The 71391-nt window shown below is 44.6% G+C and overlaps 4 protein-coding genes and 1 long non-coding RNA gene across 8 annotated transcripts in view; 1 reads left to right on the top strand and 4 right to left on the bottom strand.

Annotated features, from left to right (window-relative positions):
* Positions 1 to 2156, top strand: part of pcbp4 (poly(rC) binding protein 4) — a 204873-nt gene extending 202717 nt beyond the window's left edge. For all 4 annotated transcript variants that reach the window (XM_085407699.1, XM_085407701.1, XM_085407698.1 and 1 more), the window contains one exon: positions 1 to 2156. This exon is cut by the window's left edge and continues 6667 nt beyond it. The gene's annotated coding sequence lies outside the window, so the exon portion shown is untranslated.
* A 20502-nt stretch (positions 2157 to 22658) lies between these two features.
* On the bottom strand, positions 22659 to 27792 carry rbm15b (RNA binding motif protein 15B). The gene has a single exon (XM_085407695.1). The coding sequence runs from the start codon at positions 27242 to 27244 to the stop codon at positions 24707 to 24709; it is 2538 nt and encodes an 845-aa protein (XP_085263821.1). The 5' UTR covers positions 27245 to 27792; the 3' UTR covers positions 22659 to 24706.
* A 299-nt stretch (positions 27793 to 28091) lies between these two features.
* manf (mesencephalic astrocyte-derived neurotrophic factor) lies at positions 28092 to 34660 on the bottom strand. Its single transcript, XM_085407697.1, has 4 exons — positions 34461 to 34660; positions 32760 to 32887; positions 30265 to 30406; positions 28092 to 29868 (listed from the first exon to the last, which is right to left on the bottom strand). The coding sequence occupies exons 1-4, from the start codon at positions 34546 to 34548 to the stop codon at positions 29684 to 29686; spliced, it is 543 nt and encodes a 180-aa protein (XP_085263823.1). The 5' UTR covers positions 34549 to 34660; the 3' UTR covers positions 28092 to 29683.
* A 1614-nt stretch (positions 34661 to 36274) lies between these two features.
* oser1 (oxidative stress responsive serine-rich 1) lies at positions 36275 to 41304 on the bottom strand. The gene is made up of 4 exons (XM_085407696.1): positions 40940 to 41304; positions 39733 to 39842; positions 39463 to 39579; positions 36275 to 38549 (listed from the first exon to the last, which is right to left on the bottom strand). The coding sequence occupies exons 2-4, from the start codon at positions 39807 to 39809 to the stop codon at positions 37670 to 37672; spliced, it is 1074 nt and encodes a 357-aa protein (XP_085263822.1). The 5' UTR covers positions 39810 to 39842; positions 40940 to 41304; the 3' UTR covers positions 36275 to 37669.
* A 3061-nt stretch (positions 41305 to 44365) lies between these two features.
* Positions 44366 to 47616, bottom strand: LOC146670662 (uncharacterized). Its single transcript, XR_014911886.1, has 2 exons — positions 47412 to 47616; positions 44366 to 45731 (listed from the first exon to the last, which is right to left on the bottom strand). It is a non-coding gene; the product is annotated as an uncharacterized LOC146670662 (long non-coding RNA).
* Between the last annotated feature and the right edge of the window lie 23775 nt (positions 47617 to 71391).

The raw sequence follows: 71391 nt of genomic DNA, 5'->3' as shown, positions 1-71391 counted from the left end.
GCTGGTAACGTGCAGCTGAAGTGAAAGGGCTACAGCAGACTACGGCTCTGACTGGCAACGCACCCGCCCTGAAGAGTAACTGACAGACTCTGGTACTCTGAATGATGTCTGGAGCAAGGTTATTATCGTTAACGAAAACTACCGAAATAACGAAAACTAGAAGTGAAAAAACATTTTCGTTAACGGAAATAAAAATAAAAACAAAAAAAGGAAAAAACTAACTAAAACTGTAATGAGTGTTCACAAAACTAACTAAAATTAACTGAATTTATAGCAAAAATGTGTTTAGTTTCATTGATGTGTGCGTGTCCTACAATAGTCAAGGGTGAAAATGAAGTTTAGTTTCCAGATGTTTTCTTGCTGTGTCTCATTATGCCAGCAGGTGGCAGCACATTAGTCGAGTCGTCTGTGTCGCTGCTCCGTCCACGCGCAGAATCATGTCAGGAAAAGTCGGGAGAAAGCGCCAGAGTCCAATTTGGGATTACTTTGAATATGACTGTGTTTTGGATAAAGCAAGTGTCTTGTAGTGGAAAGAGACAAATTATGAGGGACATTTCTAAAGGGAAAAAAATCCCACAAACCTTAAAGTGCACTTGAAAAGCTCACACAAGAAGGCTAACCTAGCTTACCTTGAGAAGGGAGCACACTCAACCCTCAATCCCAGAAACAGAAGCTAACCCCAGGCAAGGCAGCGTGAGTTCTGTCTCTGCGTGTTAGCCCTGCAGCAGACAGGCGACCTGTGCAGGGTGCAGGGTATGGTAGCTGGAATAGCAACATACTCAAGGATGAGCAGAAGAGCATGACTGATATGATGACACTGGGATTTTGTTGCACTTAATTATTGCAAACAACTAAAACTATAACTGAAACTAATCAAAACTAAACTGAAACTAAGGATTTTCAAAAAAAATAAAAACTAAACTAGCAAACAAATGATAAAAACTAATTAAAACTGATATAAAATTGAAAATCTGAAGTCAAAACTAAATAAAAATAAAAACTAATGAAAATTGCAAAACTATTAAAACCCTGGTCTGGAGGGGTTCTTTACATTTGGGGCACCAAGTAGAAGTAGACGAGGGATGTGCAGGGAAAAACAGGACATATTCCTCAGTGCACCGTAAACAAGGCGGAATCAAAAAGTTCTGAGAACATGAAACTCGTGAACCGCCCTCGATTTGAATTTGGCTGATCTTTTCTTTAAAGTAAGAATTTTAACCACTTTCATTTAAAAATGCACAAACTTTTATTTTTATTTTTAATTGTATCCTCATATTTCCTCATCAACTAAAAAAACTGATGGAACCAAAAATTATTCAATTTGCATGAATATGAATCAGCTCTTGGCCCATAACAAAAATATATATATAAAAAAACTCTCCAGACATCATTTTAAGACACATTAAAAGAGACTGAGCTGAAGAATAATTTGTGCCAGATTAATTTTTCCTTTAACAAAAAACTCATTTTTGCAGTAATAATTAGAAACAAAATGTTTTGGAAGAACATCAGGAGCAGACGTGTTGAGTCCTGGAGTCTTAAACACAAAGACCAGAATCCACAGCAGCTCCTTAGATTAACAAAAAAAGATTTATTTTCAGGAACACCGACGCAGATTTTAGCCGAGCATCCATCCTTTGAGGGAGACTTAATTCCACTTCTGCTCTGAAGTGAACATTAACAACACATTCTTTATCGAAACACATTTTTCACTCTTATTAAAATTCAAAGTCTGTGACGTTTTTCCAGAGAGAAAAATCACGTCGTCAGGTCTCCTGGGAAACAAAACAGAGTCAAGTTCTTGCTCTTCGGGGTGAATGTGTTGGACACTCAGACCGTGGAGGCGGACGTTCCTGCGACGTGCTCCGAGACTTTGTCCAGATGAAGCTCGCTTCATAAAAATGCTCTCGTTGGAGGCTGTACGACAAACACACACGGCGACACGCTCACTCGCCCTGAACCCACGGCTGAACGGTTGTGAATATTGTATTGCACTCGAACATGAAAAATCCATTATGACGACATATTCTTCCATCTTTTTGGTTTTCATTTCTGCTTCCTGTAAAGACAGGATGTTTTGCTCTTTGTATATCAGCCTGATGTGTTTGTGACTGTTTTCTTTCCATTCATGCCATGTTCTAATAAATTAAACCCACACTGAAGATGAAACTGTCGACTGCTTTCTGCTTTAAAACTGATGATTCTCTGTGCGTGACGTTAGTTTTAGAGTGCACACCTGCAGGGCAGACGCATACACAGTGCATTTATGCACATCTGCAGGTGTGTAATTATCTAAAAAGCAGTCGCAGATGAGTATCAGAATATAAACTGCACAGTGAGGTTGACCTCTGACTTTCACCTTCAAGGCAACTCCTCGTTCCAGCAAACATCTGATGAAGCTGCATCGAGTCTGAGGAGGGAAAAAAACCTTCGCACAAAAACAAATATGAAGACAAAACTTCAGTGAACCTTCAACGTGAAAGACGCCGTCTGCCGACACTGCAGGCTAATGTTGGATGATTGTATGCGATGGGTAAATGGACTCATTCTTACATGTACACAACATGCCACATTCACCCAGTCACACCCATTCACACAACCAAGTTTCTTAGTGCTTCCTAACTACCATTCACACTCGTGGACACATCGGAGAGCAATTTAGGGTTAGTATGTTGCCCAAGGATACTTGGCATGCAAACTGGAGGAACCAGGGATCGAACCACGAACCTTGCGATCAGTAGATGACCTGCTCTACCTCCTACAGCCACCCTGGGCAGGTGGGCACAGATCCCACCTCGAAATTCATCTCAAGTCCTAAAAGAATCCACATACGGACAAAATGATGTTTTCACAGTCAGTGGAGTTAGGCTGAGATGAAGACGTAAATGCTGCATTTGGGTTTAAATATCTTTGTGTTTCACATCCTGAAAGAGTAGAGCTGTGAAAGAAAACAGGACTAGCCGTTCATGTCCACAAATGACTGCACAATAAGTCATTCATCAGTGCAAAGCTCAGATTTACAGGGAATCACTGACTTACATCAGTTTACTGCTGCGTCATATGAACTACATGGCTGATGTACAGTACTGTGCAAAGGTTTCAGGCAGGCATGAAAGAAAGCTTTCAGAAATATAAATGATTGTTTACTGGCCCCACATGTATTCTGAAGCAGGACAACGGCCCCAAACATACAGCCAAAGTCACTGAAGTACTGGAAGTGATGGTCCGGCCCCCACAGAGCCCGGATCTCAGCATCATCGAGTGTGTCAGGATTACACGAAGAGACAGAAGGATGTGAGGAAGCCGACATCCACAGAAGATCTGTGGTTATTTCTCCAAGATGTTTGGAACAACGTACCTGCCTCCTTTGCTGGCCACACCAAATATTGATGCGATTTAGATTTCTCTTTTCTTCAGTTGCTGCATTTTGTTGATAGATGAAAATAAATGATTAACACTTTTATTTTTCAAAAGCATTCTTTCTCTACATCACATGTAGTCCATCCCATCCAAAGTCTTCAGATTTAAAAACAGCAGAAAGGTTTCCTTGGGAAGTCTCAGCTCCCTGCTGTCATTAGATTTCTCAAAATATATAAATAAAAATTTCCAAGCAAAGGATGACAGCAGGACTGCTTTAGATCGTTTTCTAGCCTCATGTTTTTCATGAGCCATTTTGAAATGATATTATCTACAAATTTCAAGATGTTTTGAGGACCCCCCACTGAGGTGAATTTCCCCACAGCAGGGGGCTGATACTTCATACAAAAGGCCCAGAATATTTAAAACAGTCCAGATCAGCTGAGTGCTTTCACACATATTCAAGCCTAAACATGGAAGACACTTCACCCGTTGCCTACTGGTGGTAGTCAGAGGGCCCGGTGGCGCCAGTGTCCGGCAGCCGCAGGGCGGCTGTGGCTACAATCACCATCACCAGTGTGTGAATGTGTGGGTGGATGACTGGATGTGTGAAGCGCTTTGGGGTCCTTAGGACCAAGTAAAGCACTATACAAATACAGGCCGTTTACCATTTACTTCAGTGGGAATCACACAGTGTGCCGGATCCGGCTTCATGGTGACAGAAAGAGCTTCTGTCTCAGGCAAATACAACAGGTCCTCATATTTCACTGATGTTTTTTCTTCTTTCTAAATATCATGAATTGAGATGAAAAGAAGCCCCGCCCACTTGTGTTCCTGTAATGCTGGGCTCACACTGTGCGATTTTTTCATGCGCGCGATTCAGCTCCTGTTCAAACTGTACGATTGACTCGCAGGGGTTAGAAGTTCATAGGTCACGATGCAGGGTCACACTATACGGCCCGATGCTCTGATGCGACCTGAGTGCTCACACTGTGCCTCCATAAAATGAAGGTTATAACAGAAAATCTGTCGCTCGCTCTCTCTGTCTTTCACTCACACAGACACACCACCACCATCAACTTTGCTAAATTGCTAATGAAAAACATGATCAGGCAGCTGTGATTGAGCAGCATGTAAATCCAACTATTTTCAAGGTTGTTGTGGTCGTGATAATTTTGTGAGGCCACATCGAAAAGGCTCGGATGAGCTTTCCAAAGTTCTACAAGTTGTGCCTCCATCGCTTGTGTCCAGATCACACGCTGCACTGCCGTGCTCTCGTTACCCCACGTATACTACACGACGCACGATGAAGGCCAAAATCGGGCCGATCGCCAAAACGGTCGCACGACTCAAAAATCGGCTCAAAATGGGCCAAAAATCGCACAGCATTACTTTATTTGATTATATTGTTTAATCAGAATACTTTATTGATCCCTGGGGGAAATTCTTTTTCGTTACAGTGCTACATTATAAACAACCATTAACAAAGACAATACACTAAGAATAGCACAATATATACAGGCATGTATATACATAAAGGTCACTTGTTAATAAATAGCTGAAAAGGAACATGTGCAAGAAGGGTGTAGCTGTAGCAGTAAACAGTGTGTTAGGTGGAGCAGTTGTACAGGGAGCCACAGGCAGGAATGATTTCCTGTGTCGTTCTTTGGTGCATCATGGGTAATCTCAGTCTCTCACTGAACGAGCTCCTGTGACTGACCAGCACGTCATGGAGTGGGTGGGAGGTGTTATCCAACATTGTCTTTATCTTGGACAGCATCCGCCTCTCCGACACCACCTTGAGGGAGTCCAGCTCCATCCCCACAACATTGCTGGCCTTACGGATCAGTTTATCGAGTTAAATCAAGTTAATTATCTTTGTATTACTTTTTATTGGCTCGTTGCATATAGATTATCAGCACACTGGCCCCTCTTACAGTTCAAACCTTCTGTTTGTGACAGACAACCAATCAGAAGAAAACTGCCTTAAAGGGGGAGGAGCTAAAACAGCTAGTTTCAGACTGAAAGATAACTGGAAAGGCTCAGGATAAGATGAAGGATTATTCTGAAGAGTGAATGAACCTGCAAATGCATCTTTGAAATGTTCAATTTTTATTTTCTGCTTTTATTTAAACTGTTTCCTCCCCCGAGCGTCGCAGCTGCTGAAAATCCCAAAGTTGTAAAATGACAAATAAAAACACCACTAATCACTGTATCCACCGAGGTTTTTTTAAGTAATTACCGATCATTTTATGAGGCAGCGACCCGAAACATGAACAGAAGCATATTCTCTGTAGGTGGTGAAACAACAGCCACTTCAGAGAGATTACAGTGTTACAGCGACAGAGCTCGGAGACATGAGACGCTCTGCAGGAAAAGAAGAACCGGAAGGTCGGTCAGTAACAAAGAGTCCGAGTCATTGAACTGCGACCACAGTGAACTCTGTCCGGGAGCACGCTGGACCTGATGCTGAACTTCATTCCACTCCCAGCGTGCCCGTCATTGTGCCACGCCGCACCGTCACTCTGATGAGTATAATGGAAAGCAGCTATGCAGCCTCCCTCAAACGAGTGGTTTCAAAATGCAAATGGGGTGTTTAATGGGCAAGAAGCACACAAAAGAAAACACAAATGAGGAGAGACAGGACAACAAGCTTTCATAACACACGCACGACGCACACACGTGACGTCTTTACTTCCAAATAAGTTGTTGCTGTTTTCTGTGGCTGCTAACCATGAAGAACCACAACCTGCAGTCTAACATCCACAGGAAGGAGTCTGTCACCACCAACGTCATGTTAAACTTTACAGCAGAAACAAACCACTTTACAGCCTGCTGTAAAACACAGGTGTTTTAATTTAACTCAGTTCATCTAAATCTGGTCACGTCTGCCTCTGAAAAACAAACATGGCGAAAGTGTAAATGCTACAATTCAGACTTCAGAAAAGCAAAGCGGTGCGTGACTGTTCCCACCTGTTACACTTCAATTAGTTTAAACAATCCTGCAAACTCGTTTTGAGACTGTTAATCACATTCAGCCCAAAGTTGCTGCACACCTGCAAGCTGCTTTGCAACCCAGCTCCTCACTGTCACATTCGTCGTCATCACCTGCTGTGCCCCGTGAGGCCGTCCTGCTGCTGCTGCCCTCCAGAGTCAAACCAACAAATAGAAATGACCAGAAATGGAAATATTAATGTTCTGAACAGGAGTCTTTACTGAAATGCACATTAAACCTCAGCACACGATTGCATGTACTTTCTTCTACTGCGCCTATACACGGTCTAGAGTCACATTAATTTGCACACACGCACACACACACACACACACACACACACACACACACACAGCCAGCAGTTCTGCATGTGTGTGTGCACATGTATGTATATATTGTCATACTGTTTCTCTGAGGGTTTGTACATCTTGAACTGCATGTTTACCTCTTCCACAGTGTGTGTGAGTGTGTGTAGGCACAAACATGACGGTGATCTATTGCAAAATGAAAAGCTCTTGTGTAGTCTGCCTCATCAAAGCGCGCGCGCACACACACACACACACACACACACACACACTTCTCTGTCTCTCTCTCTCACCAACCAAACAGATAAGGGCGAGCGAGTCGGGGACAGCAGTAATTACACAGAGATCGGTGCTAGCCGGTGTTTTAAACAACAATTAAAGCAGCCTGTTCACACGAGGACCCTTAACTGACACAAAGCACCTCGACCGCTGGAGATAATTATACAGATGTCACGTCTGCGTCACACCAGCAGCAGCGGGGGAGGGACAACGATGGGCTCAAGGGGAAATCAGCTGCTAGGCTTTAATTTTCTTTGAGTATTTACAATTTTACAGATGTGTTCTTTACTTCTCCTGCACACAGCTGATGCACCTGCATTCACCACACCCTGATACAGATAACAGCCCTGGTACTCGTACGACGCTCTCAGAGCGCTCAATATAATCTGATTTTTTAACAATTAGTTTCAGTATACGTGTATCTTTTTATCTCTTAAGTGCTTATAAGTTAATTAACAGAGAAGCTGATTGTACCTCGTTTCTAACCATCTGATTTTTTTCCACCAGCTGCTGGAAGTTCTGAATGCTTTACTGCAGTTAAACAGCCAAAAAAAATCTTATTTATAGAGAAAATAATCCATCAGATTTAATCTGATTCTTCGGGCTGCGACGGGGAGACTGCAGCGCCGTCGGGACGGTTTTGTGATTTTTGCTGGAAGAATGTGAATGTAGGAAATTAATTTTAATGATTGTTGGGAGAGAGACGAGACATGAGCCCCAACATGGAAGTTTTCATGCATTCCTGAACTTTCTGGAAATCTGGAGGAGACCCACCTGTGTCCTCAAAGCTCAGGACCATAACTGAGGAACCCAAACAAAACGCTGTGTAAGAGCTGGGCAGTTGTGACAGGGGAAGTTAAAATAAAGAACCAGTGCATGCAAACTGCTTATTAAGTCTGACATCACTATCCATTTGATCCAGATTCAGTGTGGCCGCTCTCACAGTTTGTACAATAAATTTTAACTTCCAGGCGTTCATGAAAAAGAGGATTTACAAGGTTTCGCATTAGCTAGCTAGTTTCCATCTAAAGATGACAGACTCTGTTCTGACTGAACTACGAAGCAAAAGCCTCAATCCCGAGCTTCACGTTTACACTGAAATACCAAAGAATGGTCGTCCCTGCCTTAAACACCACCTGAATCATAACTGATGGGTTTATGTACTGAACAGTAATTCTGCTTTTCCTCACTTCCTGTCTCTCAGCTCCTGCTCCAATCATGGATGCTCATATGAAACATGATTAAAGTTTCACAAAATGAGGTTGACATGCGTGCAAGTAATCCCCGAGAGAGGAAAACATAAAACATCTGCTCTAAACGCTATTTTTGGATCGTATGATGTCATAGAGAGAATCGCAGACACACATTTGGGGGGGGGGGGCAAAGATGACTTGACACACCAAGACCCCATGTGAGGATTATTCTAAACTGTGAATCATGCAAAGCTACTCTCGGAGAGCCTGAGAACAAAAAGCACGTCCAATCATCTGCTCATGTCACAACTGACAGCCTCGACTTAAACACAAACAGAGCTGTTAAACAGCACAGCCACTCAGAAAATTACTGCCGGCGACATTTATAAGTCGATATGGATCAATAAGAAGAGACTGAGCGCTGCTGTCGGTTTCAAACCAACGGCGAGGAAGAAAAATGTGGCCAATTAACACGCAGCAACATGGTACCCTGCAAAATAAGAAAGTCCATATCCGGAGCTCTGCACAGAAGATACAGGACACGGTAACACACACGGTAACACACACACACACACTATGTGAGCAGGGCTTGGCTTGACTGGGGCTGCTTTGTTCATCCATACGGCCCTTCTGCCTGTAAAAGCAATCCAATCAACATGCGCACACACACAGAGTCAGATGCTCCAAAGGTCTGACTATGCAATCACAAGACCTTATCCATCAAAAATGACAGGAGGAGGTGGTGGAGGAGGGAGATATGAGGGGAGGATGTGATATATAGGGTTAGTAATAAAAGTGGGGAGGGAAGGGTGGGAATGCTGGTGTGGGTGAGGGCAGCCACGACCTCCTGCTGATTTCCCTCACACGGATGCTGCACTGGAAAAAAAAAAGTCTTTATCTTTAAAATGTTGCTGCTCTGGAGGGAGACGCAGTGGCTGCTCATATACAGCACGCCCAGCAGGGGAGATTACTACTGTGTGTGACATTTGCTTTGATATACAGATGCCAAGTTATAAAGAAGAGGATGAACACATACAGGAAGGAGGAAAGAGACGGACAACACAAACTCTTATAAATATCACGTGAAATCCAGGATCATCAGTCACTGCTAAAGGGCGCAGAAAGAAGCTGAACAAGGAGAAAAACTCGTTGAACACAGAGGAAAAATAAAAACTGCTTTTAAGTTGCTGCTTCACTGCTTCGACTGAAGTCCTGCTCCTCACATACAAGGTCTTAAATAATCAGGCCCCATCTGATCTTAATGACCTTGTAGTACCATATCACCCTATTAGAGCACTTCGCTCTCGCTCTGCAGGCCTACTTGTTGTTCCTAGAGTATTTAAAAGTAGAATGGGAGGCAGAGCCTTCAGTTTTCAGGCCCCTCTTCTGTGGAACCAGCTTCCAGTTTGGATTCAGGAGACAGACACTATCTCTACTTTCAAGATTAGGCTTCAAACTTTCCTTTTTGCTAAAGCATATAGTTAGGGCTGGACCAGGTGACCCTGAATCCTCCCTTAGTTATGCTGCAATAGACGTAGGCTGCCGGGGGATTCCCATGATGCATTGAGTTTTTCCTTTCCACTGTCGCCAAAGTGCTGCTCAGAGGGGGTCATATGATTGTTGGGTTTTCTCTGAATCTATTATTGTACGATCGCCTTGAGGCGACTGCTGTTGTGATTTGGCGCTATATAAATAAAATTGAAGTGAATTGGAGCTCTGAAGGCCTCGGCGGTCCAACAATCGTCCACCAAGCAACATCAAGTTAACACTTTTAGCTTTTCTAGACAAAATCAAAGTCTGAACAGAATTAGAATAAAAGCTCTACATGTTTTTTTTCACTTTGTCAGTCTACTGAAACTGTTTTGAGACAAAATAAAAAAGAAACAAAGAAAACAGACTATCGTGGTCTCCTGCTTTCAATTTCAATATGTCATCATCAGAAGGAAGAAAACCAACATCATCTCCATCAGTTCCAGCTGTAACCATCACAGCAGAAGCTCACTGTGGCAGAGAAAAGGTGTGCAACACTAAAGGTGAGGTCAGGAGTTCAAACAGGTGTCATCAGATCACAAAGACACATCCAGCCGTGGAGCATCACAGGGACAGATACTGCAGATGTGCCATTATTTGGAGAGTAAACGGATGCTAAGAAACGATTTGCAGGAGGAGCAGAGGAGAGGACTGAGCTGCTGGATTAAGAGACGATGGATGTTTGGCCTCTCAAGCCAGCAGTTCCTCCTCTAAGCTGCCATCTGTCGGCACAGTGCCTCAGCCTCAGGCTGGAGGGTATTACTGACCAAAGGATCTGACCTCAAACACTTTTCCAACCAAATAAATGACCCAAAAAGCTCCACACTTTGCAATTAGATCTCAAATCCACATTAAAACACACTTCAGCCTTCAGAGGAAGAGGTCTGTTCACCTTGATGGAGGATCCACCGACCCACAGCAGTGCATGATCGCACCGACAGCCACCGTATCCTGAAGCCTGACAGCTGAGCAGGTAAAATGCAGAAAACACAATTTCCAAGTTCCTCATTTTGTCCCGCTCAGAGACATGTGAGGCACCTGGAGCACTTCCACCAAAGCAGCATCAGGATCAGCTCATCTCCAGCATGAAAAGACGTAAACTTACATAAAACAGGAAGTTCGTTACTTACTTATGCATGTGCATCTGCTGCTCCTGTAACCTCCATTTACAGGCAGCCAGTTTAGAAACACCTGAGTCAAGTAACCTCTTGATTTAATCACCTCTGCCTGGTTGGCAACAGCGCTGCGCCCCCCTGTGGTGGGAGGTTTACCAACCAAAGCAGCTGTGAGGCTTTTCTTATTTCTCTCATTGGTGCCTCCTCCTCTCCTCCTACCTGTGCTCAGGAGGACAGATATGACCAGGCTGTGGGAAACTTCCCCGTCTCGATCCCAGAGAAGCTTTTATGTTCCTAATCCTTTTACACTTTCAGAGGCGATGCCTCCACATGCCGTCTGTTTAGCGCTCATGTATTTTCACCTAAATTTAAAAATAACTCTTTAAAAAAGGAATTTAAAAACCCTCTCAGACTCCTCATCTACCTGCTTCACCCAGTTAGAGGAGCTTCCCAGTCTTTGCTCTTAAGCTGCACTGACGATGCATCATCTCGGCTCCTGTCATCGTCACATTATCGGACTGTTGGCTGTATTTGCCAAAGTTTACTGAAACACAGGATCGCCTGCTTTCCTTCCACTCAGCTCCAATGCGTCCTGTTAGCGTGCTCTGCCCTCGTGTGGCCTGAAAGACTGACAACATGCAGGAAACCCCCAAAATCCATAAGCAGCAGTTAAAGCGATGGAGCTGCAGGCGGTTTCAGACAAAATGTGGAACAGATTAAAAATAAATAAAGACGAAGCCATCGTCACGAATGAACCTCAAACATAAATTGCTACTGTGTAAAAATATAAGAGATGAAAATGAACACAGTGCTAACTTTATTTATCAGGCCCTTTATTAATACCGCTGCATCCGCCCTGTGAAAAGATTTCCTCTGCACATCGTCGGCCTCGCACTGAGGTAATGACAGTACGGGTGCAATGACTCTTTCAGATCCCGCGAAGGATTCTCGGAGCTCTAATGTGCAGCGGGAAATTGTATTCATGGGGGAAAATGGTCTGGAAAAGCTCAAACGTTTATTACGTCTCATATAACGACTCGTAATGGATGGCAGTGCGGTTCTGCAAGCCTGTGAGCCTCACTGTGTTTTCCCTGTGCTCTCAGTGAAATGATGTTAAGAGAGGAGCGCTCCACTGTTTACAGATGTCTGAAGCATTAATGGTGCATCATTAGAGCAGAGACGAATCCGGTGATATCATTTCAGAAGCTTTTAAGCTTCTTCTGCATGTGTAACAGGAAGAAGACACATTTCTACTCTTCCTCGTGTGTCATCGTCTTCCAAGCTAAGCTGTGGAAGCTGTGGAACATCTCAGCGAGAACCAGGAGCTCCATCTTAGGATGCTCAGGTCCAAGTCTGTCGTGGTGCTGGGTCGTTGATCCAGTGCTCTTGACTAAACATTAAGGCGTTCCTAGAGTGATTCATATTTCCTGGTTTCGTTTTTCTTGTTGTTCATCCCTGGTGGTTCTTGTTGTCCCGTCCACTGTAGTCTTCGTCTCTATGTTGTGTCTTTAGCACGCTCCTCTGTGTTTCCCTCTCCTATTGTTAAGCTTGCATGTCTTTGTCTGGGTCTCACGGTGGGCGTCACTTCCTGTTTTATTTTGAAGCTACCTGGTCTCAGGTGTGCTATGTTCAGTTTTGCTTCCCCTGTTCCATCAGTCAGATTTGTTCCTGCTGTGTTTCCACCTGTTGTCCATCCTCTGTGTATTTAAGTCTCCAGTTTATATCTGTTCCTCGTCACATCGTCAGTCTTCATGCCCTCCCACCATGTCATGGTTCAATTTCAATGGACTAAACAAGTATTAGCAGCCAATCACAAGCTTGGCCTCTGATTCAGAGACAGGAAGTACAAACGCAAAACCATAAAAGGAGTAAATCAAAAATCAAAGGCGGGTCTTATAAGGTCAGAAAAGCCACATTTAACCAGCAGTCATCACCAGCTTCATTCATCTCCTTGCAGGCTGCTCAGAAACCTCCGTTGTTCTGACTGAACACCATGCTGTGAGCAGGTGGTCACCAGCTCCTTCCGCTTCCTCCCAACAACCGCCTCCTCTTCCTCATCTTTCCATGCCCTCACTTCTCCACAGCCTGTCAGCTCCAGCTTTGATCACCACGCTCAGTCCTTCTCCCAGCTTTTCTTGCACTCCTCCTCCTCCTTCATCCTCCGAGCTCCTCCTCTCAGACAGCTGTGATATTTAACCACCATTCATCAGCGGCTCGGCCTGCTGAGAAATCTGTGCTGTTGTTTTGTCGGTACGCCACGCTGTGAGCGATCAGCCTCCCTCTCCCACTCCTTATTTTCCTCCTTCTCGCCAGCATCTTGCTCCCTTCTTCCTTCCCTCCTCTGATGCTTTCCCAACCCCACCCATTAATCTCCATTTTTATTCCTTTGAAGTCTGTTCTCCTTCCTTCTTTCCTCCAACTCATCTTTCTGCAAACTAAATGTTTCTTTGTGCTCAAACCTCGTTTCCAAGTTTCCATGAAAGGAGATCTGGGAAACCTCTCGCCCCTTAAAAACACAGCTGCAGCACATCTATGTGGAGCCTGGTTGGTGCACTGTGTGGCCTCTCTGCTTCATGATATATCAGTCCAGCATTGACTATGCTGAGTGCCACTTTTGTCCTTATGTGGTGTTCCAGTCATTTGTGTTATCTTTGATTTAAGAGAAACACCCAAAGCGCCATAAAAACTATTCGGTGGTCATTCTCGGCCTCTCCAGGTTTCTCTCAGCGCTCTTCGTGTAAAAGACTTTTCACAGCGACAGATCGAAAACCCACAGCAGCAGATTAATGACCAACCTCGTGGATCATGTCAGACGTTCTCTTGAATGACGTTTGCTTCTTCTTCCTGCTGCACGATGGCATTTATCTACACTGTGTCCAGTCATAAGACGGTGTATACATTACCCTCTTTTTCACAGATGCCTGCATGTTTAGAGCCAATCATCAACAGCGAGGTGTCCATTTGTTCGTCCACAGAATTCAGTCAAACTTCAGTCATCATCCAGCAGGTGTTTGCCTGAACTGTGCTCGACGAAACATTTGTCATTTTACGGTAACCTGTGAACTGTGATGAGATGTTACTGATATTCGGTTGTGTGTTCATGCTAGCGATCAGTGGACTCTGTCTGTAAGCTAACGTTAGCCAGTGTTGCTCACTGACGCTGACTTCCATGCACTGGGAAGTGTGAGCGTCACAGGGTTTCATGGGAAACCTGATCCGAGTCCTTTAGGCAGACGTCTGTTAGAGGCAGACTGTGCTTTTTTTAGATGGTGGTAATAAAGACATGACATTATGAATGAATACATGAAAATCTGTGTTCTGTTGCTTGTTTGTCTTGTTGAGCTTCACGATATATCCTGATTTATAAGTGAGCAATAAAAACCTCATCACTGCTGCACAGGACAGGAATCTGTGTTCATTTTGGTTCATTTTAGCCAGTTTGATCCATTAAAATCAGCCTGAATTATGTTCCTTGTTCCTCTATGACGATCGCGTCTCTTCATCTTCATCTCGACTCTGGGTAGTTTTCCTTCATCCTGCTTACATCCTCTCCAGCGTCTTCCTCCTCCTGCTTTTCCCTGGCACAGGCTTGCTGTTTCCCTCTCTCTCCTTCTGCTCTGGCACTTTGATCAGCAGACATCCGCCCTCCTCTTCCTCCTCCCACTCCTCATGTCTGCCTTTTAAGTCTCATCCTTCTACCTCATAGCACAGCCTCGTGTTTTTTTCATGCACTATATATCCTGCTCTATTCCCGACTTCCCTGCTCTTCTTATTCTCCTTAAACCTGTTCAGCTGTCTTTTCTTCTCCTCATATCAAAATGTTTTTAGTTTCCATCGTCTCGTAACTAGCACCGCCTCCTCCATCACCCTGTGCTCTGCACGGCAGACAGCTGTGATATTTAGGGAGCATTCATCAGCATCAGCAGTGAGCTCATCCCTCTTCAGGGCTTGTTAGAAATCTCTTGTGCTGCTCCGTGTGTGCACCGTGCTGTCGAGCACGTCGCTTCTCTGCTCGCAGCAACGTTTCAGATGAAACATGAATTCTGAAAATGTCTCCCACTGTCCACTTCACTTGTGTCATTCATAGATTTACCTCACTTTGTTTACAGCTGGATAAGAGGCCCAGATACAGAAGCTGTTTGATTCTCCTTCGAATGAAATGGTAAATGGCCTGTATTTGTTTAGCGCTCTTACTAGTCCCGCCTAGGGACCCCAAAGCGCTTTACACACCCAGTCATCCACCCATTCACACACTGGTGGAGGCAGCTACAGTTGTAGCCACAGCTGCCCTGGGGCAGACTGACAGAGGCGAGGCTGCCATATCGCGCCATCGGCCCCTCTGGCCATCACCAGTAGGTGAAGTGTCTTGCCCAAGGACACAACGACCGAGACTGTCCGAGCCGGGGCTTGAACCGGCAACCTTCCGATTACAAGGCGAACACCCAACTCTTGAGCCACGATCGCCCAGAAAGCAGCTCTATTCTCCTAAAGCTCTCACAGACATGTTCTGTCACGTTCAGTTTGATTCCAGCTGCCACAATCCAGATGTGAGACCACTACCCCTGCACGGACGAGTTCAACAGAAGCTTTCGGGGCATTTTAACCCTCTGAAAGTAACGTTGTTGGGAGAAATGTGAAGGTATGTGGTTTATTATTACACGTTCTGAATGAGGAGGGTCAGAGTTAGGTTGTCAGCGATGTGTGTGGTTCAGAATTGTTTACAACACTTCGAAGTAACTGTTGTTGTTAATTGGTGCTATATCATTAAACTGAATTCAACTGAACAGACCCTACAATATTAAAGATATGACAGGACAAAGATACGCTGTGGAGGAGAGCCACAGATTAATAATAACTAATGATTAAAAGCAGAGCGGCGTATAAACACATAGTGAGTGAAGAAGAAACGCCCAGTGCATCATGGGAATCCCCAGCAGCCTACACCTACTGCAGCATCACTAAGGGAGGATTCAGGGTCACCTGGTCCAACCCTAACTATGAGCTAAGTGTTGATGGAGAAGTTTACAGAAGGTTAGACGGAGCTTCACTGTGTCTTTGTGGATCAGAGAAAGCAGATGATTGTCTGCAGAGAGAGGAACTGTGGTACTGCGAGAGGAAGTCAGGAGTGGCAGAGAAGTGTGTGAGCGTGGTGCAGGTGTACGAGGACAGAGAGACAGGTTGAGGTGTGGAGCGGGTGGAGACGACTGTCGGGTGATGTGTGACAGAAGGAGAGCAGCAAGAGTGAAAGGAAGGTTTAAAGATGGTGGTGAGAGCTGCTGTGGTGGTTGGGAGAGGGTGGAGGCCGAGCTGAAGATGTTCAGATGTTCACTGAGCAGCATGGATCAGAAATGAGAAGAATGGGTGTAGTGAAGGACATCCAGAGGGTTGGTGTAACAGAGGAGGATGCTGGGATAGGAGGAGATGGAGGCAGATGATCCCTAAAAGGAGGAGCTAAAATAATAATAATAATAATAATAATAATAATAAAGAGAAGAAGAAGCTATTGTTGGAGTAGCTGAGAACCACAGAAAGAAGAACAGAGAACAGTCGATGTTTCCAACACTCTGACTTTCACAGAGCTCGTCTGGCATTTCTTACTCGTTCCCTGAATGGATTTCATTGAATCTCCAGAGACTCCACATTAACATTTCATCGGGCCTCCGTTTCCCGCCTGTATCGCAAAACCCTGCAGAAGCAGCTGATGGTGGTGCTGTCAGAGAGACCGAGCAGGACTGATAACGAGAGGAAACCAGGGAGATATTTTTCAGCCGCCGGCACAATCTGGAGAAACTCAGAATCACCTGCGGAGCAACAGATGAGCTGAATTTAGTCGATAGATTCCACAGCAGCCGCTGCACAGAGCAGACGATGATGCACAAGTTAGTAAAGAAATAGGTCGAGTGTTCCCAACATGGACCGTTTTGTAAAGGACAGACAAAACTGGAGTTACTGCTCTGTAGATTAAATAAGCCTGACTTACTTATCATGATCCTTTCACTGTACTCGTGCCTGCTGTGTTATAAATTATAACCTGTCGGCTAAAACGAATCATTTAGTTTGAGAATAGAGAATCATGACCTCATCAGATGGGATCATTCGTGCTGTGGGACGTGAATTTTCTCCTTCTCGTCATCACGATCTTTCCACTCTCGTGTCTCACTCACGCCCATGTGTGACCGAGCAGAAAGACGAGGATGATGGTGTAAAAAGCCCTTTTTAATTGGATGAACACATTGGAACAATTTCCATCTAGAAGAGTGTAATGAAATCCTAAACAGAGCTCAGCCCAAAACGAGGTCAGCAAAACAAAACCTCATTAAAGATTAACGTATCTGACCTAACAGACACGGGTGGATGTATAACACGAGCTAACCCTCACCTCGCACAAAAACAAACACAACAAATAGTCATGTCCCCTGCTTTCAGTCCACTGATGGATTCTTCCATTTCCTGCTCATCTTCTGTATAAAATGAAATATGTGCACCCATCTCAAACAACAGTGACATGAAAATATGTGAATATTTTAGTGTGAAAGATACTAAAGAAATACCAACACTGAAGGGCAGAGGTGGATGAAGTGTAACATATGAGCTGTGGACGGGAAAGAAAGATGTGACAGTTTCCGGTAGCAGGAAACAGCTTGAATATCTAAGAGCACACGCCAAAGGAGAGGAAGCACGGGACTGATCACACAGGCGTGAACAGCAAGGGATCATCACACAGGAGGGACAATAAGAGCCACCCTGGAGGAGGTGATCAGCGACAGACTGCCTGTCCTCCATAACACACCGGACAATCTGAAGAGCAGTTTCAGCAACAGGTTCCTTCAACCTGACTGTCGGGAACGTTACAGGACGTCGTTCCTTCTGCTGCTGTCAGACGGGTCAGATCCACAAATGTGGAACAGAATTAATCCCAGTGCATCCTGTCACTTTGTACAACACATACTTTTATATTTATATGTATATTTCTGTATTTATCTCTTTATCTTAATATGTATCTATCATAACTCTGTAACTCTCATTTTATATGAATGCTTGTTGTTTGTTGTATACTTGCTGCTATGACAACTCGATTTCCCTCTGGGATCAATAACGTTTCTCTGATTCTGAACAGGCTGTAAACCTCATCAGAAAAATACGCTTCAAAATAAAACCGAAAATAAAAGATGTTACACGGAGACACAAACCAGAAGAACACGCGAGGAAAAAGTGTTTCGACCGAACAGGGAGGGAACACGGAAAAAACCACAGAAGAAGAAATGATCAGCTTCAGACGCGTGAGGTCAAAAACCACAGAAGAAGAAACGATCAGCTTCAGACACGTGAGGTCAAAAACCACAGAAGAAGAAACGATCAGCTTCAGACACGTGAGGTTGTGCTGAAAAGGATGAGACCAAACAAGGCAAGTAAACAGTTTTTAAAGGTGAGATGCAGAAGAAAATCACAAGCAGTCAAAACAGCCAATTACACCCTGGACCCCAGAAGGTTAAACACTTTTTTAAAGTAACACAATAGTTACTTTTCCTAGTAATTAGTTACTTTTATAATACCGTAACTCAGTTACTTTTTTGAAAAAGTACCTAGTAACTATAACTAATTACTTTTTAAAAGTAACTTGCCCAACACTGCTCGCGGGTGGCTGAAGTCATAGATTTTCTGCGACTGCACTTTATTTCTTGTGCAAGTAAAGAAAATCCTGAGACGATGATATAAGCGGGCCGCTCTTCATGGCTCGTCCTCTCAGAGTCCCCAAACACAAAAGCTGCCCTCACGGTTTGGACACAAAATGAAACAAAAAGGTGAAAGTGCGGGCAGTAGGACCCAGAGCGTCTCTCTCTAAACTAATGAGATATGAAAACCGAGCTGACAGAACAAATTCGACTTCCAGGACTTCCAGCACAAAAGGCGAGACAATAAATCCCCGCAAAGACGCAGGGATCTGGGCATGCAGGGAGGCTGCATGCCCCCATCCTCCTTTATGTTGGGACAGGAGAGACATCGATGAGTCCACCTGGTACACCTGAGAGCGAGAGAGGGTGGAGCAGAAAAGTAGTAGAAGGAAAGAGGAAAGATGGGGAGGATTCCTCGGGGTTGGTTTCTGGGATCAAACCTGAGCTCGAGCTCATTTTTCTGGCTCGTATTAACAAACACTGGCGCGGTCTCCAACACCAGCGGCCTGCAGGCTGCGTCTCGCAGCAAAATCCCGTCTTAAGTGGATGAAGCCGGCTAATTCAGCCAAACTGGCGCCGCTGATCTGGTCGCCTGGCCGCACATCTTCAGTTTATTTTAGCAGCAAACAGCGACCCAAACATCACCACATTTTTCTCCTTTCACTGTTTTACCCGTTAATATCAAACTAAATGAATGAAAATAATCACACTGATTTGTGATAAACAGGAAAATCAGGAACGTGTCCTGACAGCTTTCATGTTTTTACTGCAGGGTAACAGGATCTGTTCCCTGAGTCTTCACTGACATCCACCCCGATGCTTCGGGCTAACGCACCATCAACATTTCTAGTTTTTCAGCACTGGGAATGTTTGAGGCGTGTTTGCACCAGCAGCAGCTTCCTGGCTGCCCCCCGTGTTCAGAGTCTGGGCTCAGACGAATCCCTGCGGACGCCTCGGATGTCGGGGAAGGATCAGAGTGTCTGAGTCCAGCCCACCTCGGCCTTTTCTGTGCTCGTGCTGCCTCCTTGTGTTCAGATATTGTTCTTCTTTCATTCAAGACGGTGAAACAGTGACCTGTGAAACCCTGTTTGACTAAGTGAGAATTCCTGGGTCAGTAAATACACGGAGCACAAAAGGAAGCTAAACTCCAGCCTGACCTGCTCTCTCTTTCTCCCTAACGTAATTAAAACGCTCGTTTCAGCAGCTGCTTTGTGATGATTTGAGTTTCAGTGCAGATGCTTCTGCTCATTTTTCTCTCATTGGGGAGAATTTTAGGTGATTTATTAGAATTTATTATAATCTCTGGCTGCCGAACAAACGTGTGGGTGACGAGCAAGAACAGCATCACAGATTTCAGTTCTACTAACAGTAACTCAACTTTCTGATAAATGTCTTAAAAATGTCGGACGGGCCTTCCTGAGCAGGAACCCTGCATCACGGCGTGGCGTGTTACCGCTCGTCTTCTCGGCGATTGTGGTCAAACATGCCTTTGAATCATTAACAAGCTCCTGCCACGTAGTTTTGGGCCGATACGCCACCTTTCTCATGGCCATCCTTGAATGTAGCTCCAGGCCGAGGACGATCGATGGGCGTTCACATTTCTCCATTTCTGAATAATCACACCAACAGTTGCCACCTTCTCATCGGGCTTGTCGCTGACGGTCCTGTTCTCCATCCCAGCCTCGTGCAGGTCTTTGCTTCGTGACTCGTCCCTGACGTCCTTCCACAGCTCGGTGGTTTTGCTCACGGTGGCAGAGAGCATGGAAGAAACCGATTCTGTGAACAGCTGTGCTTTATGCAGATAATGAGTTAAGATCAGGAGGCTGTCACAAGGTCATGGAGGAACAATTCTGACTGGTTTTAAAGGATTAAGCACTTATTTCACTCAGTCGTACAGAATTCAGTTTATAACTCTTATGTAACGTCTCCATTAAAATAAAACTCCCATAAAAACGAGAGAATGTTCGTTTCTAAAGTCACAAATTCACCAGATGATCAAATGAATATTTCACCCACTGTATAGGATTCAAAAACCTTTCTCTTTTTGGCATAAATAGGCTTCCATACACGGCTAATTGTTCTAAAGAGGTGCACTGACAGACCAACAGCTGGGTTACATGTAAACACTCTAAAAGGGACTAAAAAGGAAAATAAACCATAACATTAAAGACTTTATTTCTTTTAATAATAATATTAATAACACCTCACTGAGTGCTGACATGTGATTTTTGCCATTTCCTGTTTCTTATTAATACTGTAAAAAAAATCTGAAGATAATTTGATAACAGGAATAATTATTAAAATGAGTTTTAACATAAACTTTTGGTGATTTAGGACTCAAACATAAACGGGTAATGATGGCTCTAATATGCTGACATGCATTTGATTCATTTAAGGCTGTCACATTGATGAGAGTCACATCTGAACATCAAATTTCAATATCACACCAATAATGTGTTTAACGTGGTCGTTTGTTCACTTTTGGCACTATTTTCAGTTTATTTCCAAAAAGGGCGACACACACTGAACAAAGTATTACTGCTAATTTGATCATAATGATCACGCGTTATATTTTAACCATGAGAATTATAAAGTAAAATTCTTCGTAAATGTGCTGGACGTACTGCATCACAGTCATTTATTCTGGGAGGTGTGGAAAATATTTACAGTGGACATGGACATCGTAACGTCCAGATTACCAGGAGCTGTCTTCACGGCACAGAGCGACAAACCCACCTTCTTCAAATCAAATAAACTTGATGCCAAACGTTTGTACTACGTTTAATAAAAGTTTCCAGAGGTCATTCAGGCCACATCTTCACTGTGAAAAAGGTTGTGAAACATAAACCAATACTGGATATTTTTTATCATCATCACTCTGTAAAAGTAAAAAACGAAGTTAACTTATAATAGTTAAAATATGTTTTCTGTCAGAGAACAAAACTTTATTTGCAACATACAAAACTATCAGAACAACGTAAGCATGTTTCCTGTTAGCAAAGCTAAATGCAGGAACCGTCGAGCCTCAAGTTTAAAACTATTTTTTCAAAATAAAAAATAATAGCTAGTTCAGCACCTTGACCTTGGATGACCTCTAGAAACGTACTAATATCTTTAAAATGACAGCAGCACAAATGTATGACATCAATTTTGTTTGATTTAAAGAAAGGGGGGGGGCATCTTCACTCACATCACAAACCTTTAAGGGAAACTCAAACAAGTGAAATCTGATCAATTCTTTTCATTGATTGACTTATTTGTTTATTCATATGTTAGTGTTTTCAAGCTGTTTTTTAAGGAAGTGTTCAAATAATATTCAAAGGTGCATCCTGGAGAGTTTGAAATGTTCCCGCCATAATTTTTTAATTAACGCTTGGAAAGACTAAAAGTACGGAAGCCCATGAATGTCAAGAAAAGACAAACTAAAACAGAAAACATAAGCTGTCAATTCATTTTCTTCCAATTCAGCACTGCATGGAGGCTAACCATCATTATTAAATATATACAAATTTATTTTTATTTTATTTACAAGAAAGATATTTTATCTTTTAGTTTAGAAAGTCAAGCTTGTGACTTAATTACAATTTAGTTTTAAGTCAAAATTTAAAAAAACAAAAACATAAGAACAGTTATTGCCATGATTTTCTTGCCGTGATATATAAAAATCATGAACAAACGTCAAAGAAGTGGAAACTGAAAAAATATAATTTTTTCAGGACAACTTTGATTTTTTTATTTTTATTTTTTTATCAAAATGAGAGAAAATACCAGAATTTAAACAACACACCGAATCATTTAATTATTTAAAAATAAAACTCATGCGTTGGGTCATAAAGCCAAAGTTAATTTCACTCTTTAACATTTTCATTATGACTTTGGACATGACCGAAAACGAGTAAACAAAAAAATAAAATCACGGCTAATCTTCATCCTAATTTTTTGTCTTACTGGCATTAACAGGCTTCCTTATATTTGTGCTTTTCTTCATCATCATTAAAGCATAAACACGGACCGAGTCGCTCTCACACCATCGAGCTGTATAAGAAACTCAGTTCAGCTCAACTCAAAGCTTCTTTACTTTTTCAACTGTTTATTCTAATTACTGTAATTTACTGGCTTCATTATTTATTCCGCCACATTTTCACCTCTCACATAATTTAGTGTCAAACTGTTTTACTCATTACATCTGAATGGTCTTAAAATCAGCCCTTGAATCATTGGTTAAAAGGTTTTATTTGACTAAAATTGACCAGAAAAATGACAATTTAAGGGAGAAAACATAAAAACAAAGAAGCAGGTGTGGATAACAGATGGACTGATGTATTAAAATCCAATAAAAGGTATAAATGTGTACAATATAAAACCAGTAATATGATCAAACATCAGCAGCTTCCTGGAGAAGCTGGCGTTTCTTTTTGTTTTGTTGGCTGACAAAACCAAACTTTTTTTCCTGCATGCAACATCGAACACACTCGTACAGCTTCCAAACAAAACACCTGGAATGATTTTAAATTGATAAAAACACTAACTAACATGAACTTTACAGCGGTGGGGACGGAGGGTTGGGAATCCACCGGCCTCACTTAACCAAAAAAAGTCCCAGAAGAAGCCAACAGGGGGAGACAAAGTGCCGCTTCCCCCTCGGTTTACAGTACTCTGAATAAAACCACCCGGTGCTGCTCGGCTCGGACATTCGGGGCAGCTCGGTACAGGTCAGAGAGCGCACGAAGACTCCTGTCGGGGTTTAGTGTTGTGTGTAACAGCTTAGAATAGAAAAAGTGCTGCTCTGAGCGATAAGTGTGTGTACTCGTATCGTGAGAAATGACAGTTTAGTCTGAGGGTACTTCCTGCTCTCAGTGTCCTACTTGTGCAGATGTGCTCAACAGCTGGCGGCGACTAGACGATGTGAAAACTGAGCAGTTCGAAGAAGAGCACGAAGCAGAAAAAGCCTCAGTAATTATTAAAATAAATCCTCATCATTAACAAACAATAAGAACACTATGAAGTAGAATAACCAAACGTGCTTCCTGACGTCACATTTATGATTCTCAAAGCAAATCTAATGATATTAAAAGTCAAAAAGGAGTAAAATGCAGTTTTGATAAAAATAAAATGTTTGAATTAAATTAGATGAGGCCTCAGTTTAGTCAATCAGATGTGAAAGTCTGGAGAGAAACATCAGATTTTACATTTTACTACTATATATAAAATCCATACATTTCAAATCTTTAGACTCTGATGATTTAACGTCGGCTTGTTCCGTTATCGTGACTCCAGATAATCATGAAAAAAGGGTTTTTTTGTGTTCTTGTCTTTAATATTTTATCTCTGAGCTTCTGCTCTTCTTGAAGCACACGTTTAAAAAGGCGCAGCTTTTGTTTTGAAGGGGACCTTTGTCTGTTTCCTGTTTGTATTGTATTTTCTCATCATTTAAGGATACTGAAGTGATCAGAGGATGAGGGCGGGGTCAGCCGACACCTGAGCTCTGAGGGGGCGTGGCCTTTATCACATTCAAGATAAGGACAGAAATACATGAAGTCAAAAATGTGCTTTTAATCTTAAATATCAAAGTGACGCATGGATTTTAGAAACATTACTTTCCAAATCTAAAACTTCACTTTTTTATTTAAACATCCTACTTTATGTTCTGTACCTTTGACACATAAACCACAATAATTTATAGAAATAATGATCAAACTTTTTAAGGATAATTTTTATGCTGTGGTTTTACAGCAAAGTTTGACTTTTTTAACTTTGTGACTTTAATATTAAACTTTGGTTTTATGTGTTCAACAAGTCAAACATCCAGTTTCTGTATTAATTCGGACTTTTTTTAGTCGTGACCTTTAAGATCGTTTTGGTTCACTGCTTCATGATTATGTCTTATTAGAAGTGAATATTTATTGTAATATTTTTCCTGCTTTATTCTGTCTGGCAGTCGGCTGGGTCAAGTTTCCCCGTCGATAAGGTGGCGGCGGCGTGTTTATAATCGCACGGACACGTGTAACAAACGGGCATTTCTCACGATACGACTTCCACAATAAACTCTACTTCCTGCCGGGACCAAGCACTGCCTGCGTGCAGCGTTTTAGCCTCATTTAAGTGTTTTATAATAACGCATTTTCCACGAGCCCCCGAGGGCGCCGCAGACGTAGTGTAGCTCGCCGTGTTTCATTCATAACATACTGAGTAAAACAATAATAATGCTTTTCTGTCTAAAAACAACATGGAAGTATTCCTCTGCGCTCACACCTGTGCAGGTTCAGTTAGTGTCATTGACGATCACAATAACCATGTGCTCCTCGTCCAGGTTACCCACAGTCCTCTTGGCAGCCTGCAGGTACTGCTGCGAGAACTCGCCGGGCGGAAAGGCGTACAGCATGGCCCCCGGCGCGCCCTCCTTTACAGCGGGGAGGCTCACGACTCCAGCAGCTTCTTTGTTCCGCAGGTACGTCACCAGGTGACGGAGCAAGCGCACCTGCAGGCCCGGCTCGGGGGCGGGGGCCTGGCGGTCGACGGGGCCCTGGAGGGCCAGCAGGATGGCGAAGTTGTCCGGGCGGCCTAGTTTGATGCGGCGCGACACCTCGTCGAGCCGGGTCTGGTCCATGCGGAGCCGCTGGGCGATCTTTAGCTGGCTGGGCTGGTTCTGCAGCTTCGGGCTGTCCTTCATCACGGCGCTGAAGAACGCCGCCCCGCCCTCCAGCAGGTACAGGTCGGTGGGGAAACTACTGTTCTTCAAGGCGAAGAAGCCGTGCCACGTCTTGGAGAGCGCCGTCTGGGCGAACTCAGACAGCGTGCTCGGGGGGGAGGTGGTGTTGGTGTGGATGGCAGCGGGGGAGCCGGTGGTGATGATCTCGCTGTTTCGATGGTGGTGGTTGTTGTTGTTGTTGTTGACGTGGTCGCTGGAGGACCTCTTGCTGTGGTGGCGGCCAGACGGGGGATCTTCTTCACTGGCAGCAGTGGCTGTGGTGGAGTGCCGCACCCCTCCGCCGCTGTCAGGGGAGTGGTCTCGTGGCTCCGTGGTGGAGTCCGGCGCTCTGACCCGAGCTCGGTCTGGGCTCGCATCAGGAGAGACGGTGCCTAGTGGACCGCGAACCCTGGACCTCACCCTCTCCTTCTCCCGCTCCTCCGTCTGCCTCTCAGCGGACACGCTCCTGCTCCGGCTTCTTCTCCGGCTCCTCCTCTCCTCCCGCTCCTTGAGCCAGCGCTCCCTACTCCTGCTGCGGCTCCTGGCTCCTCGCCCGCTCCTCCCGAACGCTTCCACGCCTGCCGTCCTCCTCTCCAGGCTTCGTGTGGGGCTGGTGGGGTAGTCTCTCTCCAGCAGGGCCCTCTCCCGCTCCCGGAGGGAGAGGAGGCTGTGAGAGGGCGGCGACAGGCGGTCCCTGGCCCCCCTCAGCTCCCGCTCCAGGCTGCGATGGTGGCTGTATGCCTCCCCGAGCAGGTCGTAGTGAGAGGGCAGCGCCACGGGAGGCTGGTAGCCAGGAGGAAACGGACGAGAGGGGCTCTCCTCCACTTTGGCGAAGTCCACCCTGAGGCGGCGCTCGGGGCCCCCCAGAGGAAAGCCCCTCATCTGTGTGCAGGCGGCCTGAGCGGCGTCCAGACTCTCGTACTGAATGTAAGCAAAGCTGTCCCCCTTCACATAGTCTATGTTCCTAATGCTTCCGAAACGGTCAAACTCCCGAGCCAGGGCGGCCAGAGAGTTCCCGGGCCCCAGCCCGCCCACCCACAGCCGGGTGGTGGGGTTGGCTTTGCCATAGCCAATTTTTATGGGGTTGCCTCCGATCAGCCGCCCCTGCATGGCTACTTTGGCCCTGTGCGCCATGTCCAGATTTTGAAACTTCACAAAAGCGTAAGCCCCGCCCTGCCCACGTGAAGGACGTTTAATCACCACATCCTCTATGATGCCATACTTGTCAAAGCCCCTCCTGAGTTCGGCCTCTGTGACGTTACCGTCCAGGTTTCCAATAAACAGGTTGCTGGTGGCCCTCTGGTCGTCCTCAGGTTTTAAATCCTCCACCACGGGCATGGGGGGGAAGCCGTAGGGCCGACCCCGCTCATCCAGCATGCCGTAATAATCCAGCAGCCTCTCCCTCTCCCGGCTCAGGCCCAGCTGCTCCAGGGCGTAGTGGCGGGCCCGGAGGTCCCTGATGTTGCTCACGCCGGGCACGGGAGGGGACAGGGAACGTTGTCGGTACGGGTAGGGCGCGTGCACAGGTAAATACCCGACGTCGGGCGGCGTGGCGCTCCGCCTCCTCACGTACATGGGTTCGATTTTAAGCTGCCGATCTCCCAGCACTAACCTGGAGGACTTGGCGTGCCGGGCCTCCTTGGCGTCCTCCGGGTGTCGGAAATTGACGTAGGCGATCCGGCCCAGCTCGGGGGTGTGCGACAGCTTCACGCTGACGTCCCCGAACTTCTTAAACTCGTGGAATAGCGCGTCCTCCACGTCCTCGTCTGACACCTGCGAGCCCAGGTTGCTGATGAGGAGCGTCTTGTACTCCAGCGTGCCCGGGCGGGAGGCTGGAAGCTCGGCCGCGGCGGTGCGGAGGGGCGGCCGGCCGAGCAGGCTGAGTTCGTGCCGGTGGTGGAGCTCCAGGGCGGTAGCCCGCTCCTCCCGGAGCCGCGGCTTCTCCCGCTCGCGGCTGCGGCTCCGGCGGTGGTATCCCCGGCTGTCTGCCAGCAGCAGGGCCAGCGGTGGGGGCGGCGGTGGAACCTCCTCTCTCCGCGCACTCTCCCGCTCCCGTATCCGCTTGGCGGCGGCCCTGGACGGGCTCGCCTCTCTCCCGGCCTGCCGCTTCATTTTCAAAGGATGATGGAGCTCAAACTTTTCGGAGCCTGCGATGGGAATCCGGGCCCGGGCAGCGAAGTCCAGGCCTGTTAGCGACGCTGAGGCTGCAGACGGCAGCTACGGCAAACACACGCTTCTCCCCGGGCCGCTGGGTGACCGCACACACGCCGAGAAACGAGCACAAAGTCGGTTAAAAACATATCAGCGTCGGAGGGTCTGCACCAGCGCCGCCATCTTGGACAATAGGAATGTGCGCGTTCCCTCTGGAGGGCGGAGACGTGATGACGCAACCGTGGCGGACGTCATGACGCCGGACGCGTTATTATGGAGTACAAAGTCGGGGCTAATTTTATCCTGCTGTAAACTGCACTTCTTACATATTTATTGGATTTTATATTTAATTTTCTCTCTTCTCCACTAAGCAATTACAACATTCATGAGTATCACTAAAAATGGCGATTCTTTGTGGCCAATACTTTATATCATTCATGCACCTTTATTTCTCTGCTTTGTTGCTTGTTGGGATGTGCACAAGATCTTTGTTCTGTAATTTTCTGTTTGAAATAAAGACATTTTGGGGGGTAATTTTCCAGCGTATTCCCAAATATCCAGGAGTGATACAGGGAGTAGTAGTTCATAGCTAATGAGAGAAATGCTTTCATGTTTTAAACTAAGTCAGTGGAAAGTGTTCGATCATGCTCAGGAGAGAAGAACAAACTCATGTTTTTCTGCTTGTGACTGGTTTTCCTCCAGCTTCCTTCCAAAGGCAGGCATTAGGCTTTTTCAGAAGCAGCGGTGTGGAGTGTGAGACGTAGACAAAGTGCTACACAGGTGTGAGTGCATCACAGAGAGCAGGGCCTGGAGCTTTTCATATTTTAATGAAAAAGTAGAATAGTACAGTTGTAACAAATGACACTGCCTTACATGAAAAGTCACTGTGAGACAACAGCATATTTTAAGTTTTCATTTTTCATATGAAGCATCACACACAGCTTTTATCACCACCTTTAGCTACAGGTCATCCGTTTATGTCAAACAAAACAAGTTTCATCCAGCGTCCATCGAGACGCCGCCGCAGTCCAGAGTGGAGGGGCAGTTCAGTTCCACCACATGTGAGAGAGAACACGGTAAATGGTTGTTTCCCAACGTTTACGGACCACGAACACATGAAGTGTCTGAGTGAGCGACATCAAAGGTGGATGTAAAAAAGTCAGAAACTGTATTTATTTATTAGAAATTGAAGAGAAAAAACCCTTAAATATTATCCTAAATAAAGTTTCCTGCTTTGCTGACAGTCACCCACACTTGTCATCGGTGGTTTGAAGTTTTGTGCTAATCTTTTTCCAAGAGCCGTGAAGTCCAGCGCCGCACTCGACCCGGGGCCACTCGTAAATCCTAACAAACCCGAGCGGCAAGCACAAATGATCCAAACAGCGCAGTAGAAGTGGGAACGTTCCAGGGAAAAGCAGGGTTTTTTCTGTACTTGACACCAGAGAGGATGGTGGAGGAGGGAGGGAGGGGCCTGAACCGTCATTTTAACCTGAGGGAGGCGGAGCTTTCTCACTGGCCGAGAAGGTGACGGGACGATTCTGCAGAGACCTTCAATCTAACGAGAACAGAAACACAAACTGCAGCTTTCCTGAAACAGATCACGGCAGGGTGGAGCTGAACAAACACTCAGTATGTCAGGATCACCCACAAGTCTCAGTACATCCACCCGTCCTGCAGTCACCATGGAAACAGCGGAGCTCATGTCAGAGGGGATCTGTGGGAGGAGCTTCTCCGACCAGAAACTTTAAACGTCTCCTCCTCAGGAAAACTTCCAGGTGACATCATCTCCCAGTGTTCTCCTCCTCTCCGCCACATGAGCCTAGCTCTGGTATCTTTTCTGTATCTGAGTATTTTCCCCAATTTAAAGGAAACGCCGCTCTGAGCACCTGTTTGGGAACCAATACGATGGCAGCGATCAGGAGATCCAAACCCAATCATCTTATTTTAGTCTGGATTTATTATTTTTTGACATTTAGACAAATGAAAAGTAGCCGAATTCTCCATCAGCAGCTCCTGTTTTGATCTTCACATAAATGTACAGGTAACTCGTTACAGGTTTCTCCATGTTTGGCTCCTCGGTCACTCCAGGCTCCTCTTACTGTTTGAATTTCCCTCATCACGGCTCAGTCGCACACACTTAGAATTTATAAACATCCGAGTCAATGTGGTGAAGAAAACTGGAGGTCTTATTTAGGCAGTCACTGTGAAGATTATTAACTACAGCTGCTGCTGGCTCTCCCTCACTTAGAAGTACAGATCAGGACTACGCTAACATCTATACTTCTGAAACTGCCTCTTCAAATATTAAAAAAACAAAACAAGCATGCCCAACAAAACTCCCGCTCCGCCTTCTTCTCTGCGCTGGATTGCAGTCTGATCAGAGTCCATATATTTATGTTTTTACAGGTCTGTCCGTGCGTTGGCGGCTGCCGGCGCGTACTTGGGCATCAGCTCTGTGATTTTGCGGATGAAGTCGGACTTTTCAGCGCAGCCCTTGCACGACTCGCCCCACTCCTCCAGGATCTTCTTCAGGTCCTTCACTTTAAGCTTTTTCAGGTCCACTGAGGTCAGGTCCAACTGTTTATCTGCAAGGAAAGCAAGAAAAAAAAAATCAATAAGACTGAAATAATCAGAGCACGGCTGATTCATGTGGATTCATGAGTCCACGTGCTGTCTACGAGCAGCTGCGCCGTCTCTGTGAGCGACAGTTTATTCACGTCAGCCGTTTTTAAATCATCTCAGACACTCACCGCTCTTATTTTGAAGGGTCGGTACTCATCGATCAGCCACAGTTAAATTGATGATTTCATGTATCAAACAAAGGACGTATTTTCTTAAAGCTGGTTTATAAATAAAATATAATTCTATAAATAATACACCAGCTAAGCTACTATTATTTTTTTTATTATTATTGTTGACTTCCTGAACTGTGGGGCTCAACCGTTTGTTAGGCGAGAAGATCCGCACTCTTCCATCCTCACCGTATTTCAGCTCACAGATCTGGCCGTCCTTCTTCTTGAGCTTCTCGCAGATCTTCTCCACGGGGACGTGGTAGCTGAGCGGTTTGGAAACCTCATTGATCATCTTGGTTGCCGCGTCACTCGTTGCACCGATGTAGTAACACTGAACAGGGAGGAGAAATCAAAAAGTTAAAGACGAATGAAACACGAGCGGCTTCGGTCACTCTGCTGGATTCTGCTGCGTCACGTGCTAAAATAGAAAACGTCTGCTTCAAACGGTTCATCATAAGAGTCCATTTACAAAAACCAAACACAGGAAGGTCTCTGTCCCAGGGAGCAGCGCTGCACCCCCTAGTGGTGGCAAGCTGCCCAAACACAACATGACTGAACTCAAACATTTTCATATAAACTGCGATCACATTCACTTACACCAGGGGTGTCCAAACTCCGGCCCGCGGACCAACTGCGGCCCGTGATCCATTTTTAATTGGCCCGCAAGTAATTTCATAAATAGAATAGAATATGGCCGCACTTCAACTTTTGCTTGAGTGCATTGCACTTCTTAGTTTTAACACCAGGGGGAGCTGCTGTTGATCAAGGCAGTTGCTCCACCAAAAAGGACATCACAGAAGAAATTTACCCCCAAGTTACTAAACATGGCAGAACCAAAGAAGCGAAAAGTAGAAAAGTGAGTGCAGAACATTTCAGACACGGTGGGAGAGTGAAGATTTCTTCAAAGAACTCAAGGGGAAGTGTGTCTGTTTGATCTGCACTGAGACTGTGGCAGTTATGAAAGAGGATAATGTACGACGTCATTATGAAACCAAACATCAGGCCTGTGCATCCGACACTGGTGCCGAGCCAGAGCAGAAATTAAAGCAAAGCGTAGCTCTCCTGCAGGGTCAGCAGCAGTATTTATTTCGTGCTCAAAAAGTCCAGGAAAAGGCTCCAATAGCGAGCTGTGAGGTCGCCCAACTCATCGCGAGACATGGTGAGCCTTTTTCAGATGGAGACCTCATAAAACACGGCCTCATTAAAGTCACCGAAATAATGAGCCCGGAAAAAGTGCAGGACTTCAACAACGTCAGCGTGTCCAGAAATCCAGTCGTGCGACGCACTGGAGACTCGTCAGCCAACATTAAACTGCAGCTGTCTGATGAAGCTGCGCTTTTGATTTTTACTCCATTGCATGCGATGAGAGCACCGATGCCACAGACGCCGCACAGCTGCTATTTTTTTGCGGGGAGTGGACGAGAGCACGAGCGCTTTAAAAATATATTCCACAGTACCCGTGTGTTAATAAGCATGCATGTGCACATGCTTCAAATATCAATAATACGCATGAGTCTTGTCACTACTCTGCTTTTGTGCACCACTTTCTTATATGCGTTTTTCTTGTTAACACGCAGAGTACACACCGCTGTGCACAGCGCACGCACACGTAGTCAGCTGATCTCATCTGATGCAGATCTGCTCCTTGATCAAGAAACATTTGTCCGGATTTTTGGCACGAGTGGCGTCGGATCAGCACCGCAGCTGGACGGCCCGATTTACATACCCAGCGCAGCTGATACTCACCAGAAGAATTTACTAAAATGATGCACTCCTGTTATTAAGTCCAGTTCAGTCTGTTAATGTCGATAATGGTTTCAAACGAACGTTCATAGGTGTGTTGCTGAGCCTAATAACTTAAACAACAAACTTGAAATGTACCCGTCCCATCTTTATTGGTTTTTCTCTGTGCTGTAAATCTTCTGTCTAAGAAGAAATCTGAGGCTGTTGTGAGAACGAGCTGCCAAAGCTTTTTCTGAATAAATCAATAAAGATCCATTTATGGAAAGCTGTGATGAAGGCAGTTTTGTCTTTAATTATATTCAACAATATAACATATTCGACCACTTTTAAGTGATTTTTCTAACTTTAATACACTAAAGTTAAGGTTATATATCTAATTTCTAGTAAGTGGCCCAGACCCTCCTATATTTTTATGTATGTGGCCCTCAGTGAAAAAAGTTTGGACACCCCTGACTTGCACTGTCTGGGTGTTTAAACAGGAGAAAACTAGTCTGAAAGTCAGAAAACCAGCAAAAAAGATTCAGCTCACAGACACTTTCCACATCAGAGAGCTGCAGGTGCTGATCCTGACACCCGGGCTGTGGCAGGTGACATCAAACCATGGTGATAAAATTTGAATAATTCGTTTAACTGACCAGGATTATGGTTGTGGGGGGAGGGGGGGCATTTAATCACACTCATTCCTGTAGCTTGTACTGCAAAACCTTAGAGGACCATCTGCCTCCATCTCGGCACATCCTCCTTCACTACATCCATGAATCTTTAACATTTCCACCATCCCTCCTCTGCACAAACCATCTCAGCCTCGCCTCTCTAACATTTCATCTCCTCACTCTCATTCACACACACCTGTTCTGACATGTTGAATCTCCAGCTCAGGTTCATTTTAATCGATCCAACCACCTCCAGCTTCCAGAAACATGTAAACGCGTTTTACTCACAAAGCGATTTTCTTTGCCTTTGGTGTCTTTGCAGCTCGCCGTGAGCGCCTTCTCGATGTCTGCGCTGTTAAACTTTACATCCTTGTCCTTCAGCGACTGATAAAACTTCCCCAGGAAGGTCACGCACACTGAAACAGGAAAACAAAAGTCAACTCGATGAGCAGTTAAATCTTTGTGTAGAAAGAAAAACACAAGCCAGTCACAACAAAGTCCCTCATCTTATTAAATATGTAGTACCGTACAATCTATATATAGATTAGATTTTCCTTTATTTAAAAAATAATTAGGATGTTTAAAATGTGACGACTTCTTATTCATTTTTTCCCTCATTGAATAAAAACTGAATTTGACACTTTGTCAGATAAAAACTTAGATTTATGTTTTTCACAAACAGTCTGTCATCATACAGAAATGACAACGGACGTACGGAGCCGTCTGCAACCTGAAAGAGTAACTGAAAGCAGCAGAGATTTACGATAGAAACAACTTATTCCATATCAGGAATGAAGGAGAACAACTAGATGCAAATACTGACACTCGCAGACTTTCTGAAAAGACCCTGCGCACTTTAATTGGAATTTGCTGGGAGACTGAAAGTTAAATTCAACAGTCAGTGAGAAATAAAACCTGCATGTCTAGAATATCCAGTCAGAGCTGATTAAAACACAAATAAGGTTTAAAAGAGCTTATTTTATTTAAATTAGACCACCACCAGACCTCAGGATGATTCCCACTGGTGGGTCAAAAAGTGATTTCCAGTATTTAAACTACTGTAAATGACTTGTTGGCCTACAACCTCTGAACCATATGTCAAACACACCTCTCCTGATAGAAACAGAGATGGCATGCTATTTTAAGCCAGAAGGAATATTTCTGTCATGGGTAGAAGCTCCATCAGTCTCTGTCAAAGCGACTCTAATATATTCTTTATTTATAAATGTAAAACTCTCATTGACATTAAAAAGAGAGATCAAGCCAAGAGGGCAGCAGGAAGTAGAACAAATGTAACATAACAGTTATATTGAGATAGTTTAAGTGGCCAAGAAGGACTGGCTTGTTTATAATGTGGAACAGTATGTACAATAGTTATAAAGTCATAATGATACCTGCAAAACACTTCATTTTATTTTATATCCAACCTATTGGCACATCCTGTTGATGCTGACTATTTATAAATATGAGCAAAGATATTAGACTTAAAAAAAACTCACTTTGTGGCACAAACTGGGGTCCTGATAGGCCCCTGACTTTAAGGCTCGTTGGTTTTTACACTTCATTTACATGTTCTCAAACACAAGGTCACTTTTTAAGGTGATTTCCAACCTGGCTACAACAGCCAATCCAACCATTTCACAGGTGAAGCTTCAGACTTTTACATCCTGATGTTTGATTCTGTGTCAGCCTGCAGATATCCCGTCTGTGGCTCGCGCTCACAGGATGCTGCCAGGTGTGTCTGCAGGTGAGTTTTGGTTTACTGGAAGTGATGAAGCTCGTTATTCTGGTAACACGGGAACATTAGCTCTGGATGCTTCCTCCCCCCTCTTTTTGGAATAGTGACACCCCTGTAAACACCAGCTCCGCTCCCTTCGCCACGGTAACCCTGGCAGTGGACTTTAGACCGCTTTCGGGTGGAGGTCTTTGAAAAGTTGTTGAACCCTGGTCGCTGTAGCTAAGCTAACTGAAGCTAGCACACGGACCTACCTTCACAGTCTCCTTCCTTCAAGGCTTCGGAGGAACCCGGCACGAGAGCGAGGGCGAGCGCCACCGACAACCCGCTCAAACACAACATTTCTGCGAGGATAAACACTCAGAATGCCGCCCGGTTAACCGCTGTTGGACAGGGAGACTCCGCACTCATGGACCGCAGCCGCTTCTGCACAGACGCCGGTAAAGTGAACGATCAGTGTGGTCTTTCCGGCGCCACGTCACGCTACGCCAGCACCTCATTGGTCGAGAAGTCCGACTCGTTCCGGAGTCCTCCACGCATTCGTCTCTGATTGGACGGAGACAGAGCATTCCGGGGACAGCGTCCAGTTGGCGCCGGCTGATTGGTCCACACCCTCACCGTGCTCCCATAATGTATGTCAGCGGAAGGCGACTAGTGGCCCGTTATGGAGGACAAACAATGCCACATTTACGAATAAATACACAACTAGCTTTATAAAAACGACATTGTTAGTGTAAAGGGACAATCACAATACCGTTATCTTACTTTAGGAAATAAATAAATAAATTACAAAACAGCCTGACAAAAATGAAACTGGTGAAATATAGAGACACATTTTGATTTCATCATTTTTATTATGAAAGTTTGTATTTAAGATTTTCATTGTTAGTCTTGACATTTATCCAAGTATTTATTAGTCTATTTATATCATTTTTCATCCTCCATGGCTCAGATGTATCTGTGATATTAAATCCCAGTTTACATCTTCTATTTTATGATTAAAAATATGATGAAACTCTTCTGTTGGGCAGAATCGGGTAAGCATAGAAAGTAATCTCTCCTACAACAAAATACTGGCCCAACCCAGTTTTAGCCAGAGGCAAAATTGTAGTGCAAAAGCTGCGGTTTGGTTGCAGGTAGGTCAGAGAAAAATGAAAAATGAATGGCTTGGTAAATGGCCTGTATTTGTATAGCGCTTTACTAGTCCCTAAGGACCCCAAAGCGCTTTACACAACCTGTCATCCACCCATTCACACACTGGCTTCATCAACAGTTCACAGCGTTTACTGTTTACAGTCAGAGACTGTGTTCTGAGAGCTTCCTGATATAAACATGGCTTTTTACCTGGCTATATCACCTTGGTAACACAGTAATACATCACCTGGTCTGGAGCGAGGTAGGTTCATTTCTATCTTAAAATCAACTGAAAGTGCCACATTTTCCCTGATTGGTACAGCAGCTCAAACTGTGCCTCACACTGTCACTGGAGATTACATGTATTATTTTGGTGAAGCAGGAAATATAGAATGTTTTTATAGTTTACTCACACAGACTATCTATTCAATCAGATAAATTTCCCTTTAATCTGTGACAGAAGCATTTTTCACGTTTGCGTTTTTAGACTGTGGGACTTTTAAATGGATCCAGCTTAAACTCTAATGTGAGGCTGGAGTTAAATTGTTTTAGTGTGCCAAAACACACGTTTAGCATTTTTATGGAACAATAATTTGTCATATTTCTGCAGTGTTGCATTTACTGTTACTTTTATTATGTTCTTTATAGATTTTAGACACCATTTTATCATGATATAACTTATCACTCAAGCAGGTGACACTCATGGGGATCAATTTGTGCACAAGACACGGGAAACGCCCCTTTTTTGTGAGCGTGCCCAGAGCCTAAAGCAGAGAGCATGGTTTAAGAGACAGTTGTTGATAACTGCCATCTGTGACTGTGACTGGGGCTTCAGGGTTTGTGTTGAAATTATTTTATTACTCCCTGTAAACTCCGTGCGAGCATGTTAGAAAAATCTCTGATTAGCTTCATTGACACGAGTGAAGACGATGAATTCTCCATTTTTTACTTCTTTATTGAGTGAAATTAAATCCAGACGGGCGACTCCTGAGGTCGCCACAAACACCAAAAACAGAATCACACTTGGCATGACAAGTTCGCGTGTTCCTGTCTTCTGCAAGACCCAGCACCAGGAGCTTTGGCAACTTCATTTGTAAACCGAAAACAAACAAAGAAAGAAAAGTGATCCACAGGGCACAAAGAGAAAGGCGAAACTAAAGCGAAACAGCTGGCTGTGACGAGTTTCTGTCAGATTTAGTAAAAATCACAGAAAGACAAACAGAAACATTAAACGTGGGTTAGTCTATTCTGTGGCCATCAGCCACAACATTAAAGCCGCCTGCCTGACACGGTCTGCACACCTACTGACAGTCAGGCTCCAAAATACGACAGCTTCTGGTTATCAGAGTTACTGGATACGAAGCATCTTTAAACAAATCTGAGAGAGCGTGCTATCAAAACACGTTGGATTCAAATATAATCCACTTCAACACGTTTGAAGCGCAGTCGAAGGCTCTGGGCCTCATTTCTGGATTATTTTTGTCACATTAATCTCACCGTCTTGTAGTTAGTATCAATGTTTTTCCTACATTTGTAGGTATGTGTCCTTTCACTCACCCGAAGAAAAAAGAAAGACAAAAAAAAAAGTTGAATTTTTATAACTTAATGATTTTTCTAACATTCAAAAGTCACACCCTCCCCTACTGCAGGCACAGCGGGCAGCCGTGCACCTCTGGTTGTGGGTTTACAGGCTGACACTGTGTCACTGACCCACTAAACCAAACTTATACTGAATTTATGACAATTATTCAGAATAACGTTTAATCTTCATGCAAATTTATGAGAATTTCATGAGAAAAACAGCAACCTGTCTCTGTGCATTAGCCCTGTGACAGACCTGCCTCTGGCCCTATGTCAGCTGGAAAAGCCTCCAGCCCCCCGGCTCCACCTCCAGAAAGGTGGGTTAAAGTTAACGCTAGCAGAGCGCTAGCAGGATGTGCTTGGACCAGCTTTGAAACGGCAGCCTGTGGCCCCCGGGGCTGGTTCCTATGGGCTCAGGGGCCTCTGTGAATTGGGCTCCCACAGACCCTCGATCGGGCCAGGAGCTGTTTTGTTTTGCTGCTGTAACAGAGCGTGGGAATATAACAGACGTGGATTAACAGAACGTCACAACTTAACATGTGGATCTCACCTATGAGTGGTTCTAATGTTGTGGCCAACCTTTGTCCATTTAAATGAAACTTTTATTCCTAACTCTTCCTTCTACTAGCACCTTTCCTACTTTCCTCCAAGGCCAACTTTTCTCTCATCGACAGAAAAAAATACCCTTGTTACCGTCTTATCATTTTCCTTATCTGACATAATAATAGTGGTAATAATAAATCTGACTCTAAGTGTACATCATCTCGGCCATGTGCGACATCTTTTTGGGGATGTATAAATAATACTCCATGTAGCCAGAAAGGTCCTCTATTGTGATGTCATCCACGTAGGCGCGCGCCTGCTCTGAGCAGGAGCGAGGGGAGCCTGACGACAGCGCCGGAGACGCCGCCGCGTTACAGCTGAGAGTTCTGGATGCTTCCTCGCTGCTCGGCAGGCTCCTCTCACACTCCGATATGACGTTGCGGAGCCCCGTGAAGGAGTAGACTTCCACACCGTGCCACCCTTGATGATGGCACTGACACTCGACCCCCTGCTTGCCGTCCTCTTGAGACTCTGATCTGCTTCTCTGGGCACAGGAACAGGCGGCGTGGGGACCCTCGGCAGACCTGCCACTGTGGAGTTCGGACAGAGCTCGGAAGTCAGCAGCCTCTGCCGGTCTGGATCTCGGGGATGTTCCCGTTCGGGTTTCGCTGCTCTGCGGGCTGCTGTCCTCACTCGACTTTCCTCCGGCCAGCCCGGACGTAGCGGTGATGATAGTGGGGATCTCTTGTGAGGACTGTGGGGAAGCCACGCTTCTAATATGCGTCTCATAAGCAGCACAGGATCCAAAAACCAGAGTGGGGACATGCCCGGGTGAGCCTGGAGAGGAGTGCTCTTTTGGGACCGGGATGGCCACGGGCGAGGCAGCTAGTCCGTCTGCTGCCGGACGAGGTGGGGCAGGCTCAGGCGCGGCCAGGCGCTGGTGCTTCGGGCAACCACTAGGGGGCGACAGTGCAGACGCTCCGGAGGTGCTGCAGTAGGTGAACTTCGGTGGGTGGAGGATGGGCGACTTGGACCTGCGACGGCGCTGTGTTCTGGACGCTCCTCTGGAAGTTTTCCTCATGCAGCTAAAAGGACGAGAGAGAAAATCAAATATCACAAAGAAGAACTCCAAAATAAACACTCAACGAGAAAAGAGGCGTCACCTGAAAGACACAACACAAAGTCTGACCTTAGAAAAAACCCTCGCTCTTATTTTTCAGTCCAGATGTTTGCTGACCTCTGAGCTACAATTCCACCCAACCCCTGATGTCAGACAGACTTTTATCTCCATCAGCCTGGATCACAGCTAGCATCTGCAGTCCTGGTTCTGTTCTGAGGATCTGCTCTGAGATCAAGAGCCACTGTAACCAGAACCTGCAGCAGGCGGAGCGCCGGTGCCACTGTGCCGAGCTCACAGATGCTGCACATCAGAAGAAAGGCCACCAGCTGGAGAGGCAGCTGGTTACTGCTCTGTTAGTCAGTTTCATTTAATCATTTACTCTTTGCTGTAAAAACCAAAAAGTCACCAGTGTTGGAATATCACTGGCATGAATGAATACTTCTCCACAGACTGCCACATCTTAACATTCACAACCTTCACAGGTTGTTTTTAGAACAAAAAACAAAACAAAACACTAAACACGAGGGTTAGATCTCCTCCTCACGTGTTCACGTATTTATTAAACAAGCAAACAATGCCTGACTTAAACTTTATGACTCAGCTTAGAGTTAAAATAACCAGTTTAGCCTGTTTTTTTCCTAATGACGCTGAATAAAAACCATTACACTCAACTGGATTAGAACAGTTAAAGCATCCACCAGTTAAGAAAAGTCGAACCAGAGTGTCTGAGTCCTGAGGCTGTGTTTAGGATGGAACTGATAGAACGAAACGTGCCTCCTCTTCTTTTCTGACTCAGTGGAAAAAAGCTCACAATGATGGACACAAGTATCCACACTGTCTGTTCCTGTGATCGAGCGTCTCCCAGAGAATCAGCCTACCTGTGCCAGTTGTCTTTCGGGCAGCCGAGTTTGGGCTTCGCTCCGCTTGAGTCGAGACAAGCTCGCGATGTTGCTCTGGAAGTTACCGCCTCCGAAACACTCACAGCTCCGGGCAAACTGGAAGGAGAGAGGAAAGCAGAGTTACTGCCATGTGATTCGCTAAATAGACAAGGAGTCAAACAGGTGAACCTAATAAAGTGGCCTGTGGGGGTTTTAATTTTAAAAAATCATTTTAAAATAAATTAAAAACTTTTTTTGGCCTGTGTTTACCTCTCAGCATCAACCCTCAGCTTCTTGAACGCCATCTGCAGCGTCTCCTCCTCACAGTCCTTCCCTCCTGCCTCCATGGTGGGAGGAGGCCGCTCTGACCAGCCACCCAGCTACAAAATAGAAACACACAACAGTGTTTTGCAGATGAAGCCACACAGGTAAGTGCGCATCACGGTTTCCTTCACAGAGATTCCAATTTTAATTAAAAGTCACATCTGTTATCAAGCGGCGCTGAGAATATGCTGCTTAGTGGGAGCAGCTGTTCAAAGAGTCAGTATAATGAAAACACTGGACGAGTAAACAATATCAGAAAATTAACTAGAACTAGTCTTTAATCAAATCACACACACACACACACACACACACACACACACACACACACACACACACACACACACACACACACACCATCACAGAAGATGAGAAAGACAAATAATTTCAGCTCCTTAAAGAGGCATTTCTGTGTTTTCTGAGTCAACATTTTTTTATTAATTTCCAAGTAAATTAAATATCAGACAGACCTAAGTGGTCATAAGAAGGTATTTTCTGCCTTTCTAAAAAAATTACCAACTACTACTCCAGTAATGAAAAAATTCAATTAAAAATAAAGGCCATATTCGCTGATCCAAGGAGCTAAAATCAATTCTAAAATAAACAATAAATCAACAAACACTGAACTTTTGAGATTGTTGATATGTTATTGATCGATCAGCTGGGCTATAGATAATCCAATCAGATCGGCAGACGTGATAAACGTGACAGCAAACTCGGAAAAAACACGACAGCAGGGGTTCCGTTTCTGAAGGAAATATGAGTGCTATCCACCGTTAACTGAGACATTACAACTAATAACTCAGAGATCACTCCACAATGACACGCAGAGTTCTGTGAATGAGTTTAGCAGGCCTCTAGTTAAAGACGAGCGGAGCCGCTGCCAATAAAAACACATTACTTGAGATAAACCGAATAAATGAAATGAAACGTGACACCGAGAGATTAATGCACGTCTGTCGAGCTTTCGCAGTAAAATTAGACTTAGTTAATGCCTGAAACGCTGAAAATCTCTGCATGTAAAGAGCGTGTTTTCAAACCTTTTGCACTAATGCTAGCAGGCTGCTAGGCTAACTAGCTAGTTCGGCATTGGAGGTCATATTAACTGCTGTTAAAATGCTTGCAACACCTCTAAAATACAGGAGGGCATACTTACGGTTCAGGATATCCCAGTCACGGTGAAGGGAGAGAGGTGCCCAGGGCATAGAGGGGCTTTTCCTCTGAACGGGCCCTCAGATGTTGGTTAGCCAGGTAGGCTATCCAGAGCTACGCTAAGCTAAGCTAGCTTCAGGGTCTGAACGTTTTTGAGCGACTCTTTCTCCGGGACAACGAGATCTGTTCCTTCGGGGGGAGAGTGAGCACGGACGGTTACATGGAACCGGACACGGATGAATACGAGCCGTGATGAACTAACGGAGATAACAGCGCAGACATTCGGACTCAGTTCGAGACGTTTCTCTGTCCTCGGCTTGTTTACAGTCGAACCGTCGCAGTGACTCTGCAACAACGCACCCGCTGACGTCACGCTCCCGACAGCGAGCTGACGTCACTCTTCAAAATAAAACTATTTTATTTATAGAAAAAGTGTTCACCCTCATTTCTTTATATTTGCTTCCAGGGAGCCAGAGTGTATTTAAAGCTTCACAGCGCTCCAGCTTTATGATGGACGGTTAAGGCTCTTGTTTAGGCATTGGCTGCTTTTTACCCGCAAAGAAAGCTCCACAACACAATCTGGTACTTTCATTGTTGTAGTAACAGTTTTTATTATGCAGAGTATGTGTAAAGTAAACGGAGTTTCGGTAACAACAGGCCTGCAGATGTGCATCTGTACTCTCTGAATGCATCAATGAAAGCGACCACTGAGAGGCAGCCTCTGCTTTGGTTTCGCCGCCCGAACCGCAGCTTCGTATTTGCTCTCGGGGACTGCACAGTTGACTTTCTGCATGACCTGGGATTATTCATCTGGGTGTGTCATCTTCTGTTCAGCGCCCGGGGATGAAAAGGATCGTGAACTAAAGCAATCAAACCAGTTTTGGACCAAAGGAAACAAAAGGGGGGGAAACACAGCTGTTTTCAGGGCAGCCTGTTTGCAGTGATTTCACAATCTGTGGATTTCTCTCTCGTGTCGTCACTTACAGCGTGCAATAACACAGGCTGATAGTGGTTTTTTTTTTTTTTTTTTTTTTGTGGTTGGTTTGTTTGTTTGTTTTTAAATCAGGAATTCACCGTCAGAGGGATAAATAATATCCTTAGCATATGAGTAACTTGGAAAAACAGAGGTTGTTATGATCAACATGGTAAAAAAGGAACAAAGTGCATTCACTCAAGCAGGATCACCTTTCTAAAAACCAGCCCGTGGGAACACAAACTTGTGTCTGGAAATGAGACTAATTTGTGGTGCGAGTCGGACTCTGAGGTTTGGGGAACAAAGATCGAGGCTGAAAGCTGCTGTGACCACAAACCAGCAAAGTCTGTAAACAACATGAACCAATGGCTGAAAACACTGCGACTGCCAAACCTGCAGCTCTTCACCGACTTTCAGAGCTACTGTACAGCCCCCATTCTCTCAGATTACACCGAGAAATAAAACATCGTATAGACCTGGTTTCATCCAGCTCCCAAGCAGCCTGTACAAACTAGAAATGAAGCCTCCAACATGCATTCTTATAAAGGCCAGCAGGGGGCGACTCGTGTGGAATCAGATTGTATGGGAATGTTTGGGAAAAGAAATCTATTTCTAACTTGACTTATGAGGATAATAAAGACTTTCCAGATGTGAGGTTATGGTTTTAAGTTCCAGTTTTGGGTTTAAATCAATACAATGTGAGACCAGTTTTGTAAACAAGTATGATTTGGGAAGTGTGCTGTTACCATAGTATAGTTTTGAAAATATAAACAGCACATTTATGCTGTTTATGTATATCTTTGTATAAATTATCTATGATTTGTTTTTAAATGATAAAATCTCTGGTGCACCGTGCTCAGCATCTCAGTCAAGTGTGATAAGAAATTAGATTAATTAGATTCATTTGTTGTTCTAAATTGCGTGTTATTGTGTGTCTCTCTGTGTTAGCCTGGCGACCTGTCCAGGGTGTATCCTGCCTCTCGACAGCAGGATCAGACTCCAGCCCCCCTGCGTCCCTGAATGGGATAAGTGAAATAAAATGCAGAGATGAATGAGATATAAACCTACTCTAGTAAGAACGTGACGCAGTGTTTTCATGATTTTCACAACTTCAAATTTTGAATTTTGTCTCTGTTAAGACTGGTCGTCAGGGAGACCCTGCAGATTATTACTGAATGTAAATGCTGGCTGAGTGAGTGTGCAGCATCCTCTGTTCATCAGTCACATTTCACTGTCTAATGGTCCTTCAGCTAGCCAGCCACACAATTTTAGTAGCATTAACCTGAGCAAGCATGCTACTGTTAGCTACCTAGCCGTAACTTTGCTACACTGCATGAGTCTGGTGATGGTTAGCTCGTAGCACTAACTCAATTCCATTTTATTTATATAGCATGTCTTCATGTTTTCATTTATGTTGGAAGTGATAGCAGAGCTGTACGTTTGAATTTTGTCAGAAATCTCTCAGTCAGAACATGCTATATCATGTTTAGGTGGAAGCTAGCGAGCTAACTCCCTGCTAACTTCTAACTCTGTTAAACATCATAAATCCTGTTTTTATGGATGCCTGGATGTTAAACTCAATTGTTACACCTGGTAAAGCAGCAACGCTGATCATTTTATTAAAGATGAAAGAATTTAGACAGTTTTTAACTCTCAGTGATGCTGCAGTGTTCGTTTGACTTTGGGATCTGAAGCGGAGTTTGGACCCGGAAACGGCTAACGACGGCAGACTTGAAGGCCAGATACTGTATGGCCCTGAGCTGAAACATCATTAAAATGGTGGGAAAAATGACACAATCGTACCCTCGTGCCTTCAACCCAGCGCAACACGCCAAGTTCCGAACGTGAAAGGTGCACACCTGGATGCTGCACCACAAAGACTGTGTCCTGCGACACGTGTTGTGATATGAAAATTGGCTCGCTACTCCCACGACACAGGCGACACAGTGAGCATGACGGCAATGTTAAGGAACAATAAGAGTATTTTAAAGACGTATGTGGCATGATAGACTTCCTGTACGTGTCCTTAAATCAGTCTGTGAAGAAGAAGCTCCATCGTCTGTCCACAAGGTAAATGAACCTCTTCTTATGATGGTCATCTTTCATATACAGTCAGTGCTTTTTCAGTACAAAAAACATAAATTCAATTTACAAATGTATAAACAATAAAAGTGAAAAAATGTTTAGTGATTTATTCAAACACATACAGACATTTGTCTTTAACAAACATTTAAAAAGTGTTTTGAAGTTTCTTGCATAGTAGAAAAATAAAATGAGATTTAAACACTGTGTGTGTGTGTGTGTGTGTGTGTTTGTAGGTGTGTCTGTGTCTGTGTGTGTGTATGCAGGTGTGTGTGTGTGTCTGTGTGTGTGTGTGTGTGTGCAGGTGTGTGTGTGTGTGTGTGTGCAGGTGTGTGTGTGTGTGTGTGTGTGTGCGTGCAGGTGTGTGTGTGTGTGTGTGTCTCTGTGTGTGTGTGTGTGTGTGTGTGTGTGTGTGCAGGTGTGTGTGTGTGTGTGTGTGTGTGTGTGTGTGTGTGTGTCTCTGTGTGTGTGTGTGCAGGTGTGTGTGTGTGTGTGTGTGTGTGTGTGCAGGTAGGTGTGTGTGTGTGTGTGTGTGTGTGTGTGTGACTTTTCCCGTCAGTGACTCTGCACCTGTTGCATTAGTTTCTCAAAGTTTACAGCCTTAAACATGAGAGCAGCGTTTGCTCTGCAGCAGTTACAGTCGGCGGGTTTTCACAGAGCAGAGACAGGAAGTCTGACTGTAAACGCTGACAGCCTGATGTCTGTGGCTGCTGCTCCGGTTTTCTCACTAAGACAACGAGGGGGAACTCCACACAGAAGCCCACCGTCGTGCAAACATCCTCTAAGTCAAACCTCACCGATCAGAAGCAGCCAGGATCTTGTCTTCCTCTGTGATGTAGCTGCAGCACTTAAAGAAATAAACTCACGAACGGCACAGGCGGAATTTTTCTCAGCAAAAAGGTGAAAACCACACAGAGACCATCAAAGACGCGCTTCATACTCTCCGCTGCTTTCTAGAAACATCCTTCTTCAGAAGCAGCTCAGAGTGAATCTCATTTATGAGAACGGAGGGGAAAGTACTCCGACCCTGCTGAAAGTGAAAGATGCTGAATTAAAGAACATTTTGCAGTCGTACTTTGAGTCGGAAACTTTTGGTGCCAGCTGTGCTGCACACCGCAAACTGGCTGCACTAAGCATCAAAATGGAGCAGTTCACTGCAGTTATTTGGCAGGTACACAAACATCCAAGATACAAGTACAAAAACAGAATAGTAGAAACACACACACACCTTTGTCTTTGTGTGTGTAAAGATAAAGATAAGATAAAGATTCCTCTATTGTCACTGTGCTCGGGCGCTGTACAGTGAAACTGGAGCAGAGCTTATGTTTCAGCAGACTAACATACAGGATATAATAAATATAGCAAGTATAAAAGTGTAAATACACACAAACACAATCCTGCTAAAAATGTGGCAGCATGGTGGCACGGTGGTTAGCACTGTTGCCGCACAGCAAGAAGGTCCTGAGTTCAATTCCACCATCAGGCCGGGGTCTTTCTGTGTGGAGTTTGCATGTTCTCCCCGTGTTTGCGTGGGTTCTCTCCGGGTACTCCGGCTTCCTCCCACCGTCCAAAGACATGCAGCTTGTGGGGATAGGTTAATTGGATAATCCAGATTGTCACTAGGTGTGAATGGTTGTCTGTCCCTGTGTGTTGGCCCTGCGACAGACTGGTGAGCTGTCCAGGGTGTACCCCGCCTTTCGCCCTATGACAGCTGGGATAGGCTCCAGCGCCCCCCGCGACCCTGAAAAGGATAAGCGAATGAATGAATGGATGGATGGATGGATATTACACTGGTTGAAGGCAGCAGCAGCACATTCACTAACCCGACCAGTATGAGTCCAGCAAAGCCCAGTCCTGCTGTGCATACACTGTATATAAAAGATGGACGTGGCTATCACACTTTCGCCTGTTGGTTTTGGAAACAGAGAGGGTCAAGTGCTAAGTTACACCCACCTGTTATACCTGTATTAGGCCACGCCCCAAATGCAGATTTGAATACAATTTAAAGAGGTCAGTTACAAAAGCCTTCTGCACCCGTACAGCTGTGTATCAGGCTGTAAACATGTTTATTTCTGCTGTAAAGCGTTAACATGGGGACCGACTCACTGCTGGTCTCACCCTGCAGGCTGGAAACAAATACTGAAAAAGTTCCTTCATGTTTACTTTAGATTCTGTTTAGTTTTGGCAAAAATAACATCCTGAAGGAGACATTTGGATGTCGTCAAGTCATAAAAATGTAAAATAATACAGAAGAAGCAGTTACAAAGTCTTTCATCTTTAATCTAGAGTCGTTGATATAATCACTTCGATTAACCACACCTGCAGGTCTGAACTTTTTCTTTGGCTGATTTCCCAAAGCTGAGTAAAACTGAGAGAGTAGAGAGTCGACTTCACCCGAGAGGAATCTCGAGCGATCGCTCTGTCACGTTCTCTGCTCACGATTAATTCAGTCGCGTATGTGCCCGTACCTGATGATCTAACCTTTTGACCTTTTCAAGTCTTTATTTGATCGATGTTCTGCCAAACATGTGGACATCTGGCGTTTACTCGGGACGCGTTTCACAACCGGTTCGCTCAACAATCAGGATAAAAATATGAAACAAACTCTTGAAAACTTCTTTCAGGTCTTTGGATGAGGGCTGAGCTCTTTTCCATTATGCAAACATCTTTCTTTGCTGCTGTTGGCCTCAGTCCGGGGCCTGTAGAGGGCCGCACAGAGCCTGGGACAAACTGTTAAAGCTAGCTGCATAAACACTTTGACTGGCTCGCCCATCTTTGGGTAACTGCTGCTGGTTTTTCATCAGTCGTTGCACAAATAAACTGAGTTAGGAAGCAAACATACTGAGAAAAAAACATCCGCTGACGAGGCTGTTCATTTAGATTCCTGTGACAGCTGCAGCCATCTTTTATCTTGTCTGCGTGCAAGATTAAACTGGTTTAACAAGAAAACCGTTGCAAGTCCTACATAAGAATCATAATGCAGCAGGTGCAGCAGCCGAGCTTTAATAAATCAGCGATGTTTCCCTGCAGGGGACTGGATCTTTAAATGGGCTGTGACTGATGGAACAAAGGAATCAGAAAAGTTTAGAAAAATCATAATTAAATATAATCTGCAGCCTGGTTCCAGCCTTGAACATGTTTTATTATCCTGTTCCAAAGAACAATGTCTCAGGCATCCTTTGTTTGGAGTTTGCAGAGTGTGCAACATCCCACTGTGAGCCGGAGGACAGGAGCTGGTTTGTGCTTTGCATCGATGCTAGCTCGAGTGTTTGGTGCAAACATGTAATTAGGTTTCCCATGATGCACTGAGGAGGACAACAGGGGATCCACACTTCCTTACACCCCCAATAATCTGCACCCACAGTTACACTGATATAGCTCTGAAGTCTGTACTGAAATCTGAGTTTCCTTGAATTCCCACCATTGTTATCGCCATGCGTTCGATTCATGTGGCTGAAATCTTTCCACTGGCTTGTTATCCCTCGCTGCCTGCCCTCGCTCTCGCTCTCCGTCTTTGTTTGCAGGAATGCGGGACGTCAGATCGGGTTCCTGTAATGTCACCGATGAAAAGAGGGAGGCAGATTCTGTTACCAGAGCCGAGCTAAAGAGAGAGGAAACAAAGAGGAATGAGGCGCAGCTGAGAAACAGATGACACGCGTTGTGGAACAGGAAGACAAAAGGTTATGATTATTCTTGACCTTTGAACCCTCATAATGACATGACACTCGGACTGTTAGGTGTTTAGAGAACGTCTGACACGACTGCTAATTCACTGTTTTGACATGTGGTTGGACTGAGGAAAGGTCAGGGGTCAGAGAGGTTTCTCTCACCACCAACTTAAAGAGTCTTTACATCTGCATATATCATATTTTATATATTTATGTATATTTATATGTGCATATAGATTCAAGGCAGTCCAATAAAGAGGCGAAGCTGCAAATAACCATCACTTTTACAAAATGTTAGATATTTGTTTCCTTGTTGATGTGACATTAAATACTTTTCTAGGAAGCACTTCTGGAAATCTGATGTTTTGCTGACATTTCTTGTAATGTTCACAGTGTCTGACTCTCCCAAACACAAAGACGCTCAGTCTGAATGTCAAAGCTGCGTCAAAATGCTGACGCTGAGGCTTTTGTATGCCGTCCATCTTTTTATACAGTCTATGCCAAAAACAAAGACATCAAACAACAACATTCCCTGATTGCTCCCTCTGTGTATTTAAGCCCTGTGTTTCAGTAGTCAGTGTTGTGATCTACCCTCATCTAGCTGTGTGTTCTGGCTGTGTAAGTGTGTTTTGTAGTCTTAGTTTTGTTGCCCTTTTGAGTTCACGTTCTGCCTCCGAGTGTCTGCACATTGGGTCCTCCTCCTACCACTTCTGCTTGCACACAGCCTTCACATAACACAAAGTCAGTGTGATGCTGTCCCCGTTACCCACGGTAACCCTGGTGGGCACAAGAAGCAGCATCAGAAGTTGAGCAGCAGTAAATGATGATCGGCCAGATCGACTTCTCAAGATTAAAATTTTGCTGCTTTTCCTTTAAATTATTCACATTATTTGATACATTTATCATAAAAGTTGTAAACAAGACTTTCGAGTAATCAACAGCCGACTCCATGGAGACGAGCCAGCTTCACGCAGTCGCTCACAGACCGGTGAAGCGCACTCTTGTTCTCTCCCGTGTTGCCCTCTGGTCGTCAGGTTTGCTGGCGGCTGTTTGTTTCTGGGAGGCCTGGACTCCATCCTGAGTCTTTGACCTCTGACCTCTTTGCCCGGGTTCACAGCCCTCTCAGGGTGGTGTTCTGGGGTGACGGAGGACACGGTGATTTGGGGCTGCCACCTCTAAATGCTTCCACATGCTTCTGCTTGTGCGTTCGGGACGACTGAGGGCCAGATCTGTGGGAAACGGCTCCTGTCGGCTCTGTGGTACGTCGTATTTATTTACCACGACTCCTTCTGTCTTTGTTCAAACGAAGTTCCCAGAGCTGAAAATTCATCTCAACTAAAGTGATCGGAAAATAAATATGAGAAACATAAATATGTAAAGATGCTGGCACGTCTTTAGGTATGTGATGTGAAGTAAATATTTTGATGAAGACTGCCAGGAATCAAACTGAGGCCTGCTGTGCTATAAATACACTGTGTGTGTGTGTGTGTGCGTGTGTGTGTGTGTGTGTGTGTGTGCGTGTGTGTGTGTGTGCGTGTGTGTGTGTGTGTGTGTGCGTGTGTGTGTGTGTGTGCGTGTGTGTGTGTGTGTGTGTGTGCGTGTGTGTGTGTGTGTGCGTGTGTGTGCGTTACTGTGAGCATCTGTTCTTATTTGTGTCACAGGACAGAGTATGATTTATTACTAACACAGATATAAAGTTTTGAAGCAGAGTTGTGAATTATTGCCCAGTTTTTCAACGAGTGGATCAACAGAATAACAGACGTTTATTAATAATTAAAGTCATACGGCAGTCTGAGGACACTGTGCTGCAGAACTTCAGAGAGGCTCTGTCTTGTTACAGGGTCGAGTCCAGGAGACCAGACATGCGAGCGCTCATCAAAGATGAGCGTGCAGAGCTGGCCTCAGCTGCCGAGGTTCTCTCTCCAGCAGCTTCTTCGTGGCTTTGAGCTCCGAGTCGATCTCCTGCAGCACAGAGTGCAGCGATGCTGCTGTGGGCTCAGTGGGAAATGAGGCTGTCATCCTTCCACGGGCCTCGTCAATCAGGACTTTGTTCAGTCTGTTTACTCACCATCACCACTTCTGGGAAGACAAGCTTCTTTTTCAGGTCACTAGCATCTACTTTCATTAGTAAACTGAGACGCATGATCTTTCCAGCAGGTCCTAAGAATATTGCAGTTCTCCTGGGAGTGGGACGTGCCCAACTCCCCACAGCCAGGAAGCATACAGGAAGCATGCAGAATGCTGTACACCGAGTCCCTCCTGAGATCCTCGCCCTCCCTCTGATCCTGACACCCACAGTCAATTCAATTCAATTTTATTTACACAGCGCCAAATCACAACAGTCGCCTCAAGGCGCTTTATACTGTAAGGCAGACCCTACAATAATACATACAGAGAAAAACCCAACAATCATATGACCCCCTCTGAGCAGCACTTTAGCAACAGTGCTTGATCATAACAGGAAGAAACCTCCGGCAGAACCAGGCTCAGGGAGGGGCGGGGCCATCTGCTGTGATTGGTTGGGGTGAGAGAAGGAAGACAGGATGAAGACATGCTGTGGAAGAGAGACAGAGATTAATAACAGATATGATTCAATGCAGAGAGGTCTGTTAATACATAGTGAGTGAGAAAGGTGACTGGAAAGGAAAAACTCAATGCATCATGGGAATCCCAGGCAGCCTACGTCTATTGCAGCATAACTAAGGGAGGATTCAGGATCACCTGGTCCAGCCCTAACTATATGCTTTAGCAAAAAGGAAAGTTTGAAGCCTGATCTTGAAAGTAGAGATAGTGTCTGTCTCCTGAATCCAAACTGGAAGCTGGTTCCACAGAAGAGGGGCCTGAAAACTGAAGGCTCTGTGTCAGCCTTTCTAATTTGAACCTTTTAAAATCCACAGCAACCCACCAAGACACACGTTTAACAGCTGAAAGACTGCATCATTTATTTTTTTGAAAGGTTTTCTATTTAGCAGCCAAAAACACAGACAGAGTGTTTTTAAATATTTCATATTGTAACTGAAAGATCAGTTTTATTTCCATAGCACCAGGAGCCGGTGTATAAGCTCCACAGCTCCGTGTTTAATTTCCACAAGAACTTCATTAATCTCCCGATTCATCGTAAGACACTGAGCAAGCATGCGTCCTCAAATGCCAACTGCTTCCTTTACGTTTCCTCAACTGACATAAAAACTGTAAACTGTCCAACACGCAGACACGCTCACAGCCCGACCCGGTTTGGAGGAATTTGCTGCTTTAAGGGGAAAAACCAGGAAAAGTCTGAAACACGGGACTGAAAGTCTGCGGCCGCTGGATTTTCTCCTGGTGCTGGCGGGTATTTGTACAGGAGAGGGAGAGAGTTCTCTGACCTCCTCTGTTTCATGATAATGCTCCACAAACTGTGTTACTGCATGGAAATGAGCTCCTTTTAAACAGAATAAATCAAAGATAATTAAGACAAAACACAAAGTTACAATATCGCTACGTTTAAATATCAAAGTCTGGCCTGTTCAGTCTGATAACAGACTCGCCATTTAAAGGCTGAATAAAAAGCAGAGTCTCCATTTTCACGATGGCGTCTCTTTAGCATCCTCGGACGTGTGGTGCTGAACGTGCAGCTCCTGTGGAAACATCTCACTGACCACTGATATTAATTTATCGTAGGTTAACACGATGCCTGAAAATAACGACACAAACAAGCGTCCAGAGGATTTTAGAGATGGCTGCTAACTGTGAGACGTTCTTCAGTTCCAGGGATGAAGGGTTGGATCTTTGAGTCCAACTAACCTCTGAGAATAAAGTTATTTTAGATGTGAGAAAACACATAGAAAGGTGTGCATATTTATGCTAACGGAGAATATTTTGTGTCAAAGTGCTAAACTGGGATTTCCCTTCATTTGTTTTACTCTGTGTTCTTTTAACTTGATGCATTTGGTATTTTCTCTTTGACATTTTCATTTTTTGGAGGAACTGAAGCAGCTTCAGCGCTGACCAGAAGAGAAAGTTCTCAGTGAGCTGCAGATGTGGAGTCCATCATTTTCTGTGTGACAGCTGATGAAGACGGATGAAGCTCAAACTCAACATCAGAATGAGGAAGCAAAGTGATTTAGGGCGGCTTTGACATGATTGTTGGTGAGTATTTCAGAAACTGCTGATCTGCTGGGACTTTCTCACACAACCATCTCAGAGGAGAGAATGTCAGCCTGTCGATGCTGACCCTGTCCGTCCCTTTATGACCGCAGTCTCCCTCTTCTGATGGCTCAGATGGTTTCCTGAACGCGACTCTCTGACGTTCTTTCTTTTGAAATATGTGACCAGGAACTGCGTGTGAGCAAAAACAAAAGGTATGAAACTAAATCATCGACTCTCGGGTCAAACCGACGCCTATGACAATGGCTGCAGCCTCAAAGATGAAAAGATCAAAAGTGAGACTAAAATGTTGCCGAACGTAACGGAAGAAAAATACAAAACACTCGAACTAAATCAGCATCAGGTGGCAAAACTAAGCATTGGTATTCAGTCATATTCACGGTCATGCACGCATCACATGTGAGACACATGAAGCCGGGCTGCCACACTGTGAAACATGATTGCACATATATAACAGCGAGGCCGGGACAGAAAGAAAGGGAATCGTATTACTTTGACTCCATACATAAAGTCCCCCCCCCCCCCCCCCCCCCCCCCCCGAGGGCGGGGACTCTTGAAGGGCTTTTAGCCAGCTTAACATTTATCCCCCCCTCCCTAAAATGAAGCCGGGGGCAGCGCGCTGGATTTACTGTACCTTCAAACACACATGGAGCTGATTTAGCTCGAGCCGCATGGAAAAGTCCCAAACGTCTCATTCCTCCTCCGGCCTGTCAAACACATCAGAGCCTCCCGTCTGCAGGAGAGCTCGCTGTCAGGCCGGATCTTTCTATAACATCAGCAGTCTCTGAAATAGAGAAAAACCGTGAGTATGCACGTCGCAGCTGCTGTAGGCGAGCATTTCGGCACAGGGATCACCTTCTTCTTCATTTTGATGCAGGTTTGCTCAAACACCTCACCCTCTCAGGACTTTTCCACACTGTGATTTGATTGGTTAGCAGCAGGAGTATTGGAATAAAGGCGACTTCACTGGCTGACGCAACCCCAGCCAGCATGTGTGATCAAACCATTTCTAGTTGACCCCAAGCATCTTCTTATGTGTTAAGTCTTTGATGGTAGGCGAAATATCAAGCCTCACAGTTCAGCATCACGTGACGCCAACACGTCGGAAGTGAATGAGAAGCAGGACCATCAAAGAATCCCGAACAGGAACAGGGAAGCTGGCGACTGACCGTGAGACACACCAGCCAATCATGTTGTTACACACTTGAGAGGTTCACAACGACTTCAGCAGAACAAATATGTCGTTTTAATGTTGTTGTGTTGGGAGCAGTGTAGGTGAGCGTATGACTGTGTGTTTCTGTGCGCTTGCTCTTTGTGCATTGCTTGGCAGGTCACACCGCCATGTAAGCTGATCCTCACGGAGCTCAGGCTGATTTGGGGAACAATGCAGGAGGCGGAACACGTCCGCGTTGTTTCTGACGGCTCGAACGAGCCGCTGGAGAGCCTGAGAACGTGATCCTCATTACTGCCAACAGCTCACATGGACTCAGGTCCAGGCCAAACACAGAGGAGTCATTAAAAGAGCGGGACCAAGACTAAACATGAGTTTGTGATCATTCTGTCAGTGTTCATTGACTCTGATGGTTTGGCTGCTTGTTTTATACGACATTCAATGTCACAAAAGTCCACATGAATAAAAACAAAAACCTGCTGTGTTTTCATATAAATCTGGAAACAATCGCAAAGTTTGAGGACTCAGAAAAAAAAGATTTCAGATGCTGCTTACATCCAGATCCAGGGGAAGCAGCTTTGTGCTCCCGACCGTGTTAGCAGCTTTTTATGAAAGACCAGCCTCCACTGAAGCAGCGTTCAGGTGACTTATCAGAAGTTTGCTCAGGTAACATCCGAGTCCCACCTGGGAACTCCTCCTGATCTCTCCAGCCAATCCTTTTGATTCCACCAGATATTCTGAGCAAAGAGATGTCTGCAACCATCAGGGCAGCCAAGCTCCTCAAAGGCGAACCTCCACAGCTTAAAAATACACCCAAAAGCTGCAGTTCCTCCAATGTCCACCAGAGGCTCTAGCAGTGAGTCAGTTCCATGTTAAAATGTTAAAGCTTTACAGCAAAGATTAGCATGTTCACAGCCTGATACCAACACTGTTATTGTCTCTATACATAAGTTTGTCCTTCAAAAAACTGTAAGGGGTGAAAATGTTTTTATAACTCACCTGTTTAAATGGTTTTAAGGCTTAAAGTTTGCGTTGTTAGGTGGATGGTGACCAGAGATGGGTAGTAATGCGTTACTGTAATCCGATTACTTTTTCAGGTAACGAGTAAAGTAAGGGATTACTATTGCAAAAACGGTAATTAGATTACCGTTACTTTCCCGTAGTAACGCTGCGTTACTGCGTTACTAAAACCGTGATTTTTTGCGAGAATGTCTCATGACAGTGACGTAAGCGAGTGCGACGTTTGTGACAACAGCTGTGTGCAGATCAACAGTGGATCATATATCGAGTGCAGAGAGAGTATGAGCGTGCAGCGTTTAAAGCGTGGAAGTACTGACCTTACTTTGAGTTTGATTCCATAAAAAGTGACAAAAACATTAGTGTCCACTGTGCGTGGGAAGAAAACTTCTTTTTACAGCGAAAAAACCCCTAAACTTCCAACAAGCACCGAGTAGCTACGACGTAATGGGAAACTCACAGAGAAACTCGCGGATTCTTCCACTGACCGCTGCACACCTGCACCAGGACAAACCTCCGCCTGCTTTACAGGTGAAAATAGAGCAACAGGACCGCTGAGTCTGTGACTTTATTTATTTTCTGCTGTGTTTTACTTGCATCTATTTGAAAGACTGAGTGTAAACACACAAAATATTTTATTTTATGTGCTGGAATGTGCAGAAAATAGGTTTAAATGTTAAACTAATTTATTCAAGTCAGAGAATGTTGCATATAATTAAATTTTTGCTTGATGCATAAAGTTAAAAGATTAAAACTAATAAAACAAGTTAAAAAAAGAGACTTTTCCATCTGATTACATTTTGTATGATGGATTATGTAGAAAAAGTAGAATTGGGCTGAAAGATCTATCGCTTTATCACCTATTCAGGTTGTAAATCGTGTTTTTAAAAAGTAACTAAGTAACTAAGTAATTAATTACTTTCGAAAATAAGTAATCAGTAAAGTAATGGAATTACTTTTGGGGGAAATAATCAGTAATTAGTTACTGATTACTTTTTTCAAGTAACTTGACCAACACTGATGGTGACACAGGCGGCTGTAGCTGCTGAAGCCTTTGGAGCATTTTTACTGCAATTATTCACAGTCACCTCAAGGCTCTCTGTGTTGTAAGGTAGACAATATAAAGCTCCAATATAAGCGACAATATGTTATCTGACCAATAATATGGCTGCTGTGCAGAAGTCCTGGCAGAAGAAGGCTGTAGTGGTCCCAAATCCAGATTTCACAACCCCCTGTGACTCCAGAGTGCACAAAACTTTCATCACACAACACGTGGATTCTATTTTCAGAGGTTTAGTTTTGCTCATGTAAGTGATTCAGATGCTCATTATGTGCAAAACGATCAGATAATCAGAGAGGCCAGATATGAAATCCTGTAACACTCATTCTGAATCAGCGAGCCTTCATCACCAGCTCAGGAAATTCCAGTCATTCCTCTGTAATTCCTGCTATCACTGCCTCCGTCTCACACATAAGGCAGAGCTTCTCTCTCGCTCTTCCTCCCCTCCTCCCTGTCAACACTACGTCTGTCCTCCACCTCTCACCCTTCACCTCCGACACTCAGCCAGACTTAATAACAGGAAGTGATCGAGTCCCTGCTGTGCCAGGAAGAAAACTGGGGCGAGTGCAGCCAAAGATACGGATCTTAAAAAGCTCTCGGAGGAGGATTTTTCTTTCTGCAGTCAGTGTTTTCATCCCATTTCCTTCAGAATTTAACAAAACTTTATTTAAAACTTTCCATAGAAACATCGCATACTTCAGTTTGCAACAGTATTAATTTATATTATATTCATATATAATATAACTACCATTAGATTCACATGGACTGCATGCAGCAGCCTGTCACCACAGCCACCTCCTCCTGGATATCCACTCTGTATCAAACAGCAGTTTTCAAAATTAATATTAACTGATTATTGATTATCCATAAGCGATAAATGGAGCTTATAAATCTGAAATCCGACATTTCTTCTGTTCTTATAAAACACTGTGTCATAGCTGCAGGTGGAGGTCTGTGGCAGAGTTGTATCACTGTAGTTGTAGCATGACACATCTGCCAATGATCCATTTAAATTCAGTGAGAAAGGTCAATAACGGCCATTTAAACCTATGTGAACATTTTCTTTCAGCACCAAAATCGCATGCTAACAACATATGACATCGACTAACTGGATATAACAACGTCTGAGGTAGAGGTGGGTTGTAAAGCAGCTTGCAGAGCTGATCAGCTGGATGTTTTGAAGGTTGTCAGGTGAGCAATCAGGTGATGTGAGCATCCTTATATGCAAAGTCACTGACCTCGCAACATCCACCAGATCAACACCAGTGCATCATGGGTCAGGAGGAGAGTTCGGCTTGATGTCCAGGCCTTTTTCATTTTCACTTGTTTGGATCACCCAAAAGGAAAACCTTTTACAGAAGATCCATAAAAATAAGAGACTTTAAATGTCAAAAGTTTTTGAAAAATTTTCTGCTTTATGTGTGGCTGAACCCTAAATATGACCTGATGGATGTTAAAGCAGAGTTAGGGTCAGACTGAAACACACATGAAGCACCAAGTAGAGGAAACAAACAGTAATATTAACTTTACAGATGTGCTGTAATCCACTTTATTGAACAAAGCCATATCCTTTAATACAATCCCAGTGCAGACACTGGTCTTTAATATTGTTCAACAGTTATTCCAAACACATTTGTTTACGTGTGTACTGATTTTTTGTGGGCTCTCCAGGTATATGTGGTGACTTATTTTGGTTTTGTGCATCTAAGGCAACGATTCGATCGATTTACTAGCAGACAATCATATCATTTTTATTTGAAAATGAAAATGATGATGCAGGTAACTATATTTTATTTATTTTCTCATTAAACATCTTGTCAAGGTCTGGCTGGCAGACCGTGGGGATATGGGGAATGAGGAGCCAAAACGCAGGTTTCTGCGATGGAAACTGCACTTTATTTACAGTGAAAGCTGTAAACACAATAACTCCCCGTTTCTCCCTTGACTCCCATGTGTGTGCTCCCCTCCGACGTCTGTGCTCGTGCTCCCCGCTGTCGTGTTTCCGCACACCCCGTGCGTGCTGCCTTTCTGGTCCACTCCTCCACCTGCAGGAAAACCACAGAAACAGCCGTCAACACTGACCCCCGCGGGCATACACGAACTGCACTCTTATACACTGCCACACACTAACTTTGGATGACAACGCAATGATCCCGCGCCGGTGGGAGCTCCAACACTCTCCAAAGTAGCTCCCCCGACGAGCCCTGATCACCAACAGGTGTGGCAGGAACTTCAGGTGTGGCCAGTCCTCCCGCAGGGCCACAACCATCAGGCCTGCAGGTGGCTGTGCTCCATCCTCCAGCCACACCCGCAGACACGCACACATACACACCCACACCCTGCCTATACATATAATGAGTGGAACACAGATTAACACACACATCACCAAATAAAAACGATAATAATAACAACAACAGTCAAAACTGCTCACGGACCCCTGAGTCCTCCAGAGCCGGTCCGTGACACATCTCCTGTTTCAATAGTGGATTCATGTGAAACATGAGTAAAGTTTCAAATAATAAAGTCAGTGTATGTATGGGTCATTCCTGTGAGCCAAAACAGTCTTTTTTTACTCTTGGATCTGCATGATGTCAAAGAGAGGGGATATCCCTTCAGACGATGAGCAGAATACGATAAAGGCGGATTATTTTGAACGGGGAATCATGCAAAGCTACTCATGTCTTGGAGTACAAGAATAAAAAGCTGGAGATTGAAATGAGCACCAAAGGTTGAACATCAACCTGCAGCATCAGGTGGCGCAAGCTTCTAAAGCAAATTAATGGACATATTTGTACTGATGAGCAGTGTTGGTCAAGTTACTTGAAAAAAGTAATCAGTAACTAATTACTGATTACTTCCCCCAAAAAAGTAATCCCATTACTTTACTGATTACTTATTTTCAAAAGTAATTAATTACTTAGTTACTTAGTTACTTTTTAAAAACACGATTTACAACCTGAAGAGGTGATAAAGTGATAGATCTTTCAGCCCAATTCTACTTTTTCTACATAATCATCATACAAAATGTAATCAGATGGAAAAGTCTCTTTTTAAAACTTGTTTTATTAGTTTTAATCTTTTAACTTTATGCATCAAGCAAACATTTAATTATATGCAACATTCTCTGACTGGAAGAAATTAGTTTAACATTTAAACCTATTTTCTGCACATTCCAGCTCATAAAATAAAATATTTTTTGTGTTTACACTCAGTCTTTCAAATAGATGCAAGTAAAACACAGCAGAAAATAAATAAAGTCACAGACTCAGCGGTCCTGTTGCTCTATTTTCACCTGTAAAGCAGGCGGAGGTTTGTCCTGGTGCAGGTGTGCCGCGGTCAGTGGAAGAATCCGCGAGTTTCTCTGTGAGTTTCCCATTACGTCGTAGCTACTCGGTGCTTGTTTGGAAGTTTAGGGGTTTTTTCGCTGTAAAAAGAAGTTTTCTTCCCACGCACAGCGGACACTAATGTTTTTGTCACTTTTTATGGAATCAAACTCAAAGTAAGGTCAGTACTTCCACGCTTTAAACGCTGCACGCTCATACTCTCTCTGCACTCGATATATGATCCACTGTTGATCTGCACACAGCTGTTGTCACTAACGGCGCACTCGCTTACGTCACTGTCATGAGACATTTTCACAAAAAAAATCACGGTTTTAGTAACACAGTAACGCAGCGTTCCTACGGGAAAGTAACGGTAATCTAATTACCGTTTTTGCAATAGTAATCCCTTACTTTACTCGTTACTTGAAAAAAGTAATTGGATTACAGTAACGCGTTACTGCCCATCTCTGCTGATGAGAGACATAGGATTAAATCGGTCCGTAAGGTTACGTAACTCCTGCAAATGCTGTTAGTAAAAGTGATGACACTGTCTGTAATAATTAAGTAAGATGTGAGATCAAAAATAATGAATAATGAATTTAATACGGGTGACATAAAACGCAATAGTTCTGCTTTGAATTCGCTGCAGGAAGAGTAAATATGTGCAGCTCATCTGGGTGCTGTGCAGAAAAACATTCAGGTTGATGAGAAAGAAAATGTCATCAGCAAAGAAGTGGGGCAAACGTTGCACATTATTGAAGAACACAATGTTCTGTGTGTGTTTAGAAAGGTTAGAGAAGGAGGGCGGAGAGGGAAACAGAGAGTGGAACGAGCGAGTCCAAAGTTCAGGTGGGTGTGATGTTCGCTTCCCTCCCCCTTTCACCTCCCATTAGTCAGCGAGCCACTACAAAAATACAACACAAAGGGCTAAAGCAGAAAGAGAGGCGCAGTTACAGGAAGGCTGTATGAGTGAACAAAGAGATGATGGATGGGAAAAGAAAAAAGAGGCAATGAAAGACAACTTACAGTGCACGAAAGGGTCAAATATGAACTTATTGATCAGATATTCAGAGATGTAGCTTTGAGCATTTGAGAGAAAACATGTCAGCAAACTAAAAGTACAATAATGAAAACAGAGGAAATGAAGCTTGCTCTGATGGCTAATCTGACTGCTGCACTGGAGAAGATGAAAGTAGAAAAATAGAAAATAGATCTCTACACATGATGCAGTATACAGATAATAAAAGAGGCCGAAAACAGAAACATCATTCACATCATCCAAGTCTTCAACAGGCCTTGAAAAGCACTTTAATAACAGCCTAATTGAATTTTTAAAGTTGCTTTATGCAATTTTAATTATTATTACTACTTTTAACAGGAAGAAGCCTCCGGCAGAACCAGGCGGGGGGGGGGGGGGGGGGGGGGGGGGGCTATCTGCCGCGACCGGACACATTAAGTAATAAATGACCACATTAGAAGCTGTGTCTATTTCCCAGATTGATGTGAGCGTGTACAGTCCTGATATTAGTGCTGAGCTGTAACCGTCTGAATCTTTAGGTGGAATTTCAGAGGGCGGAGCTTTGCACCAGCCAGTGACAGTGATTGTTCTCTTAAGAGGTCCCAAATAAAGTGACAAAATCAAAGCCGAAAAAGTGAAGCTAGAGTGCCACAACCTGCAGTTACTCTAATGTCCACCAGAGGCTCCAGCAGTCAGGCATTCCCCATTGACTCCCATGTTAAAACATCCAATTTTACAGCAGAAAAAAACACTTTTACAGTCTGATACAAAAACTGTTCAGGCCTCTGTGGATATTTTCCTCTTCATGATAACTGTACATTTTTATCATTCACCTGTTTGGACTGCATAACAGCTTCAGATTAAGGCTTAAAGTAGACTTCACCTCTCCATCACTGTATTGTTGGAGCCTTTTGTAGCATTTTTAATTAAATACAAATCCTTGGGAAATAAGAGAGCAGCCAAAAGTAGAAGGAAATGATCAATAATAGGGTTTACTGTGAAGTGAGAGGAGACAAAATGATAGGTGGGAGAGTGTAGTAGGTACTGAAATACCTGACTAACTGATTGAACAAAGGTGTGGTAGAAACAAGGTGTGAAACAGAATAAAGTCTGGAGGTAGATCCAGCTGAAGTGTGTGGCAGCATTTCAAAATAAAACAGGAAATGACAGAAACTCCACATCAGCCTGGGATTGGTGGGTGACTGAAAGGATGCTTAGTGGAGTGGAACCAGCTGAGTAGTGAGGAGGGGCAAGTCATGAGACTCTGCTGGTGCGAAGAGATAGTCAGGCTGAGGTTTGAAACAACCACAGAAATGAAGCACAGGAGCAGAAAAACCACCGTCATCCAGAGTTTACAGATGACTGAAAGAAAAAACAGTTCTGTGATGAAACTGCAGGATGGAGCGAGGCCTCAGCACACTTCATTAGAAAGAAAAGGAGGATTATTAGATTAAAGCTGATGTCTCATAGTGACTGACCCTACAGACAGAAACCAGGGTGGAAAAGTCTGTGCCTGTGAAGGCGAGCAGGTGTGACTCACTCAGGTGTAACAGCAGCTCCTGTTATTTCAGACTGGATAATGGTGTTATTGCAGACGCCTCGTCACTCTTTCCACCATCATGAAATTAGACTGCAAAGAAACCCGCTGTGCAACGAGGCAACAACCATCGCATTCACACCCTCACACACACTGAATAAAATAACTCCCCAGAGTTTAAGACATGATTTTAGCATGAAAAATGTTCCGTGTTTGCTCAGCCGTCCACTGTTAGTGGAGAAGTAATGATGCGTAACGATGCTACGGTCAGTTTATTAGATTTGGGTACACACACACACACACACACACACACACACACACACACACACACACACACACACACACACACACACGTTGGTGTTTGTATATGTGTGAGAACTCTCGCTCACACGTCACACACATTCTGGCCCCTTAAACCTAATTCAACTTTTCTGCACTTTCTATTAAAAAGAAGTTACGGCAAGTTTGTGAGTCACTGAAATTCAGTATTTCACAAGATTAATTATGTTTGCAGATAAAATTTCAATATTAACTCAGCCCAGAATCAGAATATTTCATCCCTGTGTCCTCAGTGGTAACTTTTTTGGTAGGTAATTAAACATGTTAAGTAACTAAAGTTAATGAATTCAGCACTTTTCAAGAACAAGTCACAAAGTGCTTCATGATGTAAATAAGATGAAATGGTATACAGGAGGACTGCACAGGTCTGCTTTCCACGCTTGTCCATCCTATGACGGTCTTGTGTGCGTCGTGTTGAGTTCTACGTCTCCTGTCTCATTAACCCTGATTTGTTGCCGATGTGTTTCCTGGTGTTTCCCATCTCCCTAATTACCCGGAGTCTATATGTTCCCCATGTCCTCCCCACTAGGTAGTGTGCTTCCCTCCTCTTCTGATTCTCAGTTTTTAGTTGTGTAGCTCCATCTCAGCTGTGTTTGATTTAACAAATATTAATAAATCCACCCTTTGAGTTTATATTCCATCTCTGGAGTACTGCACTGGGCTCTTATTGCTGCCCTAAAAGTAAGTCAAGTAAAAATTGCAGTTCTTCTTTGATAATAGTAAAAAAGTTTAGCATTGAAATACACTTACAGGAACAAAAACCACACTTTGCAGTACATTTGACCACTAACATGCCTGCTGTGTGGATAATTGTATTAACAGACTGTCCAAAAAGTCTGAGCTCCAGTTTGGGGAGTGATATTGATTTGGATGTAACTGAGCACTAACTAGCCAGGCTCTGTGTCTGTGATGCTCCCATACAGTCTGTGGATGCAGTTTAAAGTAAAGACTTAGATTGGCCCCATAGAACAACACTGACTAAACCTGTGACACTGGAGTATAAAACCAGTAGGCGACGTCATCGTGGCCACATCCATATTTTATCAACTGTCTGTGGTTGGACGTGATGGCCTCAGAGGATGTTCCTGCTTTCACACATTGAGTTCTGCAGCAAAAAGTTCAAAGGCTCTGCAAACATAAAGGCCTGTCACTGAGCGGGAAGCAGCTTGAGGCGAAGCCGAGCAGGTACGCACACAGGCATGCAGCTCTGCAGAAACTGGGTTACCAGACTGTGCGCTGTCTCTGAGGGAGCTTTGTGCCTGAGTCGACGCTAAAATTTCAAACGCTTTGCAGGTGTCCCGTCACCAAAATACCCGCCATTGTTCTGCGCGGCTGTAAAAACTAAATGTTTGACTGCTGATATAAATTTTACAGCCGCTGTCTTATGTAAGCAGGCAGAAACACAGACACACGGCCCTGTGTGAGACACTGCGTTTGTGTAGTTTGACCTTTGCTAAACTTTGTTGTTAAATATAACTGAGATGATCCTGGCAAAAGATTCTACTGAATAAACTATTAAAAGTTAGAAAACAGGAAGCACGAGGACCTGACCTCGACTGAATCCAGCTGAGACGTGTGTTTATATTAGTGGAAGTAATAAGTGTTGAAAATTGATTGTAGAAGGAAAAAAATGGATTCATGGGAAGAAAGGATTACAAAATAAAACAGGAAATGGCTCTTTTAGGCTCTTTGTGCTGGTCTTTTTAAATTCAATGTTACTTTTATAATAACAGTCTTAATGTGCAAAGTTCTGTCCGGGTTGTAGTGGATCAAATACTTATTTCAGTCAGTGAAATGCAAATCAGTTTGTAACTTTTATGTGGTGTTACTGTGGAGCGCTGGCTGGTATTCTGCCTCGCTGCGTTAAGATAAAGCTACTATAGAAATAGAGAAGCTCATTTCTTTGTGAGTAAACTTCAGACGGGGATCAAATGCTTTCCTCCACTGTGTGGTTGTATGAACTGGCCGGCTGTGTGTGGTGGGAGAGGAAAAACTTTATTTTGGGTAAAATCTACAAACGTTTTCATGGACTTCCTTCTAGAAGAACTTAAATTGCACTGAATTTAAAGCTCGATGTTATGTTACTGCACGCTAACATGCTTCTTTTCTTTTGTCTCTGTATTTTTTTTATTCTTTAGGATTTATCGTTCTTTTGTGTGCCTTTTGTGTAGCACTTTACACAGATGATCCAAGGCCTCACTTTGGTCCAGGTCACCCTAACAGACTGATGATGTAACTAAATATAAAACTGGGAGGAGCAAAAAAATATGACATCATGATTGGCTCATTGTGTGTTTTCTGGTAAGGCCATTACGGGTTTTTTTTTTTCTTTTTTATTTGAACAGTGTGCGCTATTAAAGAGATCTTAAATGTCTTAACGTTAATCTGGTGTAAATCTGCAGAAAATCTGCTGTAATTCATCAAATCTTTTATCTCCGCTCACTTCCTGCTCTTCTCTGCCTCTTCAGTTTTCACAGCCTTCAACCTTTTGGCTTTAAGCAGCTGAAACAAAAACAAAACTCAAGTCAGGTTCCTCTGAAGACATGCAGCCCTTTGTCCTTGGATCATGTGGTGGTGTGTTTCTGCATGCGTGTGCATTGTGGGAGATCACACACACACACACAGTGCAGCTGCCGGCCTCCTTGACTACCAGCCGTCAAACAAAAAAAATCTTTTCAAAACCAGCCTCAGGAACCGACGGAGAGATGATTAAATTCTCCATGCAAGGAGTTCAAAAGCAATAAAAAATGAAATGAAAACACGGGCGGTGTGCAACACAAAGACCTCATTGTTGCTGCGCAAAGGAATGCCTACAAGTGTGTGTGTGTGTGTGTGTGTGTGTGTCTGTGGGCAGAGGCCATGAGGAATGTGAGTTTTTGCATGGAGACAAAAGGTGGCCTATGACTGGGAGAGAGGCAGCGAGGAAGAGGCACAGAGAGGGAAACAGAGGAAGAAACAGACAGAAGGCAGGAGCTGCTCTCATTTCTATGCTAATACGTTAGCTTACACTTGTGTTAGCGTTTGTGTTAGGCGACGAGTTAATCTCAAAGTTGTGTTTTGCTTTGCTTAGAATGAGCTACATGTTTAATATTTTTTTACTAATGTTAATAAAGATTGCTCCTCTGTAAGTGATGAAGTATGAAACCTGCTTCTGTGTTTATTAAGGCTGTTGTGTTTTTAACATGTTTTAAAGCTTTGGATCTTGTTCTATTTAATCTGAACAAGCCCCTAAAAAGAGCCAAAAATGACACAATCCAGAATGAAACTGATTGTTTGATGGAGGACAGGTACGTGGCAACAAGCAAACGATGGCTTTAAACTCAGGAACTTGCAGAAACACAGAGCAACGAGGTTCCCAATCACGATGCAGACGGCCTGATGACAACTGAGAGCTGAAGCTGGTCCTTAAATACTGACAGAAGGGTCGCCACTATAAAAATGATGATCTCGCCAAAAATAAATTACTTATTTTTGATGATCCCTAACAAACCATCACAAGATTGGTTCAGATCTCTGGATTCATATATTTCCAAATTCCTTTGGAAAGATAAACCCCCGCTGTCATGTTCGGAGGCAATAAGACGCAGGGTTCTCAAGCACGAACCACTTTTTATTGAGTTGTAGCAGCAGTGTCTGTGGCTACATCAATTTCTGGAAAAAACACATATACACCGGTCCTCTAGCGACCTCTAGTGGCTGCCCTCATGGTAGCCTTACTAGGACAACATAAACAGATTTCACAACATCTCCCCTTTTAACAAAGGTACTTTAACATAAAACAGTGTTGTCAGAACGCAGGACATCACAGGGGTAGACTACCCTCAGTCCTGATAAGGGATTATTCTGTCCTTAGAACATAGAAAGGAGATAGTCCTCAGTCTCTGAATCTGAGAGGTACTTTAATTTCCCGCCCCCTGGAAGTCACTCTCACAGGTGTGGTAGGGTGGAGAGGAGACCCCGGGACAGGGATTGGCAATGTCTGCCTTACTGGTGGTTCTTGGGAAGCGGCCACCCCTTTAGTTGGAGTAGTCGGTGTAGCTGGAACAGTGCTCTGCTGCTGCTCCTCAGGATCAGCGGTGCCTGGGACAGGCTGAAGGTGTCGTCTGTTGCGGCGAGTCACGTTCCCATTCGCCATCTCCACCAAGTAGGATCTCGGCTCCTTAGACTTACTGATGACCTTGGCTGGAGTCGTCCACCCCTTTTCCCCGTCAAGCTTCACTACAACATCCTGGCCTGGGAGAAGCTCAGGAAGTGGACGAGCTGAATGTCTGCGGTTGTAGAAGAATCTGTAAGAGTCCTTAGCTGCAGCATCTCTTTGGCACACTGTGTCCCTATTGACTGGACTGGGCAGCAATGTCTTTTCGAGTACTGGGACGGTGGTGCGGATTTGACGTCCTGTCATAAGTTGAGCTGGGCTTGCACCGGTTGCTGCAATTGGTGTAGAGCGGTAACTCATTAAGGCTAAGCAGGGGTCAGGCTGTTTGAGAATGTACTTGGCCGTTTGGACAGCTCTTTCAGCAGCTCCATTTGACTGGGGGTAATGAGGGCTCGACGTAGTGTGGGTGAAGCCATAACTCAGTTTGAAGTCTTGGAACTCTGATGATGTGAACTGCGTCCCATTATCACTGACCAGTTCTAACGGGATGCCCCATCTAACGAACATGTGTTTAAGCTTGTTAATGACCTGTCTGCTGGTTGTTGTAGTGAGGGAAGCAATCTCAATGTCTCTTGAAAAATAGTCAACAACGACAAGAAAGTTCTTACCCTCAAGCTCGCAAAGATCAGCTGCAATCTTTTGCCAGGGGCCATTGGGCAGAGGAGTAGTCACGAGAGGTTCCCGTCGCTGTGTAGGCTTGTGCTCTCTGCAAAAGTTGCATGACCTCACCTTATGTGTTATTTGAAGTCCAATGTTGGGCCACCACACTGTTGATCTTGCGCGCTCTCTACATTTAGTTAGTCCTTGGTGGCCTTCATGTAATTGGTCAAGGACACTGGGTCTAAGTGCTGTGGGAATTACGATGCGATCGTGGTAGAGCACTAGACCATCTGATTCTGAAAGGTGGCTTCTGGCTGCATAAAAGCCTTGCAGTGGTGAGCTCTTTGCCATTCTCCGAGGCCACCCTTGTCTGATGAAGATGATTGCTTTTTGAAGCTCTGGGTCCCTCTGTGTAGCTCTACGAATTTCCTCCAACTTATGTGACTTGATAGGTTTGCTTGTCACTACGTTGCTCACATATGCCTTGACATGGCTGTCTGTCTCGGACGGGTAGCATCCGTGCAGTGGATGTCTGGAGAGTGCGTCCGCCACCACTAACTGTTTACCGGGAACATGCTCAGCAGTGACATTGAATCGCATCAGTCGCATCAGCAATCTCTGACATCTCAGTGGCGTTTTATCAAGGTCGTATGAGTTGATCAAAGGCACCAAGGGCTTATGGTCAGTTTGTAGACGTACATGACCCATGCCTTGGATGTAGCGGGTAAAACGTTCGCAGGCCCAGACAGATGCTAAACACTCTTTTTCGATCTGCGAATATCTTTTCTCTGCGTCTGTGAGCGTGCGAGAACAAAAGGCAACAGGCCGTAACTCCCCGTCATTGTCCTGTAACAGTGCAGCACCCAGGCCATAGCTGCTGGCGTCCGCACTGACAACTGTTGGTCGGCCTGCATCATAATAACAAAGTGCTGGTGCAGCCACGAGCATTGCTTTTGCTTTGTTGAATGCTTGCTCCTGAGGCTCGCCCCACACCCATACAGTCTCTTTTTTGAGTAGATTGGAGAGGGGGTGCAGCACCGTGGACAGGCCTGGCAGGAATTTTCCAACATAGTTTATTAATCCGAGTACCTGCCTGAGTTGTTCTACATTGGTGGGGCTGGGCATCCTGGCAATAGCCTCCACCTTGCCATCATCAGGTTTCACACCATCCGCACTGATGATGTGACCGAAGAACTGTAGTTCATTCTCTCCAAAGTGGCACTTGGACCTGTTGAGCTTAAGTCCTGATGCTTTGATTGTCTGTAATACTGCACCTAAGCGTTTGTCATGTTCCTCTTTGTTAGCCCCGAAAACCAATATGTCGTCCATCACGACGACAGTCCCCTCTAGGCCCTTGAGCAAGGTGCTCATGAGCCGCTGGAAGATCTCGGGTGCTGAAGTTATGCCAAATGGCAGGCGTCTGAAGCAAAACCTGCCCATGGGAGTTATGAACGTGGTTAGTTTTTGGCAGCTGGGATCCAAAGTGGAGAAAACTTTAGCCCCTGCTAACTTAGGAGTTATGTCATCCAATGTGGGCAAGATGTACCGTTCACGCTTTACTCCCTTATTCAGACGTTTTAAGTCCACACACACCCTGACCTCATCCTTGTTGCGCTTTGGAGCAGGCACCATTGGTGCACACCAGTCTGTTGGCTCGGTGACTTCCTCAATGATGCCAAGTTTGAGCATGCGCTTTATTTCCTTTTCCACTTTTGGGAGGAGAGGAAAAGGCACCCGGCGTGGGGTGGTTACACTGTACGGCACTGCATCTTCGGTCAGCTCGATTTTTACAGGTTCACAGTTCAGCAGGCCAATTTCTCCGAACACATCCTCTTTTAAGTCACTACTGATTTTGTTAACTCTAGTGACTAATCCCATGCGCTTTGCTACTGTCTTCCCCAGTAGGTTACTTGCATATTGCCCTTTTATAACTGTAATCCAGTACTGGTACTTTTGGCCTTTGTACTCTGTAGTAGCAAGGAATTTACCCATGCACTTGACTTTTCCACCAGGGCTGTACACAGTTGGCTTACACTGGATAAGTTTGGGTCTCTGCTGTAGCTTATTAAGGGTCGTTTCTGTCATAACAGTGGTGTCTGCGCCTGTATCAATTTTGAAATCAACTGGACTGCCATTTACCAATAGCTCAATGTCCCAGTCGGCATCTGAGCCTGACTCCTCAATGACTGTTGTTTTTGGCTCAATTACTGCTCCTAGGAAAAGCTCCCCTATGAAGAATGAATCCTCATCTGAGTCCTCTACAGCCTCAGCCCTGACCTCTTTTAGCATTTTGGTTTTGCATACAACTTCAAAGTGTCCCAACTTATTGCACTTTCTGCATCTTTTATTGCGGGCTGGGCAGTTTTCTCTTTTGTCATGCACCCTGTTGCATCTTTGGCATTTTGGTTTACTCTCACCATGTTGTTGCTCACGTACCTGATGAGGTTGGTAGTAACTCCTTCTCATGCTGTTATAATGCCTCTGTTTCACCTCATTCACCGTGCTTTCCACTCGGTCTGCACTTTGCTGTTTGACTTGTTCACTCTGGCGTGCTAGTTGAATGGCTTTATCCAAAGTTAAGTCCGCCTCGAGCTGGAGTTTTTGTGAAACATCTTTGTCAATTAATCCAATGACGATACGATCCCGGATCTGCTCGTCTTTACTGCCGCCGAACTCGCAGTGCTGCGCGAGCTCGTACAGGCCCCGCACGAAAGCCTCGACCGTCTCCCCGGCCCTCTGGCTCCGTTTGTGAAAACAGGCGCGGTCATGGATAACGTTTCTCTTTGGGACAAAGTGCTCATCGAACTTTTGTATAACCAGATCAAACTCAAACTGCGGACTTGGCCTGGCCTCCGTAGCAGCAGGAAACACAAATGAGCCATATATTGGTTCGGCATCTCTCCCCATGGAGTAAAGAAGCGAGTTCACCTGCACTTCGCCGCTCTCCATCCCTAGCTTGGACGCCACTCGAAAACGGGAGAATCTCTGCCGCCATATCGGCCACTCTGCCGGCTGAGTAAAGTCGAACGGCTCCGGAGGTCCAAATTTAGCCATTTCTTCGTGTAACTCGGCGTGAAGTCCTCAATTCTGACACCATGTCATGTTCGGAGGCAATAAGACGCAGGGTTCTCAAGCACGAACCACTTTTTATTGAGTTGTAGCAGCAGTGTCTGTGGCTACATCAATTTCTGGAAAAAACACATATACACCGGTCCTCTAGCGACCTCTAGTGGCTGCCCTCATGGTAGCCTTACTAGGACAACATAAACAGATTTCACAACACCCGCGTATCAGCTTAAAAACGCTACAAAGAACCAAGGATAGAGGAGGATTAGATCTGCCTAATTTTCACCAATACTTCTTAGCCAACAGGCTTCAGTTCATCTCAGAATGGTCAAAACATACCTTCTTAGTTGAGCCCTGGCTAGATGTTGAACAGGCACTATGCAAGGATCTAGAGATTTCAGACCTACCATTTATTAGCTCAAACATCAAAAGACATGAATGCTTTAAAAGTATCAACATCAGCTTTTCTCTGACAGCATGGTGGGAGTTTCTAAAAATAACGGAGTCTTCATTAATCCCATGCAAACGTACACCTATCTGGAATAACCCTGACATATTACAAAACAATAATATGATTAATTTCCCAGAATGGAGTTGTAAAGGAATTAAATACTTAGAACATATATTAGAGGGAACAGAATTTATTCCATTTGACAGACTAGTTGCACAATATGGGATCAACAAGACAAGATTTTTAGAATATCAACAAATTAAATCCATAGTAAAAAAGAAATTTAACCTCAGTCAAGTTGAATTACAAACACCACTAAGTGCGGCACATTTTCTTACTCTTAAATCCCCCAAATTATTATCTAAAATATATAGAACATTCTCTAAATTAGATGAATCAATATCCCTTCCTATTGCAAAATGGGAAGCAGATTTATCAGTCAGCTTAGACCAAAACTTCTGGTCTCAGATTTGCTTAAAAACCTTTAAATTGATTAAAAATCCCAGTCTGCAATTAATACAATACAAAATACTACATAGAGTGCACTATACAGGTCATCGGATGTTCAAGATGGGCTTTACATCTTCCAACAACTGCTCACACTGCCAAACCAATTCACCGGACAATTATATCCACGCTCTTTGGTTCTGTCCACCAGTGCAAAAGTTTTGGCGCGAGATATGTGAAGACTTATCAAAGTGTCTGAAATGTAACATTCCAACTTCCCCCTTAGTGTGTTAGTTGGGCAGTTTAGATAATGTCACTTCAGAAAAGAATATCGCCCATATGATCTTCACTGCCCTATGCATAGCCAAGAAAACAGTCCTCATGAACTGGAAAAATAAAAATAATCTTAATTCTAACCAATATAGAAATTATCTATTAGATTACATTAGTCTTGATACAGCCTCTGCCACCACATCAGATCAATTGCTCTGGGCTCCTTTGATCAGCTCCATCACCTAGTGGGGGTGGGGGGTCATAGTTTGGTCCCGCCTTCACTGTTGTGATTGGTGTGGGGGTAGGGACAGGCTTAGGGCGTCGGGGGGTTCCCCGGAGGCATCTTCCTTGGGGGGCTCAACCCGGGGTAGCGGTCATGTCCGGTTGGGGGCTCTGTTGGCTCTCAGGTGACTGTTTCCTCACGGCTGCGTGCAGCGGGGCTAGGGGAGGGTCTGTGCTGACGGACGTGGGTTACTGACCTGGTAGCCTGGCTGGCCCTGGGTGGGTCCGGGATGGGCGTGAGGTTCTGGGGGCGCTCCGTCTCTGGGCTGGGGCCTGGGCCGGGCCTCGGGGGCTTGGATCCTGGTTGGTGTGTTGCCGGGGTTGTGGGCGGGTGGGTGCATGGGGGCCCGGCCCTGGAGCAGGGTGCCGCCGGTGCGTCGAACCGCCTGGGGGGCTCTTCAACTGGTGGGGGAGATGGTCACATCTTGCAGGAGCTTTCCTCTCTTCAGGAACTCTCTCTGCAGGAGGGGGAGATACAGGAGAGGTGGAGGAAGATCTCAGCCTGGGCGTTTACTGTCTTATGTAGTCTGGAAGATGAGTGGATGGTGGGGTGGGTGCAGTTTTCTCTGTGGTGGGGTTGGGTGGACTGTCCCGGGCTCTGTGGGGCCGGGGGGCGCTGCTGCACTGGGCCCCGGTCTGGATGGGCCTGGGCCCCCTTTCCCTGGCGGGTCGCGGAGTATGGGGGTGCCTACTGGGGTCAGCGGGGGAGCTGGCCCCAGGGAGGGGTTACCTGCCCCTCCCTTCCTTCCCTCCCCATCTCCAGCTGCCTCTCTCTTCCCGCTCCACCACAACCACCCACACATGCAGGGCCTTGGAGTAGGGGTATGTCACCAGGGTGCAGAGGAGG

This window comes from Rhamphochromis longiceps, linkage group LG5 (assembly GCF_057381845.1).
Source record: "Rhamphochromis longiceps isolate RC_006_pf linkage group LG5, R_longiceps_female_GT1.1, whole genome shotgun sequence".
NCBI classification, from domain to species: Eukaryota; Metazoa; Chordata; class Actinopteri; order Cichliformes; family Cichlidae; genus Rhamphochromis; species Rhamphochromis longiceps.
Note: the sequence above shows the minus strand (reverse complement) of the source record. Positions and strands in the feature narration are given on the sequence as shown.

Coding starts and splice junctions, on each gene's coding strand:
- manf (XM_085407697.1), bottom strand. CDS start 34,548: ATGTTGTGTTTGAGCGGGTTGTCGGTGGCGCTCGCCCTCGCTCTCGTG. Junction 30,407..32,759: donor AAGGCAAAGAAAATCGCTTT/GTGAGTAAAACG, acceptor CTCCCTGTTCAG/TGTTACTACATCGGTGCAAC. Junction 29,869..30,264: donor GATCTGTGAGCTGAAATACG/GTGAGGATGGAA, acceptor CTTTCCTTGCAG/ATAAACAGTTGGACCTGACC.
- oser1 (XM_085407696.1), bottom strand. CDS start 39,809: ATGGAGGCAGGAGGGAAGGACTGTGAGGAGGAGACGCTGCAGATGGCG. Junction 39,580..39,732: donor CTGAGGGTTGATGCTGAGAG/GTAAACACAGGC, acceptor CTCTCCTTCCAG/TTTGCCCGGAGCTGTGAGTG. Junction 38,550..39,462: donor CCGAAAGACAACTGGCACAG/GTAGGCTGATTC, acceptor TCGTCCTTTTAG/CTGCATGAGGAAAACTTCCA.
- rbm15b (XM_085407695.1), bottom strand. CDS start 27,244: ATGAAGCGGCAGGCCGGGAGAGAGGCGAGCCCGTCCAGGGCCGCCGCC.